Here is a 72,089-nt window from a genome sequence, read left to right on the forward strand (position 1 = left end):
AGTTGCCAGAGCAGTAAGAGCGCACCCCTCTCTTGTATGTGGCAGGGGAGATTGAGTTTATATGTTCAGAAAAAATTTCTATGCATAGTTAAGCTCTGGAGTAGACTTCCAAGGGAGGTTGGGGAATCCCCATCGCTGGAGGTTTCTAAGGACAGGTTAGACTACCACCCAGCAGGGATGGCCTAAGATTACTTGGTCCTGCCTCAGCACAATCTTCTCAAAGTCCCTTCCAGACCTAGGTTGTGATGATCAGGCAATCCACACAGCTCTGATTTTTTTCCAAATAATCTCGAGGCGTTCTTGCCAGATACTCTGTGGTACAAAGTTCTGGCTCTAGACTTTGTGCTATCTAGAATTTCTCCTGAACCTTTCAGCATGTCAGAGAGGACAGGAAAGGAAGGTTCTCAGAAGATAATTAAATGGCCAGCTCATCAGCTGGGGAAAGTCAGTTAGCTCAGAGGAGCTACGCTGATTAGAAGAACCAGTCCAGTAAGTCAGTGCTGAACTGAAAAACCTCCTGGTATTCCAGGCTTAAGTGCAAATCCCTCTTGTTACTGCAGCTTGATGGGTTACTTAGGGAAGTAGTGGAGTCTCCATCCCTAGAGGTATTTAAGTCTCGGTTTGACAAAGCCCTGTCTGGGATGATTGAGTTGGGATTGGTCCTGCCTAGAGCAGGGGGCTGGACTTGATGACCTTCTGAGGTCTCTTCCAGCTCTATGATTTTATGATTGATCATGATCTGTGGTAACCCAAAAATTCCAGTATCAGACCATCCCACTCTTAAGCATTTCTGCCACAGTGTGCACTTCAACCCTGATTTACGACCTTTCTTGCTGCTGAGTAGCTGGGGCTTTTTCTGAACAGAGCAAGCCAACGGTGCCAGACTTCATAGTGGCTTTGTAACTTGTATATATGTCTCCTCATCTTGGTCTGAGACCCCCAAACTCAAGGCTGACTCCTCTTCTTCATCCTACTGTAAATGTTTACATTAAACCTAAGGATTCCACTGAATTCTGAGCCCAGCACAATGAAAGTATTAATCAGGCTGCAGAAACCGGGTCAGGTGACAGCACTAACCAAAATGCCAAATAAGGAATTAATTCCAGAGACAAACCCCACATTTAACTTTTCATTGTAACGGCTGTTGAAGCTAATCTCGCCGCAACTGAAGAGTGTTTATATCTTGGCATTATGGAAATGTTTGTGCTGGAAATGGGGCCAAAGCGTATTCAAAAGAGAAATGAACAAAAAGAAAAAAGAGGTCACTCAGTAATACGGAGAGAAGGGAGTTAGGGAAAGGCAGGGGAATTCAAAGGTTGTGAGAGACCTGCTTTTGCCCTAGGAACAAAGATACGGAGTCACTGATGAGTATCGGAGGCGTAGCTATATTAGGTCTGCATCCACAATAACAAATAGGAGTCCTGTGACATCTTAAAAACGAACAGATTTATTTGGGCATAAATTTTCATGGACAAAAACACACTTTGTCAGATATATGGAGTGTAAATTTCCACTCCATGCATCTGATTAGCTGATGATTATTTGTATTACATTAGAGTTCCGGGATCTCACATAAGACCAGCTGGTTTGCACTGTATAGTGAGAGACACTCCTTGCATCATAGATTTTGTAAGATAAGCAGAGTGGCAGAAAGGTTTCTTTTCCTTACTTGACAGAAAGAGCTCTGAGGCCCTGGGAGATGTAGAGCTTGCAGTGAGTGAGAGCATTGCTCCGAACTGAAGCCCTGTTTAAGTACAAACCCTTAGCATGACCGGGGTGGTACTTTTAGCTCATGGCAGTTGGCCTAAGATGGGGCAATAGGCTGAGTCTGGAGTTAGCACCGCTCATCAGTTGCTCACACAACCAGCTACATCTAGACTACATTCCTCTTTCGAAAGAGGAGTGCAAATGAGGGAAATTGAAAATGCAAATGAAGCGCAGATTTACAAATCTCATGCTTCATTTGCATAATTGCGTCTGATCGCTTTTTCGGGGAAAAAAACAGTCTAGATGCATTTTTTCGGGGGGGAGCCTTTTTCAAAAGAACCCTGTAACCCTCATTTTTTTAGGAATAAGGGTGCTTGTGAAAAGGGGGTGTTTTTTTTAAAGAACTGCGTTTAGTTTCCTTTCTTTTCGAAAAACCTTTTTCGAAAAAGCGATCGGACGCGATTATGCAAATGAAGCATGAGATTTGTAAATCTGCGCTTCATTTGCATTTTCAATTTTCCTCATTTGCATTCCTCTTTCGAAAGAGGAATGTAGTCTAGATATTCCCCAGGCTTTGCTGTGCTAATGCCACTGTTGCTAATCCTCCAGTGCCTCCCCGCAGTTCTCTCCAGGTGGGAAAGGACAGACAAGACAAGTTCGTTCCCACAATCCATTGGGAAAGAATCCATGGAGCAGCTCAGCTCACTGCCATCCCAGAGAAGAGCAATGTCTAGAAAACATGACCCATAAGGGAGGTCTAAAATAATTGGGGGGGGCTTAGTCTGGAAAAGAGAAAACTAAAAGAGGGGACATGATAGCAGCTTTCAGGTGCCTAAAAGGGTGTTCCAAGGAGAAAGCTTAGTCCCCTTAATATCTGAGGATAGAACAAGAAGCAATGGGCTTAAATTGCAGCAAGGGAGGTTTAGGTTAGGCATTAGGAAAATTGTCTCAGGGTGGTTAAGCACGGGAATAAATTGCCTAGGGAGGTTGTGGAATCTCCAGCATTGGAGATTTTTAAGAGCAGGTTAAACAAACACCTGTCAGGGACAGTGCTTGGTCCTGCTGTGATGGCAGGGGACTGGACTTGATGACCTCTCAAGGTTCCTTCCAGGCCTATGGTTCTCTATGGAGAAGTCCTAGAGCCACACACAAGAAACGGCAGCGCCAGTGTAAGCACAGCAGCCCTGAGTGTTGTTTCGTGGTTCAGCTGCGTTCACTCAGGCTGGGCTAGCTGGAGCAAACTCTGCCGTGAGGAGAGAGCCTTGATACATTTCCGAGTCACTCAGGGAGTCTCTAGCAGATTTGGAAACTGATTCCAATCCAGCATCTTAACCACATGACCCTCATTCCTCTTCATCACACACCCATTCGGTTTGTAAATCCTGGGGCTGCCAATGGAAACACTCCTGAGCAGCATGGGAATGGGGTGGGGCAAAGATTATTTTCACTTCCATACACTTGGTTTAATGACTCAGCAGTAGTGGGAGACTCTTGTTGTCAGATGTGGGCTGCCTTTCCCATCCACTTATGGTTGGTTGAATGTTGCCAGTTAGGTCCTGGTCTACGCTAGGGAGTTATTTTGAAATAACAAGTGGAGCATCCACACTACGAAGCCTGTTATTATTTTGAAATAACCAGCCTGTTATTTCAAAATAACGCCTTTCCCGGAGGAATAACGCTAATTTTGAAATCGTTATTTCGAAATAGCGGTAGAGTGGACGCTCCGGTGCTGCTATTTCGAAATAACTCCTCCTCAGAGTCATTCAAACTAATTACTCCCCAGTGGGGCTCTAAGTTGAGGTAGCCCATCCACAATACCAGAGCCTACCTCGGACTAATTTCGAGGCTTCCCCGTAGTGTGGACACGCTATTTCAAAATTATTATTTTGGGAGTTATTATTTTGAAATAAATAATTTCCTCATGTGGACATGCATTAGGGGATCAAGAGGTCTTCATAATCTGCCCTACCAGGAACTGAAAAATTGCCCCTGCAGAGGGGATAGATACCCAAGCATGTGTAAGATACCCCTGCCTCCTGTGCATGGCATCCATGGTATGAACCTTTCAGACTCCTAGGAAAGGAGAGGGGAGCTTAGGAAGGATTATAAACTAATTTCCAAATTCCTGATTAAATCCAGGACCATCGCTGGTTCTTATCCCTGGAAAATTGAGCACTGACAGATATCACCCAGACTGCCCAGCTGTGGCCAGTGGGGATGCATTGGTGCAGTTGCGTATGGCAGCTGTGATTGCTACATACTGATTGGATGGGACATTTTCAAGTTACTCTTTTAAATGACAGAAGCTTCCACGGTCAGGAGGAGCCAGAATCCCTACCAACTAAAGTAGGCGATGGATAAGAATTGTAGCCAAACAGAGAGGGCCAGGTTGTAGCCCATCCTTACGCTTGCTGCCTGCATCAGAGTGCGGATAGCAGCCACCGCAGAATCTCCACGTCCCTGCCCATGCACGTGAGTGTGGAGATGGCAGACAGGTCTAAGAGTAGGTTACGCCTTGGCTCCTTTCTCCTAACATGCCAAGGGGAAGCCATCTGCCACTGGCCTCATGCTGGTCTAGTGCTCTGGCCTCCTAAGCAATGGGGATGCAAGGAACCCGATAGCAGCTCTGAATCACAGCTTGGTTCTTAGCCTGCTCCAAGGGCAGCCCATCAGTAGGCTTCGTTTATGGCAGAGGTGGGGCCCTCCAGGACTTAGGGGTTAAGGACTTATCGGTCAAGGGCCACATCCATGAGATTTTTTTTTTTTGGCTTCTCACTTGTGTGCAGTCCCCAACTGATTTTTCTGTGGGTCAGCGGGCCCTGACCAAAAAAATGTTCCCCACCTTTGGTTTATGGCATCACCGCTATTTAGCCCATAATATGGTGCATGTACATATCTGGCCTTGTCAGGACAGATGTCATTTAACCCCCATCAACCTCTGCAAGATTTTAAAGAAGCATAAAAGTGCAATAGGCAATTCATAATTGCCAATAACATTCATGTCTTCCTGATGCTCCAGCTCTATTACCCTAATTGCTTCCCTCTCCACACTTTATTTTAAGGTGAGCATTAATTGATTTCTAACTGTAATCACAATTATGGTGTGTTATCCTGATTAATGTAAGGCTTGATTAATAGATAAGGTGCCACTGTTTTCCCTTTTTTGAGGAAGAGATGAAATATGTTTTTACTCTGTGGCTGAAGTGCTAATTTCACTGGAGAATGCGGAGCTAATGCAAGGCAATTAATCATCTATTTTCGTAATTCGCAGTAGTAAATCATCAGTCATGATGACACAAAAGCAGTGCTCTTGTAGATTAAACCAGTGTCCCACAATCTTAGTATTTGGCTCAGCTGTGATGTACTCTAGCTCTTTTCATCCCAAGTTCTCAAAGCACTGTGCAAAAGAACCAATGCATAGTTATCTCCCAGGAAAGTGAGTTGACATGACCAGCAGGTCAAGAACTGGTAGGTAACAGTAGGTAACGTCCGATGAAGACCTGAAACCCATGGATACCTTGAGGGGCTCTCAGAAATTTAGTCCAGTGGGTGAGATAGGACCTGCCTTTCAAAACCTATCCTCCTCATCCACATATGCGCTTGTCAAGAACCATATGACTTGCCGGTTATGATATTGTTTATTTGTAGTGCAGTAATAGTTAAAGGCCTCAACTGAAATCAGAACCCCAATGTGCTTGGGGCTGTACAAACACAATTAGGGGCAGTGCCTGCCCTGAAGTTGTTGATAAATTGCAGAGGGTTCAAAGAAGATCCATGAGAAAATTAGAAGACATGCCTTTATAGTGATAGAAATGTAGCCGTGTTAGTCTGGGGTAGTTGAAGCAAAATGCAGGACAATATAGCACTTTAAAGACTAACAAGATGGTTTATTAGATGATGAGCTTTCGTGGGCCAGACCCACTTCCTCAGATCAAGTGCCTTTATAATGATTGCCTCAGCGAGCTCAATCCAGTTGGTCTACCAAACTTGGTTACAATGTATAAATATCTCCATGGGGAACAGATATTTAATAATCAGACCCATATGTAGGGAGGTCCTAAGGGGGGTGCACCCTCCTGTGGTCCTCTAAGTAAATGTGAGCCTGGGGCAGCACGTTGCCCCAACCTCCCTCCGCCATGCTGCAGCCGAGTGAAGTTGGAGGTGGGGCTGGGCTGTGGGGGCAGGGCAGCTACCAGCCCCTCCCATGGCTCGCACCACCCCTCAGAAATTCCTGCATACAGGCCTAATAATGGGCTTTTCAGTCTCACAGAGACCCATAGAACACAACCCAATGGCTGGAAGCTGAAGCTAGCCAAATTCAGACAGGAACTAAGGTGCACATTTGTAATGGTCAGCGTCATTAACCCTTGGACCAATTTACCAAGGGTTATGGCAGATTTGCCCTCACTGGCCATTTTTAAATGAAAGGTTGATGTTGCTCTAAAAGATCTGCTTTAGGAATTATTGTGGGGTAATTTTCTGACCGGTGCTATACAAGGGAAGGCTCCCTTCTGACGTTGGAATTGCTGAAGATCTTTCAACCTAATTAAGGAAGACAGAAGGAGGATGAGAGAGAAAGGAAGGATGATTATCCCACGTTTTATCAGTGGGGAAACTGAGGTGCAGAAAGATTTGCCCAAGGTCACACGAGAAGACAGGAATTGAGCCCAAATATCCTGGGTTCTACTGACATCCCAATTTCCTCCTTGTCAAGAACTTGCCCCGCGGCTACACAATGACAAGTGCCAGAGGCTGGAAGGGGTTCAGAGGCTGAAAAAAGTTTAATACCTACATCTGTATCCGTTTAGAATATAAGAACGTCCATACTAAGTCAGACTAATGGTCCAGCTAGCCCAGGATCCTGTCTCTTGACAGTGGCCAATACCAGATGCCCCAGAGGGAGGGAACACAACAGGGAATCCTCACGTGATCCTTCCCCTGTCACACACCTCTAGAGAAACAGAGGCTAGGGACACCATTCCTACCCATCCTGGCTAATAGCCATTGATGGACCTAACCTCCATGAATCTATCTAGCTCTTTTTTAACCCGGTTAAAGTCTTAGCCTTCACCACACCCTCTGGCAAGGAGTTCCACAGGTTGACTGTGTGCTGAGTGAAGAAAAATTTCCTTTTGTTTGTTTTAAACCTGCTGCCTATTAATTTCATTGGGTGGCCCCTCGTTCTTATATTGTGGGAATAAGTAAATAACTATTCCTTATTCACCTTTTCCACACCAGTCATGATTTTATAGACCTCTATCCTATCCCCCCTTAGTCTCTCTTTTCTAAGCTGAAAAGTCCAAGTCTTTTTAATCTCTCTTCACATGGGACCCGTTCCAAACCCCTAATAATTTTTGTTGCCCTTTTCTGAATCTTTTCCAATGCCAATATAACTTTTTGAGATGAGGCGACCACATCTGTATGCAGTATTCAAGATATGGGCGTACCATGGCTTTATATAGAGACAATAGGATATTCTCTGTCTTATTCTCTACCCCTTTTTAAATTACTCCTAACATTCTATTTGGTTTTTTGACTGCCACTGCACACTGAGTGGACGTTTTCAGAGAACTATCTGCAATAACTCCAAGATCTGTCTCTTGAGTAGTTGTAGCTAAATTAGTCCCCATCATATTGTAGGTATAGTTGGGATTATTTTTTCCCATGTGCATTACTTTACATTTATCAACATTAAGATTCATTTGCCATTTTGTTGCCCAATCACTTAGTTTGGTGAGATCTTTTTGAAGATCTTCACAGTCTGCTTTGGTCTTAACTACCTTGAGCAGTTTAGTATCATCTGCACATTTTGTCACCTGACTGTTTACCCCTTTCTTCAGATCATTTATAAATAAGTTGAATAGGATTTGTCCCAGGACAGACCCTTGGGGGACCCCATTAGTTACCTCTCTCCATTCTGAAAACTTACCATTTATTCCTACACTTTGTTTCCTGTGTTTTAACTAGTTATCAATCCATGAAAGAACCTTCCCTCTTATCCCATGACAACTTGCTTTACTCAAGAGCCTTTGGTGAAGGGCCTTGCCAAAGGCTTTCTGGAAATCTAAGTACAATATATCCACTGGATCTCCCTTGTCCACATGTTTGTTGACCCTCTCAAAGAACTCTTCCCTGCCCAGCAAACACCAAATTGCAGCAAAAACAAGCAAAAAAAGAGCAAGTAGGAGCCTTAACTACAGGGCAGCAGACTTTCAAAGGGATAAAATGAGAATGGCTACCCCAATTAAAGCAAAGCAGCAGCTTTTCCACCAGCTGGGCTATTCTCCACATCTTGGGTGAGTGAGGAAATAGCACACAACATGCTGCTTAAACCTTCCAGACACCCAGATCTGCAGCTAGCCTTCACCCAGCCCCACGTTAACCAGCTCTGACTGCCATAAGGGAGAGGGGAAACAGAAGATTAACCTCTGTCTTTTGAGACACTGCGTTGTATTAAACCATTGCTCCCTGTGAACAACCATCAAGACAATCAGCCATCAGCTTTCATGTCTAGAGAGGCAGGACGCAAAAACCTATTCTAGTGACTGTCTGTATCCCTAGACAAACATGGGAAAGGCCTTTTGCCTGCCCCACTGCAGCAACCATAGCACTCTGCTCCCTGCTGTTAACATTTCACAGACACTTTCGTTAGCCCTGCTCACCAGGGTGGTTTTGCCAAGGTGCCTTTGTGTCACTCCATTGTTCATTATTTGTTGTGTGGTAGTGGCTAGGGGCCTCAGTCCTAGAGCAGGGCTCCAGTGTGTCAGGCACTGCACAACGGCAGAGCACCGAAAGGAGCTGTGCCCCCAAACAGTTTATAATCCTAGTACAAAATGAGAAACATCATGGGGACAGACGGGAGCACAAAATGGCAGATCTAGTGCTCCTTTCCTGTGAAGGCTTGCTGAAAGGACTGTCACAGCAGCAGGCAAAGATTCCTGTCATTGGCCTGGCTATCAAAATGATATTTTCCCCATAAAAGGGTCAAATATTTATTGCATTAGCTCTGAATTTCCCAGGGGTGTTCGGCTGGGGAGTCAGCCCCCATAGCTGGTGTAACGTAACATATCTCCCTTGAAGTAAGTAGCATTACCCTGACTTACACCGGCTGCAGATTTTTCCTTGTTCATTGTACCACACCCGTCTAGTCCTATGAGTGACAGGGAGACAGCCAAGGAAGAGGAGTTCCATGCAGGATTTTCTTGACTACAAAGCCATGACATCTAGAGCTAGGAGAATAATCACTGCAAAGAGGCTGATAACAGTCTCGCGCAATTGCTGTGTAGAATCAGAGCCCTTTGTTATTCAGAGGCCTTTGTTATTAGTGCTCGCATCGGAGCTATCACATTTATTTGGGAAAGAATGGCAGCCCGTCAAAACACCAGGCAACCACGAGATACCCCCAGAAGAGATAGAATTGTTCCAGCTCTTTTCTTTCCCTCTACAAAAGGCCAATAAATTTCTCACAGGTGTCCAGAGTGTGTGTCGGGTGTGTGTGTGTGCGTATTCTTGTGATGTCAGGCAATGGCTCTGTTTGAAGGGAAACAATGGGCAGCAACTAAACACAAAGATCCATTTTTACAGCAGACAGAGCTGCTGAATAGGTGTGCAGAAGCTGAGAGCCTCAACTGCACTTCTATAGATTGCTGTTATCACAAAGTAAACACCCTGTCTTGTTGCAGTACAGTAACCCTGTGAGGCCTGAAGGGACCTGCTTTCTCCTATCATGATAATTTGAGGGGCTGATGGAAAATGACTCCATTGAAAATTTTTCAATCAGAAAATTCTGATTGCTGGAATCAAAATGTTTTGTGGAAACATATTGATTTTGTCAATTCCAACAGAAAACACGTGGAATGTTTTGAAACAAAAAAGAGTGTGTCATTGTGATCTCGTTTTGTCCTGACTTGTTTCACTTTTAAAATTGTATTATCGGTTCTATTTAATATTTCAGGTGTGTATATATGTATAATGTTTAATATATTTTATGTTAACAACCTGCTCAGAGCATTTCGTTTAGATTAGATCTTTCTGGAATGAACGATTTTGGAATTTTTGTTTGTGAAAAAATTTCATAATTCTGACCCTAGCATCCCAAAGGAGGATGGTGGGAAGTTTTAACATGTCAGACTTTCCCATGGAATGGAAATTCCATTTTCCAACCAGCTCTAATTGTTTGTGTTAGTCATATCTAAAAGCCTCAGCTGAAATTGTTCTGTTAGGTGCTATAGAAAGACAGCTCTAGAGACAGTCTTGGCTAGATACGTATAAGTACATCTTGTTAATGTGGTTGACAAGTTCTCCGAACTGAGCTACTATTTTGATTCTAGACATGTCTTAGCAAAAGCTCCTGCAAAGGTGCGAGAAAACAAGTCTGTCATTTCCCATATTCAAGCCAGCCTGAGATTCATTCAGGCAAACCTCACACAATTCAATATGAATATAACCGAGTGCAGTGAGACAAATACAAAGCACATTTATTTTAAAGTGTGGTCTTTGAGCAGTATGTGGGGTCCATGTATTAGCCATAATTTAGCCACAGAGAGAAGGAAGCATTTTCCATAAAGCTAAAAGGGGGGAAGGGAAGAGTGATTTGACGGCTTAGGAAAGACACAAGGACAGTAGAGGAGGAATGTGAGAGGATAAGTCTACACTGCAGCGCTATTTTGGGATACTTCCGGTATCCTGAAATAGCGTTTTCTGCGTCTTGACAGCCTGCCCGTTATTTTGAAATGTAATTGAAATAACGGGTGTGCTATTCCAACGTCCTGATAAGCCTCGTTCCACGAGGATTAAGGGACTTGTCAGCAAATTTTGAAATAGACTGTCTTGAAATAAGCTCAAAATAAGATACGCAATTTGCGCAGCTCAGTGTAGACATACCCAGAGAAAGGGGACCAACAGCAGAAACAAAAGCTGGTGAATGTCAAAAGATACGAATAGGAAGTCAGAGAGAGGGGACAGAGAGGGTCCACTGAGATTTGTTTTTCAAGAAGGAAGACATTTTTGAATTGCATTTTAATTGGGCAAAAAGTCAGTGAAAATGGCAGATGGTGCATGTGGGGTTATAGGGATCCATTTCGGAAGGGAAAATTTGTGCCACATTATGAATTCCTGGCTGGAGTTAGATGCAGCTCCGCTGATGGGTTGGTTTTCCTGTGAAATTTTTCAAATGAAAAATATATGGTCTTTTTTTGTGGAAAATTTTGAAATGGAGGAAAAATGACTTTTTTTTAATTGAATCTCAACAAACATTTCCTATTCAAATGTAAACAAAATTAGTTTCTCCAAAGCTGAGAAGTTATGGTTTTCAAAAATTAAACCAAATTCCATTTGAAACACAAGAAAACAAAAAATGTTAATTTAATCTGGAAATGTGTCTATTTCAGTATGTGACAAGGGAGAAGAAAATCCACTTTGTCTTGCCTCTTGATACCTCTTTGTTTTCTTCCCCCAGTGGAAAAAAGTAAAAAAGTCAGAGGGAGAGCGGGGTTTTGCTCGGGGGAAAAAAATGAAATGTTGCCCTAAAAAACAAAAAGATGCAAAGTCAAAAACAGAATAGGGAAAAGAGGTTAATTTCTTTGTGGGTTTTAATTGAAATATTGTTTAACATTCATATCCCAACCAATCTACTGGATGCAGCGAAGAACACAACTACAATAATTTTGAATTTACATCCTCTTTAAATGCTTACTCCCTACCATGCTACTTGCATTGAGTTGACTTGTATACAGCCTGCCTATTGTTCTCCTTCCCCATAAATCTGCCAACTTCTCTCCCTGTCCTTAGATTATGATTCAGATTTTGGGTCTGCTCATGTGATTAAAGTTAGGCACATACTTGAGTACCATGCTGAATCAGGGCATTCGATGACAGAGATGGAGAACCTACAGTCCGCAGACCGGATCTGACCCCCAGCTTACTGTGTTCTGTCCTGCAGAGAAGCTCATGGCTTCTCCCCACAGAGCAGCAAGCTGGTGCTCACACTCCAGCTGCATAGCAAGTGTCCCAGCCTTGCCCTTCACCTGCCAGGACTGGCACATCAGAGCTGGTTACCAGGACAGCTCCAAGCTTGTAGGGAGACAGGCCAGTGGGTTATTTTGTTTTCTGCATGTTGAGAGGAATGTTAGTGAGTTTGGGGGGGAGGGGCGGTTCCCCTAGTTCTCACGTGTGTGGCCCCCAACCAAAAAAAGGTTCCCCACCCATGGATTATAAGCATGGATCATCCTTGAGTGCTAGGAAAGGATCCGTGACATAGCAGATGCTGACATAAACATTATTGAAAAATCTTACAACCAAGGGAAGGAACCAGAATGTGTGATCCAGCAAATATTATAGACTCAATCAGAACACTTCCCAATGGAAGATTAAAGCTACAGCTTTGAGTTTTGCACCCCAACAGGATGATAGATATGACCCTGAACCATAACCTTTCAGCCCTGCCTGCAGTTTTAAGTGAAAATACATGCTCTGAGGTTGTAAAAACACAAAGTAGGACTAAGAGAGCTAGATAAATGCATATGCTCTCCAGACAAAATCGTTTGCCGTCAGGGTAATAAAATGGCACTTGCCTTGATTTATCTGGCTATCTATAGGGGCTGAGAAGTGATAGACAGTTCTTAGGTCCCCAGTTTCTATGCTTTCTTGGTTTGGTTGCTTGGTTGTGTTTTTATCTCTATATATTTTACCACTGCTGTGAGTGATTTCCTACAGCCTTTTATGATGGCTGGAAGAAGGGGCGCAGTTATAGTGAAAGCTATTTATACTCATCTTTTCCAGCTATGTCATTTTTCTCATGGAAGAGTGAATCGGTGAGTTATAGATCTCTCTGGTAGTGAAAGACACACCTCCTTGAATCACAGAAATGCTGCATTGTGACTGACCCAGAAACAAACAGCGGGAGAGTCCCTTTTACTTGCCCTGGGACAGGACCTGTGTGTAGACTCTGATTCTGCTCCTGGTTACAGGTGTGCAAGTTCAGCATAATTCCATTCAAATAATAAAGTCACACAGTCGAAACGGGGAGCAGAATTTGGTCCTCTGTGTAGTAAGCAGTGGCAAATCTTACTCTCCACCCTCAACTGTTTTCCTGTGTGTGGCTGCTGCTACCTGGATTTTATGTTCATAATTCAGAAATTGTAAGATCAGAGGGGACAATGAGCTCCATCTAGTCTGACCTCTTGTACAACACAGACCTGAAACTTCCATCCAATTACTCCTGTACAAAGTTCAACCACTGGTCTTTGGCTAAAGTATATCTTGTAGAAGGGCGTTCGGGCATGATACAAAAGCTTCAGGAGATGGCAAATCCACCACTACCGTCAGTAGTTTGTTTCATTGGTAAATCACCCTCAGTGATGAAAAATAATGCTTTGTGTTGCTATAGTTCCTTCCATTTAAGGAGCTCAGTGCACATAGCAGAGGTGAATGTATAAAACCTCACCCTTCCCTCCTTCCCAGGCTTTAAGTGGGTGTTAGCTCCCCCAGTGCAAAAAGACAGCACCCCTTTATAGCAGAGGGTTACATTGGGGCAGCTACCACAATTGCTGGCTAATGGTGACTAGAATCCATGGAGTAGACAAGGCTTACGTATCATTCATTGTTCATTAGTCTCATATATTCCACGGCGGAATACATGGCATTGTCAGTGTGGTTACACTGTTATAGCACGAGTCAGCTGACCTCGGTTAGTTCCAGCTGTTGGGGTGGAAAGAAAGAACAGGTTTGTTTAAAAGATAAAGGCCGTACCCAGAGTTTTGCATGTGCGCACACACATTTATTCCCTTCTCCTTTAATATATTGGTTTCTTCCCCTCTTAAAGGAAGCTGGGATGCTTGGCGAACCTTTTAAAAATGCTAAGCAGCTTTTATCCTGATTGCACTGCTCTTAGGGAAATGTCACAGACTAGGCGCCGGCCCTTTCATTCCCAATCCTGCTGATGCTTCCGGGCTTGTTTTTTAATACTAAAGCAAGCTAGGCAAAGGCTTTCTGTTGGGGTAGGAAGCAGGAGTCCAGTATGTACCCACACGCTCTGCTCATATCATTTTCATTATCATGATGCCCTAGTGCACTATGCAGCTGTGACACCAGAAAGCTCCATCGTGCGGGGGTATCCCATCAAGCTGATGCCTCCCTGCTCTGCAGGATGTCGGGACCCACCAATCCTCTTGGGCTTTGCAAGATCTGGGGGGAAGGCGCTTAGCCTTCCTAGTGCATATGATTTGGCTTCTACCTCCTAGTCTGCATCGGTAGCTGTAGCGCATGTGGTTCATATGAAGGAGTTGGTCCGGTTGAACCAGGGTGGAGCTGTGATCTGCCACCCAGAGAATCCTAGGCTAGCGACAGAGAGGTCCCTCTTCTTGCATCTGGGAACACAGTGGCACAAGCAGTGCTCAGCTCCTTGGGGGAAAGAGTGTGTCAGTGATGGGCAACCTAATGACGGGCTGCAGGAGTGACCCTCCTTCATCTCAGGGGGCCGCAAAGTTGTCATAACCAAGACAGTCTCCCGGAGTAGGGTAGTTTTGCTCACTGTGCTTGCACACCTAGAACGTATAGGGTGTGCCGATTGAACTGCGGAAGAGGGAGCACCCGCCTCTCCTCGTCCATGTTGTGTGCACACAACGTGCATCTCCCGTCACCTGCCCCTGCTTTATGTGTATGTCACTTTGGTAATATTGGCAGGAGAAAAACACACATGGATGGAAACCAGCGGAAACTGGCAACCCTACACATGACCAACAGTAAACAAAATATTTTGTGGGCCACACATAGAACCCCAACAGGCCACATGCAGTCCCCGGGCCACAGGCTGCCCACCGCTGGAGTGTATGGACTCTCTCTCTGCTGCCACCTCTGGCCAGTCAGAGAACACATTTCATTGGCAGGCTGTGGGGAGCCCTGGCCAGCTCTCTTAATTCAAGGTGAAATGGGACTCTTCCGATGGGGAGATCCCAGAGGAATAACCCAAGGCAGTGAGATGGTCAACTCCACATCTCCCCCTTCATGGCATTTCTGAGCCGTTGAGCCTACCGCCCTTCTCTGTAGATTCATGCCATCACGCGTGTCTCCACTGGGCTGTGACCTGCCTTGGTTCTGTCCTTTATCTCTGGAGTCCTTCAGCTGGAATGCAAAACAGAGCGGATTTAAAATTAAAAAAAAAAAAAGCTGCCACAAGGAGGAGGAAGGCTCCTGCCGTGTCGTCATATTAAATGTCAATTTGACTGGTGGACCAGAATTTGTAGCTTTTGGTCCTGCTTGTCACCAAGGCACTGGAAGGCACAATTATGAAAATATCAATAGGGAAGGCAAGTCCCTTGATCGATTTGTCTCTTGTCATCCTGCTCGGCAGCAGGACTCTAGAGGGCAGATCCCAAATGGATAGTCTTTGTTACAAACAAAGGCTGGCGGTCCCAGCGGTTCTTGCTTTCATTCTCTCGTGTCTGCCAAAATTTGCACCAGATGTGGCTGCAGAATCTGTAGCCTTGGGAATCCCCTTCCTGTTGCAGATCCTGCGTGTTTCAGAGAGGAGGCACAATTTGGTCTGGAAGGAGCTATTTCCTTCTCATTAAAGCAGCAAGCTTTCATTGCTCAGCCCCCTTTTGCCTGCCCCTCACTAAGGGAGGAAATATATTGATGAAGACAGATTGAAACTGTGCTGACAGTTACACCAGGATTAGTTATTCTGTTATTCTGAATTTGCACTGTTATAACTAGAGCAGAGACTGGCTCCCTGGAATCTGCTTGATGGGAGAACAAGTTCTAATTTGTTTGCCAGATCCCACCTGGGCCCCCATCAATGGAGCACAGCTCTCATGCCTTTCTTAGTTTGTCCCTTTGAAGGACAGTTTTGAGGTTAAGATGTTGGGCTGGCAGGATCTAGGCTTCATTCCTGACTTTGCCACAGACTTCCTGCATAACCTTGGCTGAGTCATTTAATCTCCCATGGCCTCAGTTCCTGCATCCATGAAATAGGGAGAATAATCATCCCTGTCTTGTCGATTGTTAGTTAACACTTTGAAACACTGACTGTCTTTTATTATGTGTACAACACCTAGAACAATAAGATGCTAATCTCAGTTGAGGCCCTCACTGGTAATAAATAATTATAATAACTGTCAATTGTTAATTGCTGATTGATAATTCCTTATCTCTTTCTTTAAGTGCCAGAGGCAACATGTGAGGTGGACAAATGGAGCCTTTTCTCTCAGCTTGGCTGACACTGGGTTCAAAAGGAGAAAGAGCCATTTTAATCTCTGGGTCACATTGAAAAATCTTTTGCCTGTGGGAAATAGATTCTAAATTAGATTAATCCTTAAAAGCTTCTTCCAGCTTCGTACTGAGTACAAGTCCAAGAGAAAGGGTGAGCACAAGAGAACTCAGCAGGTCACCTCTCAGCAACCCCTCTGTCATTTGTAACAAGAGGTGCATCTTAATGGCATGTACTAGCATCACAACAAGCCTCCCATGTCCCAAGATAATCATCAGCTCTTCCAAAGTTAATGGCCATGTAGTGCCCTGGTTTTGATTTAGCTCATTCTCTGAATTTATGGGAACAGAAATAGATCCAGTGATAGACCAGGCAGCACAAAAAATTATTGGCCATGTGAGTTGATTAGGTCAATCTAGTTGGGTCCCTGCCAGCTGTGTAGCCTAGTGTCTAGGTTGCCGAGTAAGCAGGTGCAGGTGCAGGTGGGGGTGGGGGTGGGGGTGGGGAGGGGGGCTGGCCCAGGAAATCTGAACCACTCCCTCTCCAAGTCCTTAAGTTTGGGGTTTAGCCCCAAGAGTCCAGATTCCCCTTAGTTAGGGGCTTCTCAATTGGTTCTCCCCTTTTCCTAGAGAGGTGAGGTTGGGGTAGGGCTTACTTGCTCCCCTGGCTGCTGGGGGGATATGGTCCAGTTTGTGTCCTGAGACCACTGAACTCGACTCCTGCCTCCTCACTCGTCAGCCATAGACTAAGCCAGGCTTCTTCCTTTTCTCTCCTGTCCAGGCCTGGCTTTGGTTGCAGGGAAAGTGGGGAGGGGCTAGCTGGGCCCAGAGGCTTTCTTTAACCTCTGGGATGCTGGACCCTTCTTTCTCTGCTCCCTCACAATCAAATATTGATTGACTGATTGATTGAGTTGAACTAGTATCTAAAAACCGCAACTGGGATTGAGCTAGGTGCTCTGAAAATCATGGGTTAAGTGACATTCCTGAGGGGGAACAGTCTGTGGCAGAGCAGGAATCAAATCCAGGTCTCCTGAGTCCCAGTTCAGTGTCTTAATGACTAGCCCCTGCCCTAACCTTCCTCTCAAATGAGAGCTCTCGTCTTCAGGTTTTCCTGCCATGTGCAACTCCCTCTGATGCCCATCCTAGCCCAGCCAAAATGTTACTCACTAATATGCCACAGCATTGATCCCATAATTACCTCTCTCCTGGTAAGTTGTTTTAAAAACTATCACCTCCCGCTATTTGGCTGTAAATGCTTTATTAATTTACCTTCTGATACAGTTGTGATACTTGCATGCCATTAATTTCTAACCATGTATTTTTGAGCCACCCATCCGTTCTGACAGGCTGGGCTCTTAAACAATTTGCCTTCATTTTATTATAGTGTATTATTGCATTTCAGTCAGTGTGTACAGTGCAAATTAGGAAACTTGCACAGCTTTCTCATCACAGGAATAATTACTGCCTGGTTGCCTAGAAAGAGGGACTGTGGGGGAGGTAATCTGCGCTAATTGAAACAGTAAAGTATGTGCAGTTGGAATCAGCCCGTTCAATACCTCAGGAGGCCTCCAGAATTCTACTCTGATTCCCTGGATTATAAATTCTCTCCCTTTCTATCTTCCACAGAACGTTTTTTTTTTTTTTTTTAAAAAAACACCCTCAAAGTACTGGTATTAATTATTTTAAGATTTTTCTGGCTGTTGTTTTCTATAATTAAATTCTGTTCCCTGAGGAAACTTCGTCACTTGGTTTCCCTTTTCTTGTTTCTTTCATGAGATGCGACACAAAAGTGAGGTTTGATTGCTGCCTGTTCTCAAGCATTCACTTTACTCCCTCTTCCTTTTGAAGGTCACATCCAAGGCAGCAATCCCTCTCAACCCAAGAATTTCATTCGTCGGCGATTCAGCGCAGGAGAGAAGAAGGCTGCAGCTTTGTTTCCAAGCATGGGCTGTAGAAATGGACTAGTCCTGCTCCGTGGAATCATAAAAATCGGAAACGGAGAAGGCCTGACTTTGGTGCAGCTCTGTGAGGTTACAAGGATCCGCACTCATTGATCCATTTGCCACACTGCTGCCCAAAAGATGCAAGCTGTTTGGAACGTGTACAACTCGGAATCCATACCACATGTAGCACCATGGGGAGCTAATTTAATTGTGGCCACTAAGCACAACCGTAATCGTAAATGATGAATAATGTACATTCTTTTCTACCAAGCCGTCCAACAGGGGGCGCCTGGAGCCACTGCTCACAGAGCTGGGTGATTCAAAAGGGCCTGGGGCTCCCAGCTATTACCATGGCAGCAGCGGCAAGTGGAGCACTGGGCCCTTCAAATTACCGCTGGAGCCCCAGGCAGTGCTGAAAGGCTGGTGGGGAGAGGCAAAGCACGACCCAGGCAGCACTGAGTGCTGCCTCAGGGAGGCTCGTTCTAGCCCCAACCCTTTTGCCCGAGGTCCCACCCCTTCTGGGACCACAGAGCTGGGGGCCCCCACATTACCCAGGGTCCCAGCAATTCTGTCAGCCCCCCTTGCTCTCTACAATCTGCTACATTACAGGAGCATTGTTTCGGCTGACTCCATGTACACCTAGCAATGAGCTTCTCATCTCTTCCCTTAGGAGACTATTCTGCTCTCTAAGGCTACGTCTACACTGGCCCCTTCTCCGGAATAGGCATGCTAATTTCGAACTTTGGAATAGGGAAATCCGCGGGGGATTTAAATATCCCCCGCGGGATTTAAATAAACATGGCCGCCGCTTTTTTTCCGGCTTGGGGAAAAGCCGGAAAAGAGCGTCCAGACTGGCGCGATCCTCCGGAATAAAGCCCTTTTCCGGAGGATCTCTTATTCCTACTTGCAAGGAATAAGAGATCTCTTATTCCTACTTGTAGGATAAGAGATCCTCCGGAAAAGGGCTTTATTCCGGAGGATCGCGCCAGTCTGGACGCTCTTTTCCGGCTTTTCCCCAAGCCGGAAAAAAAGCGGCGGCCATGTTTATTTAAATCCCACGGGGGATATTTAAATCCCCCGCGGATTTCCCTATTCCAAAGTTCGAAATTAGCATGCCTATTCCGGAGAAGGGGCCAGTGTAGACATAACCTTTGTGTATGTCTACACAGCAGTGTTATTTCGGAATCACACAGTGCACATCTACACAGCAAGCCGTTATTTTGAAATAATGTCGAGCTGGAGGACTTCTTACTCTGACTCCTGTAACCCTCATTTCACAAGAAGAAAGGGAAGTCGAAGGAAGAGGGTTCTTCCTTCGACTTCCTGCTGTGTACACAGCGCCAAAAGCCAAATTAAGCTATTTCGACTTCAGCTACGCAACTGACGTAACTGAAGTTACACATCTTAATTCGACTTTTGCCTTGTAGTGTAGACGTGCCCTAATGGTCCTGACTTTGTTCCTGCTGTATATTCCTATGCTCAGTTTTAACCCACAGTCCTTCAGACCACTGGACATAGTTCTCCCTCCTTAATGCTGACCCCCTTTGGAGCTTTGCCGAGGGTCATCCTGTCCTGTCATCTTTGTTCTGCCAAGTGTTGCCTATTGGCTGGGATTGTCAGCCATACTGTGGCTGCTTTACCTCAACCTCACCAGTGGTAAAGTAATCAGATATGATCACTGAAGGATTCTCCCTGAATAAGAAAATATTCTAGTTGCATAAAGCCCCTTCAATTACTCCTACCCCACCTCTTTCCTGCCTCCAGCATTAGAAGGGTAGCTAAAGGTGAGAGGTTATGGCTGGCAGCAGCCCCCATCTTTGCACCACCCCACAATGCTGTGCCAAGCCTGGGACTGAACCTAGAATCCAGGCTGCTTAATTCCGTTAATCTCTCCCTGCAAATCAATCCCTCCAGTCCCTTAATCATTCTCCAAGCCCCCTCCTGCTTGGCAGCCCTCTGGACAGAGCTGTGCTCTGCTTGCAGAGCACGGGATTATTTATTGGCCCATGAAAATGTTTTATTAACTGAGTATTCAAATTAAGACATTCATGTCTATTTCCATGGATCTTCTCCAGCTATAATTGAATTCTCCTGGCCCTGGATAAAAAAGCCCATAAAGTCAGTAACTGACACTGTGATGCTGCCTGATGTTGACTTTGAAAACATCCTGCTAACTCCTCTGGAGGGAAGCCCTACATGGTTTTACCCTATTGAGCAGTAGGAGTTATATGAAAAGGTGACAGAATTGTAGAGCCGGCTGCTTTTCCCTGGATGTGTTAGCTCTGCTGCAGCTGGCCTCCATCTAGAGCTTCCATCCCGGTCCTGGAGCTTCCCACACAACTCCTGAGGCTCCCGTTCTTGTCCTGTCTCTTCCTCGTGGAAGTTGATGGAGTTACATAGTTGCAACAGGCAGACGCGAAGGAACAATTTTGGGAGTGGGTGGACTGAGCTGCGCCCCTCTGACCTCTGTCTGCTCCCCTCGCGGCCGCGTGGAACTGGAGCCAGTCGGCAGCCGGGACTCTGCATGTGGGACCAGTGGTCAGGTCCCCAGGCCTGGCAGCTGAGTGGGTCCGTGCATGGTGGGGCTCAGTGGCAGGGCGCAGCTGAGTGAGACCCAGAGCCGGCAGCTAAGACCCCTCATGTGAGGATGGCAGCCGAGTGGGACCCAGGGCTGGAAGTGGAGACAACAGATGGGCAACAGAAGGGTCAGCAGCTGGGACCAGGGTGGCAGGAGCATGTGGCCGGGATGCCCCAAATCCTCACACCTGCACCTATGGTGACAGGCTTGTCAGGGCGAGGGGAATTGGGTCCCCCCCATTGGAGCATTGCACCTGGGTCACACTGTGTAATATTTGGTTCCATTTCAAACCCGGCACAAGCTGAGATAGCAGGGCCAGTGTGCTGCCATGAGACTGCCTGGGTGCAGCGCTCAACTTTGAGCTGTGAGTTCCCCGGGTCAGGACCAGTGGGGAAACTTGCCACAGGCAGGAGCAGCCTGGCACAACTACCCGGCAGCTGGATGGATTCCCAACATGGTAGTGACACTGAGCTGACCGGAGGGGCTGTTTTCATGAGGAGCCGGGATACCTGCATGGGGGGGTACACCTGCTTAGACCGCTGTTGTACATTGGCTGAACTCGGGGGGGGGGGGGCGGGGGAGGAATGATCTCAGGTGACTCATCAGCTTCAGAACATCTGGCTACTTCCCTGCCTCTCTACAGTCACCCAAAGATGCCCTGATTGCATATCCAAGAGAAAAGGGAACCGTGCCTGCTGTGAGAACCACTGGGGCATCTCCCTGGTGTCTATACCTGCTAAGATCCTGGCCTGCATCCTCTACAACCGTCTGTCATTACACGTGTTCACAAATGGTGTCATTCCTGAAAGTCAGGGTGGATTTTGTGCCAGTCGAGGTACTGCCAACATGATATTCACAGCCAGGCAGACCCCCCAAAAATACAGAGAACAACATCAGGATCTCTACATGATTTCCACCGACCTGATCAAAGTGGTTGACACAGTCTACAGAAACAGGCTTTGGAAGGTACTTGGGTGAATCAGCTGTCCTGAAACATTTATCAGTATAGTTCAGTCCTTTAATGATGATATACTGGGTCACGTCCTTAACCAAGGAGAGACATCAGCACCTTTTGAAGGACCAAATGGTACAAAGCAACGATGTGTCTTTGCTCCTCTGCTGTTCAGCATCTACTTTTTGATGATACTGTTAGTTCCTTTTGAAGACTGTGCATTGGGCGCATCTAGGCTACGTCTACACTGCACGTCAATATCAAAAAGAGGGTACGTCTACACTAGCTCATTAGTTTGAGCTAGGTAGGGTAATGAGGGCAAGCAGAGTTGCAAATGAAGCCCGGGTGGAGTAGGTAGTTTGAATTAAAGATCCTAATTTGAACTATCGTTAATCCTCATTCCACGAGGAGTGACGGTAGTTCGAACTAGTATCTTTAATTCGAACTACCTACTCCATGCCACGTGTAGCCATGGGCACGGAGTTAAAACTATGGGGAATTTAAAAATGGTGACGCCCAGGAACATGCAAATGAAGTCCGGGATATTTAAATCCCGGGCTTCATTTGCAACTCCGCTTGCCCTCATTACCCTACCTAGCTCGAACTAATAAGCTAATGTAGACGTACCCTAAGCTATTCCAGAATAGTTATTCCAAAATAGCTTATTTCAAAATAGCACGTCTGTACTGCAGGGAAGCCTCAAAATTAGTCCAAGACAGGCTTCCCTAATTTAGACATGCTATCTCGATTTAGAGCCCCAGGAGGCACTGAGGAGGAATAACTTAGAATAACCCTGGTGAAGGTCTATTTCGAAATAGCAGCAGAGGAGCATCTACACACGCCTTATTGCGAAATAGCTTTTTTGGAATAGGAGTTATTCTTCATAGAATGAGGTTTACAGATTTCGGAATAAGCCACCTGTTATTCTGAAATTATTTCAAAATAACGGAATAGCTGTGAATGCTTAGATAGTTATTTCGGAATAACAGACATTATTCTGAAATAAGTTTACTGTGTAGACAAACCCCTATTTGCTTCCAAATGGATGGTAGTATTTTCAACCTCCAGAGACTCCAGGCTTGCATCAAAGTGTTCACTACAACTATCTGTGACCTCCTGTTTGCTGTGCTTTTGTTTATTATCGAGCCCAGTTACTGGGGAAGGGAGTGGGGGGAGTGGAAGCAACCACTGTGCATATCTCTCTTTCATTGATAAAGGGAGCTGACCTTATGAGCTTTCTGTATGTAAAACTGCTACACAGGGTAAGATGGATTTATTTGAGGTTTTGGTCCCTTAGGGGATTTGGTATCCTGAATGCTAAGTCCTTACAGCTGAGACCTCCCAGAGCTGAACTGGTTCAGCATCTGTGTTGCTTTGCAGGGGGCAGTAATCCCAACTCTGTGTCCTGTCTGGGGAAGACAGGGTGGTGGGGAACAGTACAGGGTTTTGGGGAGCCCCAGAGAGCAGGAAGGTGGGTGTCAGCGCTTTGATTAGCACACCGGGGGACAACTCCAAGGGGATTTCTGTGATATAATCTGTCTCATGTCGGGGAGAATGGGCAATGGAAAGGGGGGGAACAGAGTGAGCAGAGCGAGGTTTTGGAGAAAGGGCAGGATAGATTTTGGATTACCCTTAAATTCTGATAACAATCTTGGGCATAAAAAGATTGGGGACAACTGTTCTAGTGCCACTTACATGTAAATTGTCTATTCTCCCACCTCCCACTAAGTAAAATCAAACCACTTCTTTAGATGCTTCTCTCTCACTTCCCAACATGACAGATAAAGCTGCTCTGTGACCTGGAAAATACATAACCACTTAAAACAGAAGGCAAACAACTGGTGCTTGCAGAATGCATTTATTAGCATGGTGCATCACTTTGATTGGAGCAAAAGGCAATACATTTCAAGTGTGCTATCAGGAGCAGAACACTGGTGCTATGATGAGTTGAGTCAGGACTGCTAATCAGATAATAGGAATTCGTAGGACTCCTGGGCAGGGGGAGACTTTGTCTAGTTTAAGACGTGTGGGCCAGCTCACCTTTCCCCAGGAGACCAGAGGGGCAATGTCATTGAGTAGCTAGAACATTGGTCTGAGATTCATGAAAGCTGAGTTCTGCTCCCCACTCTCTGCCCCGACCTCTTGTGTGACCTTGGTCACTTCACCTCTTTATGCTTCTGTTTCAAGTCTTCCTCCATTGCTTGTCTGGAGCAGGGGCTTTCTCGAACTCTGCGTCTTGATGAGGCTTTGCATAATGGAGCCCCTAAGGTCAACTGCAGTACAGTTCATAAATAATGATAAAGGAAAACTCTGAGAGGTTGAACTATAAAAAGTGTCCTCCAAAGAGGGACATGGAGTTTGGTAGGGGTGATGGCTACAGTCACATAAACAACCATGTTTGCAGCTGTTTCTTGAAAACCATAGTGACTTACATTAACCACAGGAGTTTGTTATTAACAACAAGCCTTTTGATCAATGAATTTTGGACTGGAAAGCAAAATTCGTATTGCGCCATAGCAGACAGACATACAAAGTGCAGATAGAGGAGCCCTCTGAGTTTTCATCCAGAATGTTTACTTTCCTAGAAATATGGGCCTCGTTGTAATATCAGCTTCAAAGGCCACAAGCCTCTATCTCCCAAGAATGCTTTGAAACCATCTTGCTCGGAAAACAGATGCATTCCATCTAAAAAGCCTAAAGCCACAAAAGATTGTTCATGTCTCTGGGTAAATGCACAAACTGTTTAGAGACACTGGTCTGCATTGTTCTTCTGTTTGATTTTGGAGATGGCAGGGTACACACAGCCTCGTTCTGTTTGTAAATTGTCTGATGTTCCCCCAAATATTGTTCTTTTCATGGGTTTGAACATGTTCCCAACTTCCCAAAGCGACTTATGTTTAGTTTCGTATTCTCCAGGGAACACTGCAGTGAGGGAAGAGAAAGAGAGATCCCGTGTTTCTTTTCATTCTTGAGCACAGGACCTGTCTTTCCACAGCTTTTCTCAACTCCATATCATATGTAAAGATCAGCCAGTCCAAAACCCAATGAAATCACTGGAATTCTTTCCCACTGGTCAGGCCCTAAGGAATTATCAAGAGTGCAGAAGTCTAGATAGCGCCCTGCAAGCAAAGCTGGGGGCTGATTTTCAGAGGTTCTGACCATTCAAAACTCCAGGTGAAATTGGTGAGTTCTCAGCACTGATGAGATTTTTTCATTGGGGTTTGGATGCTGCCTTCCCATTAAAACTAATGGGAACTGAGTATTGAAAACTTGGAGGTGGCTTTGGAAATCTCTACTATAAAACTCCATGAAGTCAACTTTGCAGAGGAGACCTTCGTAAACCTCTCCATTAAAACAAGAGAGCAGAAGAGTATTATTCCAGATAAGGTTTGATAGCTCTGGAATGTCTCCATTGTCTGTTGTTGGCGAGCCTGTCCCCCAGAACCCATGTAAGTAGACATCTTAGCACCTGCCTCTTCCTTAGACTGTGCCAAGGTCTTGCTCCCTCAGGCAGCCCCCTGAGATGCCCAGCACTCTAGCAGTGATTTAAAAGGCCTGGGTCTCCAGCTGCTGCTGCTGCACTAGGGAGCTCCAGGCCATTTTGAATCTCCAGGTCCTAGGGCAATCTCCTGGACATTTCCACAGCTGCCTTGGTGAGCAGAGCAACGGTGTTTCAAACACACCAATTACCTTTTCCTGTAACTGCACCTTTTCCTGGAAGAGAGGGGGGCAGAGCATTTCTTCTTCGGTTACATTTGCATCTTGTTTATAATTTGCCATTAGGCTGTCTGCAAAGTCATTATAACCTGTAATATTCATATGGAATTCTTTGACTTTAAGCCACTGTGATGTGATCCCCAATTAAAGCACATTTGAATACATTAGCAATGACTCCTCCCTGCATTAATAACAGCATTAGCATGCCAAACATGGCATTTTAAGTAAGATCAGTGACTGTCAACACAAGGCCCCTCATTTACATCCTAATTATCTAATGCTGCTTATTAAGACATAAGGGGATCACTTCTCTTAATGGGGTATCTGAATTATGTCACTTCCAAAGTTTAAATAAGAATGTGACAAATGTGTTAAAGGTATTGAATCTTCTTTGCGTCCCAATGCTGCAGCTCCGGCAGGAAGCCAGGATGCTCTGAACCTCTGAAAATCAGACCTAAAGACTTGTCCACATGGGGCACTTGATTGGAATAGCTGTCCCAGAATATTCAGGGGGTGGCCGAGTTAGTCTGTACAGGATAAACTTAAAAAACAAAAACTGGTCTGGTAGCACTTTATAGACTAACAAAACATATCAATGGTATCATGAGCTTTCGTGGGCACAGACATCTGAGGAAGCGGGCAGTGCCCACAAAAGCTCATGATACCATCTGTATGTTTTGTTAGTCTATAAAGTGCTACCAGACCAGTTTTTGTTTTTTAAGTTTGTCCCAGAATAGCATTCCATGTGGAGACAGTATTCTGGAATAAACGTGTGTTTTATTCTAGAATATATACTCTGCTTTGGAAGTGCTTGCATTATTCCAGGATAAAGTGACTTTCACTCTGGAATAGCTATTTCAGTCAATTTCCTCAGCCAGTTAGCTAAGAATCTCCTTGTTGCTCAGGGCATTATCCAAGTCACACACTGCCCTTTCAGTTCCATGTGTCATGTGGGGGAAGAGAATAGTGGACTGCTCCAGCTAGCCTCAGCTGGTGAATGCCTCCACAGTCAGAGTTACTAGCTGTTATGGATTTGAGCGGAGAATCCAGGGCTGAAGTGGGTTCCAGATGAAACAGCAGGCTTGGCTAGAAGCTATCCCTCTCCTTCACCTTAGCAATCTTTTTATTCGGCAGCCATTAGACCAGGGGTGAGCAAACCTTTTGGCCTGAGGGACACAGCTGAGTAGGCAAATTTGCTATAAATGCTCACAGGCCCGACCTCCTCCTAGTGGCCGATTAGCTACTGGGCAAAAGGGGCATGCTTGATGGCCCCAGCTAATTGGGGACCCCAGAAAAATGCCTTCACTAGCACTGACCCTTCAGGGTGTGGCAGGTAGTGCAGACGAGGCCCCTAATCGTTCTACCTAGCTGGAGCTCAGTAATCAGATGTCCAACAAGCCGGATGCATTAGACTCTGAGGAGCGCATTGTGCTGATTGCTTTGTAAAGGACAAAATGTTTTAATCCAGGAGAGCAAATGCACGTTGGTCAAAGAGATGTCTAATGCCTGCAGAGAGCTCCCTAATGCATCCTATGGAGAGATGGATCCAACCGTGGCAGCTGGCCAATCGGATATAGAAGTGTCCTAATCACATTTATCAGAGGGATAGCTGTGTTAGTCTGAATCTGCAAAAGCGGCGAGGAGTCCTGTGGCACCTTATAGACTAACTGAAGTGTTGGAGCATAAGCTTTCGTGGGCAAAGACATGCATCTGACGAAGTGGGTCTTTGCCCACGAAAGCTTATGCTCCAACACTTCAGTTAGTCTATAAGGTGCCACAGGACTCCTCGCCGCTAATCACATTTGACACTTCCAAACACAATGGCTGGGGCAGCAATTACTTTGTTGGGGGTGTAGCCTCTGTCTGGTATCTCATCTGTTTAACTGCATAAGTAATCCTGTTGAAAAGTTACACTTTATGGTAAACAGAGCAGCTTGTGGTCCCATCAATATGGTAGGCATCATACATAGCCCATACTAACTGTCAGATATTTCAGAGTACATTCATGGACTACAGCTGGCTTAACTAATACACTTTGAAGTCCATGCTGACCACCCTTCTCACTCTCAGCCAAAGACAGCCAGCAACTCTCACTACTCTCTCTCTGCATATATAAAACCCCCTCCATAGATGTAACAAAATACTAGAGTTGCAAAGCAGAAGTAATTTTTGTAGTGCAGAATCTCATTTGTCTTTGCTCTGAGTGCTGTCGTTTGTAAATTGCATGGTTTTATTTTTTTCCACCTTCACATTTAGTGCTTATAAAATATTGATCAAAGCTGTCTCTCTGCAGTTCACAGGGATGGGGTGCAGCACAGGGAGGAGAGAGTGGAGCAAAGCAGATGGTAATCAGACCGAAAAGAACCTCATCTACTTTCAAGTTGGTATCTGTTTACTTCCAAAGTGGCACTTTCACTGTTGTGGAATACAGATAACAGAGAAGTTGTGGGTAGGAAGGAATTCCAGATTTTTGGTTCATTGAAGTGGCTGGCAGCAAGGGACAGTGAGACAGCAACATGAACAAAATATCCCCATGCATGATAAATCTCCATGGCCTGAAATAGCTTTGACCTCATTCTAAAAGGGGTTTGAAGTCTCTTAATGCAAGTGTCATTTATTTGAATGGGAGGCACCGTGTCCTAGAGCATAGAGCACTGGACTGGCAGTCCTGGCTCCCAAAAGAGGCTGTGATCTAGTGGTAAAAGAATGGGAAGGACAGCAGACAGAACTTTTTTGCTTAGCTCCTGGCTCTGCTGCTATCATTTTGTGGCCTGGGGAAAAATTCCACTGCTCTGTGCCTCATTTTGCCCACCTGGAATGCTGCCTCTGTCCTTACCTACCATGCAGAGCTGGCATGAGGCAAAAGGAGCTGCTACCTTCGAGGAAAGACAAAGTATCACAGTCAGGTCACCTGTTTATTACTCCTATACGTGATGATGATTTTACCCCACCTGGCTCCCATGATGTGAGTCTCTCAAGCTTTGTCTAAAGGAGGGAACAGGTCAGGGTTAGGCGGGGTTAGCCAACATGACCTAGCTTCAGCCATGTTTCTAATCTAGATAAGGCCAGTACCATCTCCACCTCTGTCTTGGGCTACATACTCAGTGATTCCTCTGCTCCCTTACACAGGCTTGTGCTCATCAAGCTCGTGCCTGCATAAATAGCACGGGTACTGCAGTAGCACGTAGTATCATGAGCAGAGATGCAGGTCAGTGGTGCTGAATATGAGCCCGCCTGAAATGGGTGGGTAGCGCTCAGCACGGCTAGGCCGTGTCTCTGTCTCCTGCTACCTGTGTTTCCATGGCAACACTGCTATTTATACTCCCGCTGGCTTGAGAGCTGGCACGGGTGTGTGGACGTGAGCAGGGGAAATGTAAGCCGTAGTGTAGCCGTCGCCATAGGGTAGATGAAATCAGCAGTGATGCTGCCTCCGAGCCCGGGCAGGGAGCGGGGTGATGGAGATATATGGGTGCGCATCAAAGGCCTCCCCCGGATTCATCAGGCCACAGTGACGGAGATCTGTGGTGTTAAAGCCAAGAGGTAAAAGCTTCCTGTTCATTATTATTCTATTTCGGGCTGAGTCATTTCCATTAGTGCTGGAAAAAGATCTGGTTCTATGTCATTAAATACAGGGAGACATACCAGCCCAAGAGAAATAAATGGGACTCAGCCTTAGATCCAGGCTATGCTGGAAAAGTTACAGCAGCCTAACTACACCTTTTAAACAGAGGAGGTTGGAACAGTTTGTATAGTGGGGGGCCTGAGAGACATTGAGCCAAACCACAAACCCTGTGTATAATGGAAACCATGTTAAGCCAGGGGGTATGGCAGCACCTCCCACACCCCTGGTTCCAACAACTGAGCTCTCAGGGACATGATAAATTCTCCTTCCCATGAGATCGAGTTAAGCTGAGCTAGCCCACGATGTAGAGAGTGCCTGGTCAACGGAAGAATTCATCCATCAAGCTAGCTACTGCATCTCAGGGAAGCGGAGAACCCTTCCTGTCACGGCAGTGTCTTCCCTGGGGCACTTCTCTCCCCCACCCCCTTTCCACCAGTGGCTTTTGCACAGTTTTAAAAAGGAGAATGGGGCGTGTTTTCTTCAGGACTTGGCACCCAGAAGCCCCTCTCGGGACACTTACAGCCAGGCTTTCCTAAACAACGAGCCCAACGCAATGAGTCCTTTCAAAAATCTGAGCCTAGCAATGGAAGGACCGAAGAGCTTTCCCATTCTGAAAAGGGCACCTCTCGGCGCAAGCCAAATGGCCAATGGGCAGGGTTGCCCAGCCGGGACCATGCAAAACATTGTAGACCTTGGTGGCTGTGGGCGGGCTCGCCAGCCCCACCCTCTTCTCCCCAAGGTCAAAGCAGGCCCTCAGGCCTAGTCCACGCTCTGAGTGGATGGGGTAGAGGGGTCCAGGCCTCCCTCTCCACCGGACCCCAACCCAGGGCCCTATTAGTGGTGGGTGGTTCCCACCACCGGCTCAGTGGGGAGTTCTCCCCGAAACACACCGAGCCCACTGGGGAGTTCCCTGCCCCTTGCCCTGGGTTGCTTCCTACCCCAGCCCTGTGGCCGATGGAGACCCCACCTGCAGAAGCTGGGCTGGCAGCAGCCGCGATGTTGGCAGGTCCAGTGTCTGGGGCAGCAGCGAAGGGGTTATCCACCGCGGCAGGGCGGGCAGCCCCCCGGAGTAGGCATTGCGGGCGCACTCGACCCAGGGATGATAGCAGCAACGGCGGCGGCGGCAGTCCCGGCAGCTCTCGCTCCGGCGGCAGGTCCGTCTGTGGCTCTGGAGGTTGGGCAGGAGCTCCTTCCTCCCCGGAGGCCAGCCCCAACTGAGCAGCCCGGCAGCCTTTTATACTGGGGCTGCACTGCGAGCATGCCCAGCAAGGTTGCGGGGGAGGGGCATACTCCACCCAATAGGCGGGCTCTCCGCCCTCCTGTTCAGTGTGGGGCAGGCCAGCCCCACCACAGTGGCATTTATCCTAAGCTGGGAGGTCTCTGCCAAACTGTCAACATAGCAAGACCTGAAACCACTAAATGAGGTGGAATCCTTGGGAAATGCTACTGCATCCCAAAGAAGAGGTGCCAGTCATCAGCTTTTCATAGCACATCTTATGAGGGAGGTTGACTGGTTCCTCACATTGCATGTACCAGGAGGATGCCTGTCTCCCACACACTTGGATGGAATAATGCTCTGACTCAAGACAGTGGCCTTCACACTCAGAGCCATTGTGATTGAAAGAAGTTGAGCACACAGAGGACCTCACTGAAGTCACCTGGCAGGACTGGGCCCTACATGGAGTAATTTTAGGATGTGTGCACAACCCATGCGAGAAGCAGATGGGTCTTTGTCCTGTCATCTAGTGGATGGTTGACATAAGAGGATAAGAACCTACTGTAGCTACCAACTAATGGCGCAGAGTGGTAGAAACTCATGCTTGGATAGCTGGAGCATGCAGACTTTTTGGACAACCCTGTGTGTGTGTGTGTGTGTGTGTGTGTGTGTGTACAGCAACACACACACAGTTGGGACTGCTAGCTCATGGGATAGTGTGACAGCACTGGTGTGCAGTGCATACACAACTCTGATAGAAGCACAGCATTGTGAAGGAGGAAGTGAGGGCAAAAAGATATTCACAAGATACGAACATGGGAGGATAATTCTATAAAGAGCTCCCTTGATGAGCAGCGCTTTCTCTTCCTAGCATATTTATTGAACTCCTGGAGAAGGGGTTATTTCCCCAGTTGTCATTTCACTCCCAGCACCTGCTCTGCAACCAGATGAAGAAATTGCTAGTTTTTAGCAATTTCCCACCCAATAATAGTCACTGTACGACATTTAGCTCTGAAGATTATCTTGATGGGCAACTCATTCCAAAGGCAGAAGTAATGGCAAGTGGCTAAAACCAAGCCTGGATGGAACTAAATCATGCTGGAAAGTGTGGAGCTCAGAGGCGCACAGCCCGCATTTTGATGTCTGAAGTGCGAGGCTGATTTTCAGATAACAGGCCTTTTGTGAGAATCAATTTGTGTCTGAGAAAGGTCACGTCAACTCTGCTTCCAGGAGGCAGCGACTTCTGAAGAGAACTGTACAAAAGCCATGGGCATGGAGTTGCTAGCATGGATGCACTCCAGGCATTCTGCCCCATGCAGGGGAAGGTTGGTTCATTTTTGGAAGGTGGGATGGAGAGGCCAGCAGGCCTGTTCAAACAACCAGCCACTAGTGTTCCCTCTAAGGTGAGGCTTGGGCAGCCACCCAGGAGAGATTCATATGCCACCCAGCTGATTAGCAGGGTGCCCACAGCTGGCAGCATGTGTTTCTATTGATGGTGCACATCCACACATGCCTTGGTGCACAGAACAAAATTTATTCTGCACATGGATGGAAAAAATTAGAGGGAACATCAGTAGCCACCCTTCAGGTCCCTGAGAGATGCAGGCTTCTGAGAGAGCTGCCTGCTGCTATGTGTGTCAGGTGCTCTATTTAGATCAGAGGTGTCTTCAGCTTCCTGCTCATTTGATTCAAAGTAGATTCCAGCTCTTATTGCAGACTTTGCTGATAAGACAGACCCATGGGAGTGGGAGGGGTTAACTAATCAGCAGAGCCTGCCCTTCCAGGAACCAGACCTCACAGTGTGGTGTGTACCTTGCACAGATCCCCCACCGAGGTTTGTTCTGATAGCAGCATGTCTGCTTCAGCCCCGTCTGTCACAGAACTCTGGCAAGAGCTGGCTTTAGCTGGTCTCGTGTGGGAGAAGCTCTTTTCGGTACAAACGCCTATAGCTAATTTTCCCTTTGCTTTCTCCCATGAAAGGGAGACCACAGGGAGATTTGTTGATGTCAAGGTCACAGCAGAAGATGATCGACTTTGTCCGTGAGCGCCCGACATTGGTGGTGAATTTCCATTATGCCTCCGCAGCAGCGGAAGCAACAGAATCATCATGACGGAGTTAAACATTAATTATAGTCTTAAGTATAATTAAGGCTTAAGGGGATTAGAGGAGGCACACATAACAAGATCTGCACATCGTGATAAAATGGCCTCCAGCTTTTTGCCTCGATGCAGGAAAATTAAATACAAAAACCTATTTAAAAGATAAATACCGTTAAAGGGGGCCCAATTCAACAATCCCAAATCTGCTGTGTCAGCTCTTCATCTCACCCTGAGGGAAGAGTCTTAGCAGAAAGAAGAGGGAGGAAGGGAAGAGGAGCATGGTGTCATGAGTAGGCCCTTGGACTGTGACTTCAGAGAACTGGATTCTGTTTCTGTCTTTTCCAGCTATTTCCTGAGGGACCTTCGTCAAGCTACTTAATCTGTCTGTGCCCCATTTGTAAAATGAGGGCAATAATACTGCCTCTACTTATTTAGGGTATGTCTATACTATAGAGTTTTGTCGGAAAAATGGCCGTTTTTCCGACAACTTGAGGAACGTCCCACTGCAATTGCGTTCTTCCACAAGAAAATTGAAAGAACAGAGGGGCTGTGTCTACATTGGCACCCCTTTCCAGAAAAGGGATGCTAATGAGACCAGTCGGAATTGCAAATGCCGCGGGGGATTTAAATATCCCCCACGGCATTTTCATTAACATGGCTGCCGCTTTTTTCCGGCTCGGGGTTTTGCCTGAGAAAAGCGCCAGTCTAGACGGGATCTTGCGGAAAATAAGCCCTTTTCCGCAAGATCCCTTATTCCTACTTGAAAGGAGCCGGAAAAAAGCGGCAGCCATGTTCATGCAAATGCCGCAGGGGATATTTAAATCCCCCGCGGCATTTGCAATTCCGACTGGTCTCATTAGCATCCCTTTTCCGGAAAGGGGTGCCAATGTAGACACAGCCAGGGGTTTTCTAGCATTGGTAATCTTCATTTTATGAGGAAGAAGCCTTTTTCCAAAAGAGCTCTTTCACAAAAAGGCGTGTGTGGACGGGAAAGAGAGAGTTCTTTTGGAAGAAGAGGAAAGAGGAAGCCCTATCCCCTAGGCCACTCTGGAACCCACCCTACCTACCTACCTTCTGGGCATCCCTTATCCTGCCTTCCGAATGCTAGGGCTAGCTCCTGCTCATTCTGTTCATAATAATCACAGCTTACATGTGGGAGAGTCCTTTTAGCGGGAGGCAACTTCTCAGTGACCTGGTAGAAATTGTCCTGGACCAGGGAACATCTGGGAGGAGTGAGGCTTTGGGGCTGTGCCTGTAGGTCTGCTAAAAGGAGGAGGATCTAGTGATAGCTCTTGGCAGGGCTTCTTGATCCAAGGACTCCCTGCCTCCCGCTAAAGGGACTCTCACACCAGCCTGTCACTGAAGGTTCATCTCCAAAGGGACAGGAGCAGGGGCGGATGAGAGTTTTGCAGGGCCCAGGGCAGCACAATATCGCGGGGCCCCCCCTTTGGACAAAAAACAGAAAAAAGGGGTCCCCCCCATGCCCACTCCTCCAGTAACCCCACACTGATCATGTAAGCTACCCCCTCCTTATCCCCTCTCCTAACACCTCCCTCTACACACTTGCCCTGCCTCTCTCCTCCTGGTGCTGGTCCCTCCCCTGCAGGTGTCTGCCCTTCTGCTTCACCCCCAGAATCCCCTGGCACCTGCACCTTCCCTTACCCCTGCACCCTCCTGGTGCCTCCCCCTTCTCTCACTGCCCCTGCACCCTTTGTCCTCTTTTTCCCTGATGCCCACCCCCTCACCACCCTCTGCCCCCATTTCCCTCATGCCCCTGTGCCCTCACACATGCCTTGCTCCATCCCCGCCTTCCTCACCCCTCCTTTCAAGCCTTTACCCTCTCCTCTCCCAGCATCACCCTGTCCCCCTCCCACTAACACCTCCCCTCCTGCCCTTTTCCTCATTGTCTCCACTTGGCTCCCTGGCATTTGTCTCACCTCCTCTTTCTTCTCCTGACCTGCCCCCCTCCCCTCAGCACAAGCCCCTTCCTCTGCCATCCACCTTCTGCCTTCCAGTGTGGGTAGCCCTGGCCCCGGCCCAGGCTCCAGGCCACGTGCTGAACCGTGCAGTGCGTCACGCCACGCCACACCATGCCCTGGCGTCTCCCCTCTCAGCTGTTGCACGGCGTTTCAGCACACCACGCATGTGCTCCCTCAGCCTCATGTGGCCCGTGCTGGCTGGCGCCGGGGAATTTCAAAAGTGCGGGGCTGTGGCACCCTGCCACAATCCCCCCTTATTCCTCCTGCAGCCGCCAGTCGGCCCTTTGGCCCATGGCCCACCGGGAAATTCCCAGTATCCCGTCAGGCCAGTCCACCCCTGGTGCTGGCGCGGGGCCTATTGAAGTGCGGGGCCCGGGGCAGCCGCCCCGCTCGCCCTGCCCTATATCCGCCGCTGGCAGGAGGTTTAATTTTCAGCCGAGGTAGACATACCCATGCTAGCTCTCTGCTCAAGCCAGCTCTGCTCAGCTCTCTGCTCAAGCAGCGTCACCAGGGCAACACGGATGCTGGGATGGGCTTGGCCCCGGATATCTGAAAGAAGCCTGCAGTCTAGACGTAGCCTTAAAGTGTAACCTTGCAGGCCAGGGATAGTCTCTCACTGGGTATGTCTAGACTACATCCCTCTGTCGACAGAGAGATGTAAATTAGACATACCGAAATTGCTATTGAAGCAGGGATTTAAATCTCCCGTGCTTCATTAGCATAAAAATGGCCGCCTCTTTTTGTCGCCACGGAGCTTTGGCGCCAAAAAGCGGCAGTCTAGCCACGGTTCTATCGCTCGCTAAATCCTTTGGCGACAGATCCGATATACCTCATTTCACAAGGCATAAGGGATCTGTCGCCAAAGGCTTTTGTGAGCGATAGAACCACGGCTAGACTGCCGCTTTTCGTCGCCAAAGCTCCGTGGCGAAAAAAGCGGTGGCCATTTTTATGCTAATGAAGCACGGGAGATTTAAATCCCCGCTTCATTAGCAATTTCGGTATGTCTAATTTGCATCCCTCTGGCGCCAGAGGGATGTAGTCTAGACATACCCACTGTGTTTGTACAGTTCTGGAATAACAGGGCCTTGACCTAAGTGTGCTACCACAACACAAACAAGAAGAAATATAGCATGCTGGAAGATTGACCTGGCATTGCTCAGGTCCGTAACTCGATTTTTGTTTTTCTTTATTTAAATCATTGCTCTGGGGTGGGGCTGGGGATGAGGGGTTCAGTATGCAGCTGTCCCGGGGAGAGAAGACAGTCCCAGACCCCTCTCACCGCAGCAGCGTGGGGCCAGGTGAGAAACACCTCACCATGGCTGCTGCAGCTCCAGCGGGCACAGTTGCGGGAGGGACGATCCAAATTCATTTCTCCACTGTGCTCCCCAGCCAGATTAGGAGGAGGTTTTGAACAAACAGGACCGCAGCAGGACAGACACACAGACAGATACACAAACCCTCTCAAATATGTAGTAGATGGCAGTTCCCATCTGTTCTCCCTCAGAGTCATTCCCAAACAGACTGGGTCACACAAATAGTAAAATTCTGCTGCGTGGCAATAGAGTGGCGACCTCAGTCATGCGGGGGATGCTTTAACCACAGAGCTATAGCACGAGAAGCCCTTTCCTTGTGGGATCCAGAGGCTGCCCTGACTGTCTGCTTTCTGGAGGCTTTGCCCTCAGCAGCCATTTACAGAGCAGTCGCATATGGGGAGAAACTACCAACTGCATATCACAACACGGAACAGCACGGAAGGAAGGGGAAGCTTGGAATTATCAGGAAGGGTTAGCATCCATAGTCAGGGTGAGTTTTTCAAAAGATCTCACATGTTGTGTGCCAAGCCATTGGAAATCTGCTCCCTTGGCCACGTGAGACAGGAACTTTCCACTGTCTCTTTTATTACATACACTCAGGGCTCCTAAGACAACAGGCCCTTAATCCTGGTGGGACCACAACACACACAAACAATAATATTACCAAGGCTGCTGAGAGCAACAGGAATCTGTGTATTATGTAGCTCTGTCTATTTCAAGAATCTACAAATTGGCCAGGGGTGGGAAATTTTTTCTCTTTTTTTCATCCTTTTAAGGGACAATTAATTAAAACTCAGTGACCTGGTTTATTCAAACATCTCTTTTCCAGCTGCATGAATTGTGTGCAGTGGGGTGACCTTGACAAGAAACTGATTTTTTTGTGTAGAGGGACAAAAATTGGCCCTTTCATCCAGCAATGAGCTTGTGTGGATGAATCCTTGTGGCTTTGTTAGGGCTGCGGGCAAGTACCAGACTCCTGTTTGGGAGTGGTCATTGCAGGATTGGGACCTTACTGGAAAATGTTCAAAAGGACAAAAAACCTCTAATGGAACTCCCTTAGAATACATCTACACAGCAAAATAACTAGCACTATTTCGAAATAACTTAGTCTGCATCTATCCAGCAGGCAGTTATTTTGAAATAATGTCGAAATACTGTGAAGCTGGAGGACTTCTTACTCCGACTCCTGTAACCCTCATTGTACGAGGAGTAAGGAAAGTTGGAGGAAAAGTGCTCTGTTTTGATATAAGTGCTGTGTAGACACTACCAATTTCAAAATAAGCTATTTCAAAATAAGCTATGTAATTGATGTAGCTCAATTTGCGTTGCTTATTTCGAGTTAAGCCCTGCTGTGGAGATGCACCCTTCGTTAAGATACGTGCTTTGTTAGTTACTCTCTATAGAACTTTATAATTTTATCTAACTGCATTTAGCAACAAAAACTACCCACAAAACAAAGAAAAAAAATCTTTCCACTCTGTCCAGACACTGGGAAAACTAACCAGAGCTGCTGGAGATTTGGATTTGAAATTACCAGGATTCCATGAACTGTGGTTATTTTCTGGGGATAGAGAGATGGTTTGCTTTGGTAAGTTTGTTTTTTCTTTAAAAAAAAATTCATTCTGTGAGAGTCATGAGTTAATTGCAGATAAATTGATACAGTCTGCACAGTAACGAGTTCAACATTTAATTAAATTTGAGTCATCTTGCTGAATAAATGAAAGTCGCTGCTGCTTCAGCTCTGTGTAGGTGAAGTACGTTGTAGCGAACATTCTTGCTCTACAGGAAAATCTTATGTCGCTGTCCCCCTTGTTCATTAATCAAAGCTATTTTCCCCCACCTCCCTTCCTAAAAGTAAAGGGAAGGCGATGAAATATTTTGGCTCTTATTGTGTTCAAAACAGAAAGTAACTTCAGATAGGAAAGTTATCTGCAGGCACAGATCTAGCAGGATGATAGAAATGAGAATTTTGCCGCTGTCTGGTGGGTGATAGATGTGCCAATTTGCTTCATTATCCTTGAAAAACTTTATCAAATTAAGTTTCAGTATCTTTGGACTCCACTGTCCTAAACGCAAATGGTCTGTATTGTGGGCTGGGATTGCGTGAATCTAGGTGGGAAATGGAATGTAAGACTCAGACAAACAAAGGACGATACTGAACAATGTGCTAGTCAGGAATGGATTTTGGGGTCCATATATCTGAAGGAGATTTCCTGGGAAATACCTATGGGAAGTTAAATGCACGTTCCCCACTTCTGGCCATGTACCAACCCAGACATCTGAAGCTATGTCCTGAGGAAAGAGTCTTTGTCTCCTGATGACCTGTTACCCGAGGCTGGACATCAAAGGCCACAACTGTGTAGAGCAGGGGTCTCCTATCTTTTTAAACACAAGATCTCTTTTTGAATTTAAGTGCAATCCAGGATGTGCCTCAAACCCAAATATCCTTGCCCGGCTTCCTTCTCTGTCCCTCCTCTGAGGCCCCGTCCTTGTCCCGAGGCCCTGCCCTTCTTACTCCATCTCCCCCACCCTGCACAGCAAGCAGGAGGCTCCCATGGGGCAGCTCCATGACAGAGGGTGGGAGAAGTATAGCCATGGGAAGAAGGGCAGCTGATGTGCTGACACTTGATAGCCTCCCAGTCAAATCAGTTAGGATCACCTGTCAGAGGCTCCAGGATCTACCAGTCTACTTGTTGGTGACCACTGGTGTAATGCAATGGATGTACTGCCTTGGTGGTTATTCTGGTTCTGGAACTGAGCTAGTTATAGGCTATTTGTGGGGTTTGGAAGACTGACACCTACCAGAGCCCAAGAATGGAGTTGGAGTGACCTCTTGTGAACTGTTTAGTGTGCATGAGGGTTCTTTCATGGTTTATAATGTGTTTTCTCTCTCCTGCTTTCACCTTAAAAATAAATGTGGCTGCTTAGAAAGAGTTGGGTGGGGACTTGCAACTGAGGGTAATCACAGCCGTTTATAAGCTCTGTAGACACTTGCCTGCTTAGGCAGCCTGGCTTGCTGGGGCTATCACTGTACAGGCCTGGAAAAACCCCAGTCAGGAAGGAGAAAGATGTGGGTCTCTAGCCAAGAGAGGTGATGGCAGAAGAGCTAGAAGCCTAGCGTGGAGTGCCTTTGTTGGGCCATATCGAGGTGCCCTGGACTGTGCCACTCAATAACCGTGGCAGTGTCCTTCTTGATGCTTGAGAAAGATGAGGTGGAAGGAAGGATGGAGACCTGTGCTGAATGGCCTGCCCAGAGCCGGCCTACAACATTTTGGCACCTGAGGAGGGGAGCTCAAATGATGCTCCCTTACCCCCTTGCTTGGGCCAAAACTTTGAAAGGTCTCAATTCTGCCTTCTTCCTGTTCTACTCCTCTCATAGGACTGCTCTGCTACCTACATATGCACCAGCAACAGACACAATTTTCTACACTCTGGGTCCTAGTGGTGCTCCCCCTCCCACAGACATACACAGTCTGACACCTGAGGCTGCCACCTCAGTTCGCCTCATGGTAGGGCCAGCCCTGGGCCTGCCCTGCCACAGACTCCTTCTAAGACCCTGGGCAAGTCACATGGCCATGTTTGCTAGAATCAACATCTCTTGAGAGAGCCTCACACAAGCGAGAGTGATCATGCTGCAAAACAACACTCCAGCGGCACAGACTCGCCACCCAGAGTAGCTGAGTCCCTGCTGCGTGAGTAGCGGAAGCAGCGCTACTCAAACTTCAACCCCCTCCCCTACAGGGCCAGCTCATGCTGGGTTTAAAACTGAAGTAAGGGACTGTTGTGCGTGGACAAGGGTCAGGTGGGGGTAAATTATACCTCAAGCAACACTGCAGTGAAGATAACCCCTAAATCTATCACTGCCTCAGTTCCTCATCTGCAACATGAGGAAGGGAGCCCTTGGCTGTCTTAGAGGGTGTTAAAGGGACATTAAAAATTGTAAAGTGCTCAGGAATGTGAGCATGAGGCAGGGCAGGGGCAGACAAGAAGCAGTGAAAAATAGCGAAGGGACTGACTGGCCTGAGAGCTGGGCAGGCCAGATTCAAATCCAAACTTGGCGACAGATTCCCTGTGTGACAGTGAGCCGGTCATTCAGTGTCTTTGTGATTTGTTGCTTTTTAAAATGGGGCTAAAAATCCCTTCTCTGTCTCATCTATTAGGATTGTGAGATCCCATAATATGTGCCTAGCACAGTGGGCCTCTAGATGTTGCTAAGAAAGAAAGAAAGAAAGAAAGAAAGAAAGAAAGAAAGAAAGAAAGAAAGAAAGAAAGAAAGAAAGAAAGAAAGAAAGAAAGAAAGAAAGAAAGAAAGAGACTAGCTCTATGCTGAGGATGATGTGTACACTGGGCACTGATGCCATGTGTGTAGATCCCCAGGCATAAAAAGTGGTGCAAAATTAAACCTTTTGCCTCTGAGATTTTCTGCGTCAGGGGCTGGGCGCGGGGCTTATCAAATCAGAAATTAAACCTCTCAGGTAGTCAGAAGCCTCCAAGCAATAGGTCATTAGGCCTATCTGCTTTCTCAGAAATTCCTGCCGCTTTATCAGTTTTAAATTCAAGCAGGCAACCTAGTCCCCAGGAGGTCAAGGACTATTAGCAGAGAAGGAAAGTGCTTTCGTGGTGTTGTGTGTGGGATCATGGGATATGTACTCCTTAATGGCTACCCAGAACTGATGTTGAGTTGCTAGAATTCAGCGCAAGGACTCTGAGCTATGGACACTTGTATTTATACTGATTTTGGTGGAGGGAAGCCATTTAATCAACACAAGTTGTGTGAATTCAGTCTCTTCCTTCTCTCCTTCTTAATGTTGGCAGCCAATGCATCAGTTGGAGAACGAGTATGTTAAAAGCAATATTTTAAATCCAGTCAGCATAGTTTGCATCTAAACTGGATGTTCCAGGCTGCAAGTGCTAATGAGTCACAGAGGTGATTAGGGAAGTTCCTATTCAGTGGATCTAATGTAAAAGATGCTAAAAGGACACAGTCATGGTGAAAGGATATCAGTTTACAGCTGGAACGATTCAAAATCTGAGTTATGATGAGAGAATGGTAGCACAGCACTGGGGAAGACTGAAATCTTGGACGTTGTTCAGCATTCGGAACTTCTGGCCTGAAAAAGTAACTCTGCAAAAGAAAGAGAATTGAAGAGTTTCCCCTTATCGGTGGCAGAATTTTAGGAGCTATGCTGTTAAACTTGGATAAGCTTGACCTGATAACAGAAGACTTGAGGCCTCCAAAGGATAAGCATGTGGTTAATGCACTGGGTTGGAACTCAGGAGATGTGGGGGTCAATATCTAATTCTATCACCAAACCCCTCAACAAATTAATCTCTCTACACCTTAGTTCCCTTTCCGTACAATGGAGATAAGACTTCCTTTCCCCACCACTTGTCTCTATTTCCTTTGTAAGCTCTTCAGAGCAGGGACGTTTTCTTCCTACAAGTGCAGGATGAGCATAAAGGGCACCCAATCTTAGATAGGGATTGTAAGTGTTAGGTTTCTCAGCTTCCTTCACTTATATTCTTGCAGAGAAGGTCATGTTGATTTACAAACTCCTGCCCAACACAAAATAGGAAGTGGCCTTATTCTGTGCCATTTCTTTTATTTATTTAAATGTAGAAATATCAGAGAGAACAACATTGTATTATAACTTTGGGTTTATTAGCTTTTAATTTAAAAAAAACATTTTTTAAAAGAGCAACCCCCCTTCTCTGGGGATAATGTAAAACCCTGGCTTGAAGGAAGCGAGTTATCGACACACGTTTGAGCCTGTGATCTCACTCTTGTGTGTAGTTAGCATATCTCTCCTGAACATGCACACAAACAGGGCAGACAAACATAGCCCTGTCAAGTTCATTCAACAGCTTCCCTCTTTGATTCCTTCTTTCTTACTTCCACCCACCACCCAAATGACAAGCGCCAAAAAGAAAAAAAAAGATGATGGGATTTCAATATTGAGCAACGGTTTGTAAAATTCAATAATGGAGCTGTCAAAACTGCTTTGTAAATCCAAATAATGTGCTGAACAAATGTTTTTAATCTTTAAAGGTCATGTTGAAAGTAATGTTTTCTCCCTTTAAAACAATGTTTGCTGTGGCACACTTAGGGCTGGGAGCTCTGAATTGCGAGGGAAGAAAGGCTCAGTTTTGTTTTATTTTAAATACTTAGACATCGTTTGCATCTGATTAATGTGCCAGTCACCCGTTTATTACAAGCCCGCGCGCACACGGTCTTTGTTGGCATTGCTAAAATGTCACACTAGAACTTTTGGTACAATGCAGCAGCTTATCTGCTGTTAGCTTATAGTTCTTGTTCTCTCTGTGCCACTGGGAGCAAAAAGTCTTAGATCAACGCCATCTAGCTGCCCATGTTTTTGAGAAAATGAGGGTCTTGTGGTTAAGGCACTTCAGAGAGCTGAATTCAAGTCCCAGCTTTGTCAAAGGGGACCTTAACCAAGTCATTTCAGCCCTGTGCCTCAGTTTCCCATCTGTAAAAATGGGAGTAATATCGCCTCCTTTGTCTGGTCAGTCCTGGGAGAAACGAAAGTCCTATGGGAAAGCCATTGGAAAGATCTAAATTTGATTCCTGCCTTTGCATAAATTTCCTTGAAAAATACTCCCCTATTTCACTGGGATTGTGAGGTGCTTATGCCGAGATCCTAAAAACCATTGAAGATCTAAGCTGCTGCTACTACAGTGGTGGGGAGCTAGATCACATAATTATCCACAGAAGTAAATAGAACTATTCAGTCTTGGGAGAGCGATTGTCTCCATATTTGTAAGGTACCTATCACAGTAGAACCCCAACCTGACTGAGAACTCTGGGTGCAAACACAATAGTAATAAGAATGTTTCTCATGACAAAATCTGATTATCAGTCGTCCTCCACTTTAACTTTAGATGGATTAAACTGGTAGGTTTCTGTCAAAATTAAATAGGTGTCTATAGAAATTACTCTTAACCTGCTCCAAAAAAAATGTAAATGGAGAATGTGGTTCTGACCATAAAGTTCTAGGGATTGGTTCCCAAATTCTGTACATAGATAAATTGCTGGCTAGTTCTATTGGTCTAGTCCATAAGGAGAAAAGGCCCCCTGGGCTAAATTTTCAAAAAAGTGCGTAAATGACTGAGGCGCCTAAGTCCTGTTTTCAAACGTGCAAGTCAATGGGATTTAGGCTTCTAAGTCAAGTTCTAAAAAAGTACTAGACAAGTGTTTATTGATATGGCTCCTAATGTAGACACAGCTTATAACCAGCAAAAAATTGCTTTTGCTTGTATCAGTTCCTGAGTGAAATAAGCTATATCGGCAAAAGCATTTTTTTAATGCCAATATAACGGGGCTTTTGCTAGGGTTAGAAATATCACAAAATAGAAATACTCCTATCTATCTGACATAATTATCATGGCAAGAGTTTGTAGGATGGAGCTGTCTGTAACCACTTATGTGCGCTTGAAAATGTTACTCCCCGCCTTCGATACTTCTGGGAGGAGGTACATCAGCTTATTAGATATTTGCCTGTTTTTACAACAGGCTACAAAAAAAGCACGGGCACAGTCAGTACAACCTAAAATGTCATTCAGGTAATGACTTGTTTATACAGTTCTACATACTGAAATGTAAGTACAATATTTATAATCCAATGGATTTATAATTATATAAAATGAAAATAAAATACATACAAAATATAAAAATGAGAAAGTCAGCCATTTTTCATCAATAGTGTGCTGTGACAATTGTATGTTTATGTCTGATTTTGTAAGCAAGTTGTTTTAAAGAGAGGTGAAACTAAGTCTGGAAAGTTTGAGAGCCTCTGGTAAAGGGCATATTAACCAAATGAAAGCTAATTACCCAGGAAAGTGAACTAAAAATGCTTCAGATGTCATTCAACACTACATAGAAACAAGGAAAAGTCAGGGTATGTCTACACTACCACCCTAGTTCGAACTAGGGTGGTAATGTAGGCAACCGGAGTTGCAAATGAAGCCCGGGATTTGAATTTCCCGGGCTTCATTTGCATAAAGCCGGGCGCCGCCATTTTTAAATGTCCGCTAGTGCGGACTCCGTGCCGCGCGGCTACACGCAGCACGGACTAGGTAGTTCGGACTAGGCTTCCTAGTCCGAACTACCATTACTCCTCGTGAAATGAGGAGTAATGGTAGTAGTCCGTGCTGCGTGTAGCTGCGCAGCACGGAGTCCGCACTAGCGGACATTTAAAAATGGCGGCACCCGGCTTTATGCAAATGAAGCCCGGGAAATTCAAATCCCGGGCTTCATTTGCAACTCCGGTTGCCTACATTACCACCCTAGTTCGAACTAGGGTGGTAGTGTAGACATACCCTGAAAGAAGTGGTGGAATAGACTGGAAAAAAACATCTGCACAAGCATCTGCCTAAACTGATAATACATTCTCTGTCCCTGTCTTACTGCAGTGCTCCAAATCAACTGCAGCATAGTCTTTTGCACCTACTCAAAATGACTTGCTCGTACTACCCACAAAGGAATAGATTACCTGAAACTTTAAGTCCTCTGGAGATCTGATCTGCTTTCCAACTCATCTTTCTGCTCAGTGATTCTTCAGTCTGCCTCCCTGACTCTATTCATGTGTCCAGTTGAGTTCAGGTGCAAGCTATACTGGCTAAGAAAATTGACCAAGAATTCATATATACATTTCAAAAGGAAGATGACAAATGAGCATGTTATCTTCAGAGCTATCGTTAAGGCTAGAAAAGGACAAGGAAAGAATAGGTACAAAGGACCCCTTGGACAGGAAGAAAAATGGATTGTTAAAAAAAGAAGAAGTCAGTTGAGAAGTGTGTCCAGATCAGGGAACAATCTCTTTTGGGCAAAAGGAACAGAATAGGCATCTGATTCATCCCTCACACAATGCATTCCCACTCCCTTGCTCTTACAAAGGGCCTGCGAATTAATAAGGAGTTTTCTCAGCATGGAGAATGGTTTCCAACACAATACACCGCTGTAATAGATGGGCAATGTAAGGCTAATCGGACAAGACATATTCATAGAAATCAAATCTAAGGAAGCCACCACCTTGCCGCTTTTCTATTGATAATTTCTTGACCTTTTCTTTGAGAGATTTTGTTTACTTCTATCTCTACTCGACAATGTTCATTTCCTTTGAAACATCGGGCATGGACCTCTGTCAAGAGAGAGGATACTGATCTGGTATAGTCATTTTTATGTTCATACAAAGTGCTTGTTACTAAGCATTTCATTTATTTCCTGGATGGAAAAAACACAGAGGTTTTGGAGTGAGCGTGAGAAGGCTTGTGCTGTCTTTTTAGGAGGCTTGTGCAGTCTTTTTATTTAAGGCCTGCCTCCCTTCAGTAGCACTCTGGAGACTGTTACTAGTCTTCAAGCCTTACTGTTAGACAAATACTAATAAGGAGGTGGAGCAAGACCTGGCAATCTCGTGAGCTGTGATCAGCGGTGGATATAGGGCAGGGCGAGTGGGGTGGCTGCCCCGGATGCCGTGTTTCAATAGGCCCCGCACACGCGCTACTACCTGTCGGCTGTGGCCGTGGCGCATGCATGAAATTGTGCTGCTCCGGGCCCCGCGCTTCAACAGGCCCCGTGCAACTCTCATCCACCCCTGGCTGTGATGATGACGACTGACACTCTCCGTTCATACAAGCGACCAGTTCCTCAGCCGGTGTTAACCTGCAGAGCTGTACTGCTGTAGCTCATCACACGCGTAGCTGTATCCTGCTCATGATCCGGGCCACTCTAGGCTGATCTGTGTGCTCTCAACGAGGCGGGGGGCGGGGAGGGTCCTTCCTCTGGATCCAATTCCCCAGAGTCTCTGCTGTTCAGGGGAAGTAGGTCTAATGGAGAAGCAGCTAGAAAACAATAAGGAAGTAGTCCTGCCAGGTAGGGATGGCGCCACATTCCAGAGCACAAGGAGCCGCTAGCAAGACGGACGACTCATCAGTGGGAGACAGAATGGGCAAAGGAATGTTTCTTTCTGCCTTGTCCCATCAATCCTCAAGGCGGAGGCTGATACTAACATTGACACCTCCCAAATGCATCCCGTTTCTCCTGCACCCCGCGTGGCCAGGCTGTGAGCAAGTTTGTTCCGAAGAGAAGGGAGCAATGAGAGACAGGGAGAAAATGGAGGCAAACCACTCAGTGCTTCTTTTGCTCGGTGCAGTATCTTGATAGCAAGTGAAAATCCCTTTCTGGACGTCCTTTTCCACCTAATGGAGAGGGAGTGGGGGTGCTATCATAGAAGATCCTTTGGGATTATTCCTCAATGTGCTGATCATGCCACTGATGGGTTTTCTTTTTCTCTGGGTTCCCTGCCACTATGTCCTGCTGGGCTAGATCCTCTGCTCTCTTTCAGACATGGCACAGAGCTGGGGTTACCAGCCTTCTGCAGAGCAGTACAAACACTGAACCACATGAGCTCTGGGAGGACACAATTCTAGGGCACAGCACCCAGGAAACCCACTCCAAAAGGAGATCAAAACCCCCAGAAAAATCCCTCTTACTTTCTGAGTAAAAATTTTACACGGGGAAAGCTCAGGAGGATGTTCGCCTTCTTTTTCAATGACAGGGATGCACACTGGTCAATCTGTCCTAGGTAACAGTTATTTACACTGGGCCTGATAGTAAACAAAAGTATGTTTTATTTCATACAAAACGTAGGGGTAAGTGATTGCACATGCAGTCAGTTCAAAGTACGTTACTAAATTAAAACTAAAAGAAAACGCATCGCTAGTTCTAATTCATTAAGAAATGTATTGCATGAAAATTCTTAATCTAAGCAGCTGGTAAAACCTATAAAAGCTTCACATCTGAGTTGGTTTTCTACTCTGACTTGGGTCTCCAGCCCTTCAGGGTTCAAATATCCTCTTAGGGTAAATAGGCAGTTTCAAAAGCCAGCTGAAGACAAAGGGCTGATAGCTTCTCATTGCTTAAATAAACTTTTCACCAGGGCAGGAATCTTTTGGGTGGCATCCCCCCTTCCCATGAAAAAGCACCAGGTTCAAAATGGATTCCAGTACCAGCTGATATGGTCACATGACTTTCTAGGACCAACCATCTTTCAGACGCACAGGACAAACAAGGCTGTTTACAAGTCGTTGAGTTGATCGCCAAGCCATTAGGCTCCCAGGGCACCAGTAATGTTTCTCTGTAGCACATTTTGAACTAGCAAGAGAGTCACCCTTTAGATTTCCAACTTACATACAACAATGATACATGCACAAAAACAGAATACACCGATCACCCCGGCACCTGCCTGCTCATCATTCACCATTCCAACACGATGCATCACCCTGCATTTGGTGGATAATGGATGCACAAATAAAATCCATGGAGTACTAAAAGCTTTCCTGGAGTTCAAAGGTCATGCCGGCCCCACAAAATGAAAGAAAGCAAAGGGCCAGGTGGGAGTGGAGGATAGAAGGGGGGTCGTTTAAAGGAAAGCAAAGAAGAAACTACTAACCCCCTCCCTTCTCTTCTAGACTCTTCTCTGGAACAACCGAACTGCAGAAAAGCAAAGGTGCATGTTGTGCATTACATGCTAGCTTCTCAAACTAGTATTATCCGTCCAGTGCCTTTTATCTTCTCCTTGGAATTCATAACTCTTGTGCTGAGCATTAGCCACTGAAGGAGAGAGAGGCAACGCAGCAGTAGGTGCCTGGGACGCTGAAGCTACAGTTGTGTCACCGTTAATTTATTTACTGTTCCAAGAACTTCAGAGGGAGTCCGGAGCCTTTTTGTTGCAACAGCCTGGAAATGATTGAAATTAAAAATATAAAGCCCATACCTTGCCTGAGGCTGGCTGTGTGCTATTGCTAATTTCAATTTGTTGTTGCTGTTAATTTTGGTTCAGTGCGCTTAACTCACGTTTAATGGTAGAGTTAATTGCTTAATGGGGAAAGTGACTGTATCTATCTATCAGCGATGCCCCATATGAAGAAGATTTGTTTGTAAGAATGGTTGTCCTGACACTTCCCACAGCAGGCGTGAATTTGTTTGCTGTGGATCGATAGATAACATCAGTGTCTGGATAGGCATTCGTGTCTCATTTTCATGCCACTGTTACCTTTCTAGCAATGGAGATGGCAGATGTTCTATTAGCATCCGTACACACATGGGCCCCCACCATTACAGCACTGAAGCAGCTTGTCTGTATTAGTGAGTTTATACAGGTACCACCCTACTTCACAGGGGTATTGCAAGGACAGAGGTAGTGCTGCCTACTGGATAGAGCACCACACTGAAACTCAGGTTCTATTCCTGGCTCTTCCACTGGGTGACCTTGGGTCAGTCATCACCATGCTCCATGCCTCAGTTTCCCCCACCTGTGACGTGGTGTAATGATGCTCACCTCTCTCTGCAAAGCACCTGTACTCTACAGCTGATCTGCAGAGCCAGGTATCATCATCACCCTAATTTTGCAGATTGGAAACTGGGTCATGGACAGAAATTGAAATTGAACACACATCTCCTGACTCCCAGGCCAGTGCCTTGACCACAGGAGCATCCTCCTGATGGTATGGATTAGACGTTGGCCGGGGCTGGCAGATATATTTGTATATGGGGTTATCTTGGCAGGACGGCCACATTTGTAGCTGCCATCTCCTCTGCAGCACTGCTTTCCCCATCACTGGCTAATCTCCCCCTGGTGCCTCATTTGTCATGTTGTGCTGTAATTGGATTACAACTGGCTGGCTCCCCATCAGGAGCGGACTGGCAATCAAAATAGGCCTGGGAAATGGGTTGAGAATGGCCCTCCCATTGACGTCACCCCTGCGTGCCCCTCAACCCCTGCCCCCTGAGTCATGTCCAGCACGCGGCACAGGCGGTGGGTCGGACTCTGCGTGCCGCATACAGCGCAGACGCGGAGCCACTCGGTGTGAGGGGCAACGGTGTGCGGACACGACTGCCCACCAGACAATGGCCCACCGGGAAATTCCTGGTATCCCGCTGGACCAGTCCACTCCTGCTCCCCATGTCTTATCCGGGTGGGCGCCTTGAGGAAGCCAGGAGCAATCAGCAGCAACACATCACTGCACACTGGTTCTTTTGCGATTGCCTGTGCCTCAGGGTATGTCTACACTACCCCGCTAGTTCGAACTAGCGGGGTAATGTATGCATACCGCACTTGCTAATGAAGCCCGGGATTTGAATTTCCCGGGCTTCATTAGCATAAAGCTGGCGCAGCCATTTTTAAAAGCCGGCTAGTGCGAACCCCATGCCGCGCGGCTACACGCGGCACGGGCTAGATAGTTCGGACTAGCTAGCTATTCCGAACTATCTGTACGCCTCGTGGAATGAGGTGTACAGATAGTTCGGAATGGCTAGCTAGTTCGAACTATCTAGCCCGTGCCGCGTGTAGCCGCGCGGCACGGGGTTCACACTAGCCGGCTTTTAAAAATGGCGGCGCCGGCTTTATGCTAATGAAGCCCGGGAAATTCAAATCCCGGGCTTCATTAGCAAGTTTGGTATGCATACATTACCCCGCTAGTTCGAACTAGCGGGGTAGTGTAGACATACCCTCAGTCCTTTCACATCTGCTCACCTCCCCTTAAATCCAAAGGGGTGAAATCCTGCTGCTACTGAAGTCAAAGGGAGCTTTTGCCTTTGACTCTGGCTACATCTAGAATACAAGCCTCTTTTGAAAGAGAGTGTCTAGACTACAAGCAGATTTTTTGAAAAAGCAAGCTGCTTTTTCGAAAGAGAGTCTAGACGCTCTCTTTCGGAAAAGCACAGTTTGCATTCAAGAGTGCCTTTTTCCAAAAGAGTACTTTTGAAAAAAGGCGTTATTCCTCGTAAAATGAGGTTTACCGCTATCAAAAAAAACTGCCGCGTTCTTTCAATTTACTTTCAAAAGAACGTGGCTGCAGTCTAGACACAGGTGAAGTTTTTTTGAAAAATCACTACTTTTTTGGGAAAAACCCTGTAGTCTAGACACAACCTCTAGGTGGCCGGGGCACTGAGATATCCCCAGACCAAACTATGTCAGCTCAGCTTTGGAACCCCAACTCCAATTCTGCCTCCTTACACTTGATTACAAGAACACAAGATTGCACTGAGCCACCAGCCTCTGTTGCCCTTAGGGCTAGACATTGGAGTCTGAACTCATCTGCTGGTGGCAATAAAGCCTTGGTAATGGCCTATCTGATTTCTTCAGCCCATGTAGCACAAGGGTGTTTCTGGCCCTGTTTACCAGACCCATTCTGTCACCTCGGCATGCGTCCACCCCAAGTGCTTTAATGCCTTCCTCGATCGAAGGCACTCGAAAAGGGTTATGCAGTCCCTGTACCCCAGCCAGCCGAGTTACAGGGGTCTGGATCCTGGCCCAGCAACCGCAGCTAATGCAAAGTAAATGCCCTATAAATAATCAAAGGGGAAGAAAGACTCATTAGCCCGACATCTTGTAATAATAATGTTAAATGAACCCATAATTTATAGAGAGCCTTCTTCTGAGACAGTGCCCTTAACAAGAATGAATATGTCCAGATAATGAGAGCTGCTGCAGGTGTGTCTCAGGAGGCTGCGGTTTTCTCCCAACATTAGACTTTCCAGTGAGCTAAAATAAATATGATGGGACCGGCTGCAAGGCTGGGAAGGATGCAAAGTTAGAAGATCGCTCCCTGCCCAGCCACATCTTCTACTGTCCCCAGGCATATGCATGTGCACACAAATACTCTCTGATCCATGAAAATGTTACAGCCAAGTGCCAGGCAAATGACAGTAACCAGTAGAATGTACAAGGAGCTGCACAGGTCTCTAACAGACAGGAGCTTTCCGCTCTGAATTCAGATACCTGGTTTGGGTGAGAGAGTCCAGTCCAGCCTTGCCAAGTCTCAGGATTTTGCTATGAGGCTCACAGCATGTGGTGTGTTGTCTGAGATCCCCAGATGCTGGATTCTAGATATTAAGACTCGCTGCTTTCATTTAAAGTGGGGAAAAAAGAGAGTTTCTAACCCTGGTGTTGGGAGAGAAAAGTTTGGAAATGGGAAAGGAGTGCACCCTTCAGGCTCAGCATGCCAAAGGCTAAAAGAAAAATGTTTTCTTTGGCCTAAAAATCATGTGTAATCTCACAAGGGTGGGGTACCTGACTTGTGATTTTTGAAAACTTAAGTCGTGTGCTTTAATTAGTCCCCACATGGGCAGTGTATGCAGGGCAGCCTAGTGCAGGGTAGATTCATACCCAAGCTTGCCAGGATCTAAAAATTTAGATGGGTGCGTTGGCGTAGACAAGCCCCCAGACAGGTTCTTTGATGTGCAGCAATGAAAAATTCACCAGCCAATCAAAGGCGATTTCCTTATTTTTAAGGGATGGAAGAACAGCTGAACAGTCCAGGGAGACCAGGATGCAATTCCCTGCTCCCGGAATTGTGCAAATCTCATAGACCTAGGTCCTCAAAGGTGTATAGCTGCCATTGAAATCAACAAGAGTTAGGTGCTTGCATACCTTTGAAAATCTGGCCCTGTGTGCCTCAATTCTCCTTTGTAAAATGGGGATAAGATAACATCTCAGGGTATGTCTACGCTACCGGGTATTTTCAGAAAAACTGCCTTTTTTCCGAAAAAAACTCACTTAGGTCTACACTGCAATCGCATTCTTTCAAAAAAAATTGGAAGAACATGGGGGGTTTCTGACATTGGTAAACCTCTTTCTACGAGGAAGAACACCTTTTCCTAAAGAGTTCTTTGGGGGAAAAGTGTGTGTGGATGGGGGAGAGGTAGTTCTTTCGAAAGAAGAGGAAAAAGGAAAAAGCACAGGTGCCCAGGTAGCCATTCTGCCCATAGTAATCACAGCTTAAATGCGAGAAAGCTTTGGCAGTGTGGATATGCTCTTTCGGAAGAAGTTTTTTTGGGAGATCTCTTCTGGAAAAGCTTCTTCCGAAAGAACCCTGCAGTCTAGACGTAGTCTCAAAATTCAATAATAACTCAGGTGGCTGTTAGGAGGGAACGTACCCTGAAGATTTTGAGGTGCTTAGATACGGAGGTGATGGGGCCAGATACACAAGATGGAAGGGGAGATCCTGGACATATGAAAACAGTGATGTTTGGAGGAGAGAAGGAAGAGGGGGCACAAGCAGCTACTCCCTGTTTGTAGCAGCCTTTAAAAAACTACCCAAAAAAAACCCCCTTCCTTGCACTGCATCCTAGCAAGCCATTTTCTGCCCATCTGCAATCTCAATAGCTTGTAATTACAGTCAGGGCAATTTATCCAGGTGCAGCAAAAGCTTTTACTTCAAACCACATCCCCGGGGGAGAATGCCTAATGAAACCTAATGGAGCAGGTAGCTTTAGCAGTTAGGTTTCTCTTTGCAGCAGCCGCATGTTAGCCAGGATGCAAGGGTGTTTGTAACATATTGCAGAAGTTCTACCCCTGCATGGCATCTCCCTGGGCCTCAGCAAGAGAGAACCTCCAGTGTCAGCTTTTAGGGTTGCCAAGTGTCTGATTTTGAATGGGATAGTCCAATATTTGAGTTTTCTGTACGGGAAACAAATTGAGAAAATATAAATGAGAAAATAGAAATGTCCGGTATTTTCTAACTAAGATGGAATGTAGATTGTGATGTCATGTCAAGTGTGTCCGGTATTTCTGTTGAAACCATCTGGCACCCCTATCAGCTTCCTGTTCCCAATTTCTCATTCACAGCAGATTCAAGGCTTTGAGAGGCTTGAGAATAAAGTGGCTGCTGCAGTTCATAGTGCAGGAATGCCCAGGAGCAAACATGGGCTGGAATTGGAAAGTGGAGTTGGAGCCACTGCAAATAATCTGCCAAGCTTCTTTATTTCCTTAGTTGCACATTTTCTTTCTTTAGTTTAGTCTGTTCTCCAGTGATGGAGGGAGGGTGACAGGACTGAGACCAAACCCAGTAATAGGCTCCTAAGATAAGCAAAGGACCTGCTAAGTCTCAGAACAGCTTAACAAAAAGACCTCAGGTAAAACACTTAGCTGAGTTGCAATAACTCTGCAAACTCTCTTGAACAAAGACATTCACTGGATGTCGCATTATAAAGCCAGCCTTCCCTGCATTTCACTCCTCATTTACATCAAAAGCTAAGGATGGGACACTTCCAGCCCACTTGGAGAGCATCTTTAGCACCAGGACTACAACTGACAGGTACCATTTTCCCCTCCTTTTTCTGCTTTACATTCTGGTTTCCTATTATTTCCACTCCAGCTTCCAGCTCATCAGAGGAAGTGGGTTTTGCCCATGAAAGCTCATGATGCTATTTATATATTTTTGTTTGTCTCTAACGTGCCACAGGACTGCCCATTGTTCTGCAAACTATTGTCTCCAGCTCCTGCATAATGAGCACTCATAGGTCCCAGAACTGCTTCCTGCTGTGTCTTCACAAACAGCCAACATGGAGCATGGACTAGTCCCCCCAGGTCAGTGCTAAGGCATGGCAGGGTGGGTGAGTGTTTGCATTGCCACGGCCCGTGTTGTACCACCTGCTAGAAGCCAGAAATGCCCTTCATAGTCCAACCTCTGAAGAACAGTTGACAGCTATTACAGTCGGGTCAGATTTCCCCTCCGTGTATTGTGCACAAAACTCCTACACTGAGTGGAATAGCTCTCCTCCAAAGTCCTGGAGTTGTTTGTTCCAAGACTCTTGAAAGCCCCCTAAGCTCTCAAAGGCATTGAGCGATGGTGCTAGCTTAGCTTTCATCATGCTAATAAGTGCCGATCTTGATGCATCAGGCTAAACACATCTAGCCACTTATCAGGGTGCTGTTAATGTTCTGAGGCGCAGCATGAGGGATATTATTAGCGGAGAGAGCGCCATCCTATTCATTTCCTCATCCAGCTCCAGCCCCAGATCTGACAGTCTCGTTTGTTCACGTAAATGCCAGAGCCTGAAGTTCACCAGCGAGATCTCCATCAAAGCTGAAGGCAATGCTTTCACTCAGAGGTCTGCATGTCTCCTGTGCTGTGTTTGCCAAGCTGGCTGGCACCTGGCTGTGAAGCTGGCAGCGGATAATGAAAGTCACAGAGGAAGAGTGAGAACTGTACAGATGTTGGGACCCCGGTTGGGACCTGCCGCAATCTGTACTGGAGTCACACTGAAGGGTAAGGTAAGATCAGAGTCGGAGTTGATGAGCCATGCCCTGTGAGGAGGCAAGTGAGTCAGCTGAGGTTGGGATAGTGGAGCAACATGGAGATATGGAACCTGGGGCTAAGCCAGGAGTGAGGTGAGGTACCAGTAACGCAGCTGGCTCTGTTTGGCTCTGTTTGTCGCAGTGAGCCCCGAATGCTTCCATTTATACAGATGACGTCCAGGCCTGTGACGTAGCGAGGGGCGGGAGAGGAGTTGCCCCTGAGCACCACTCTAGGGGGACACCAATTTAGTCCCTCTCCCCTCCCCCTGTCATCCCTCAGCTCGCCTGCTGCTCCTCTGCCCGCTGCCGGCGGCTGGAGCCTCTTCCCTGCCTTTCCGACCCCAGCCCAGCCCTCCTCCATCTCTGCCGGTGGGTTAGTCCAAGCAGGGGCACAGCCCCAAACTGGAGAGGACGGAGGAAGATGCGGTACAAGCTCCTCCCTGTCTCCTCCCAAGGTCGGGCTCAGCTGTGTGTCAGGTTTGGGGGCCTGCAGCGCGGCAATGGCGGGGGGAGGCTCGTATTTTGCCTTTGCCCCCTGGCGCATAACACCCTCGCTACACCTCTGGTCCAGGCCTTAATTAGTGTGCACCTGAGCCAATCAGCAGCCTCTGCCAATGAGTCCCAGGGCACCTGAGGCTGCAGGTCCCTGCTTCCCCAGATTCCTCAAATGCCCATGTAGACCCAGCTCTTGTCACAGGCTATATTCCAGATCTGCAGAAACTCCGAACAGGTACAATGACTCAGTGAGTTTGCTCCCTGACATGGCTGTAATTGCTCGTGCAAGTTAGACACTTGGGTGGAAAATAGCTGGCTCTGCATTTAACTTCCCATTTGCATACCCAGGTTCCTGATTAATTCTGATCTGTTCAGGTTCTTACGCTCCACACCAAGGTCTCTAAGCACCTAATCCATGCACCAGACGCTTCATTGCTCCATTGGCTTCGATTCCATGGAATATCATGGCTTCAGTGGAGCAATGCTTATTTACACCTGCTGCCATCTGACCTGGCATACACAGGCGATTTAATCAGTGTAGATTTCAATGATTGAATTTTTGAAATTTGGGCCCTAAACCACTTAGATGCTTTTGAAAATTGTGTCCTTTAAACACCAAGAGGGACCTCTTAGTGTCAAGGACAGCTTGTCACTGTTCAGTGTGGTCCTGCATAGGAGGATGCCACGGGGCAATCGAATGAGCTCAGTTTAGGTTCTTTGGAGTGGCAGCTAGCAATCAGGGAAGTCTTTGCAGCAGTGTTTGTACTGACCTGGTTCCTAAAGCTTGACCGGCAAGATGTGGATGTTAGCGCCACTCTACTGCCTGTTTTAAGGCCGATTCTGATCATGTCAGATCTGCTGAACTCCTGCCGGGGTGAGGGAAATGCTTTTCAGACTAACTCATCAAGGTACAGTGGATGGTATCACACCCGGGAAATGAATGAGCTGGACCAGACTCCCAGCTGTGCACTGCACACTCTCCGGCCAAGGCCCTTCCGTAGGGGAGAGTCCTTCCCCCAGGGATGTGTCTAGACTACGGGGAGGAGGGTAGTCCCAACTAAATCAATCCCAACTAAATCAACCCAGTCAGGGCTTTGTCAAGCCAAAGCTTAAACACCTTTAGGGCTGAAGATTCCACCTCCTCCCTAGGGAACCCATTCCAGTGCTTTGCCACCCTCCTAGTGAAATAGTTTTTTCTAATATCCAACCTAGACCTCTCCCACTGTAACTTGAGACCATTGCTCCTTGTTCTACCATCCGTCACTACTGTGAACAGCCTTTCTTCAGCCTCTTTGGAACCCCCCTTCAGGAAGCTGAAGGCTGCTGTCAAATCCCCCCTCACTCTTCTCTTCTGCAAACTAAACAAAACCAAATCCCTCAGTACCCTGTGCTTTACTTAGGACTAAATCAAGAATAGCCTCTCCCCTTGTGGGTTCCAGAGCCAGCTGCTCCAAGAAGCAGTCTTTTAAGGTATCAAGAAATTTTATCTCTGCATCCCATCCTGAGGTGACGTGTGCCCGGTCAATATGGGGATGGTTGAAATCCCCCATTATTCTTGAGTTTTTATTTTCATAGCCTCTCTAATCTATCTTAGCATTTCATAGTCACGATCACTATCCTGATCAGGTGGTCGATAATATATCCCTACTGCTATATTCTTATTATTAGAGCATGGAATTGCTATCCACAGAGGTTCTATGGAACATTTTAGCTCATTTAAGATTTTTACTTCATTTGAGTCTACATTTTCTTTCACGTATAGTACCACTCCCCTACCAGCACAACCTGTTCTGTCCTTCCAATATATTTTGCCCCCTGGGGGAGAAGCATCATTACCCAGGAATCTCTGAATGTGCTGTAAGGAAGGGCTAATTAATAATTGCAGGCCCCTTTGGTTGCTACAGTATTGCTTTATTTACCCATCCAAAAGCACCTGCCCGTAAAAGAAAATAAAGTCTGAAGGAAGTGATTGTCATTTTCCCCAGACACTTTGGCCCGTGCTGGATGCCTATTTCTAACTGCGGTCAGCGTTTTCTCATGGGTGACCCAGTGACTGTGTCATGAAAACTCTGACCACTGGGAACAGGCAGCTACCACTGAGAGAACTGAGCAACCCTTATGTTTGTTTATTGGACCGTGTAATCTGTGCCACTTGGCTTGCAAGGTCCTTTTCCATTTTCAACCGGCTTCTCCTCTCTGCCCCAATGGGACTTTCTCATTTCCCCCATGTGCTATGTTTAAATGGCAAAGCAGGTATTTAGTTCACTTATGAGGCTGCAAGCCATGTGCTTGTTTGCTTTCCCTTTAAAAGCTGCTTAGTATGAGAGTCCACGCAACAAATTTACAGGAACACTTCATGTTGCTGGGAGTTTTGCTAGTTCTTCCCCCTTGCTTTCCTGGCTGCCTCTTATTCCACCACTATGGGATTCCTGAATTCTACAGATGCCTTTCTCACCTGATGAAATGGTCTCCAGCCCTCTTGAGATCTAAAGATGTTAGTGGTCTGTGGTACACTGGATGTAATTATTCCTTCCTACATCCACGAAGGAGGTAAGGAGAGAGATGTACTTTATGAGGAAATCAGATAGAAATGCAGACCTCAGAGAAATTCAGTTTCCTTGTGATTGAAAAGGCTGTTCAAGCAGAGGTGGCAGAAGGGCCTGGCAGGAGATTGCCATACGAATTTCTGTAATGCTATTCCCTTGAGGCCCAGCTGCAGCTCCAAAATAAACCCTTTCACACACAGGTTTGGGGAAGGTTCTAAACAGCAATGTTCTGTCTTCGCTAGGGTTCATGCCCATGCAGGTTTGAGTGCATAAAAAAATGAACTGGAGCCACAAGAAAAGCAGGAGGGAAACTGTGAAGATGCCTTGTCCATTGTATTATCTACTTTAATATGCCTCCTGAGTATTTATACAGCATTCCTGAGTATTTATACAGCCATTACTGTGTTGAGAGCAGTATGCAAATGCTAACAAAGTAAACCTTACCCATTAGGGGGTGTGATCAAACATTTTTTACTCCCCTTTGCAGATGAGAAAGCTAAGAAAGGCAAAAAGTCTCAGAGGGGAGGCCATGTTATCTGTAACTTTAAAAATGAGTAATCCTGTGGCATCTTAGGCTGTGTCCAGACTCCATGCCTCCGTCGACGGAGGCATGTAGATTAGCCAGATCGGAAGAGGGAAATGAAGCCGCGATTAAAATAATCGCGGCTTCATTTAAATTTAAATGGCTGCCCCGATCTGCCGATCAGCTGTTTGTCGGCAGATCGGGAGAGTCTGGACGCGATGCCCCGACAAAGAAGCCTTTCTTCATCGACACAGGTAAGCCTCGTGAAACCAGGCTTACCTGTGTCGATGAAGAAAGGCTTCTTTGTCGGGGCATCGCGTCCAGACTCCCCCGATCTGCCGACAAACAGCTGATCGGCAGATCGGGGCAGCCATTTAAATTTAAATGAAGCCGCGATTATTTTAATCGCGGCTTCATTTCCCTCTTCCGATCTGGCTAATCTACATGCCTCCGTCGAAGGAGGCATGTAGTCTAGACACACCCTTAGGGTACGTCTACACTACAGCGCTAGTTCGAACTAACTTAGTTCGAATTAGTTAATTCGAACTAAGCTAGTTCGAACTAACGCATCTAGAACTAAAAACTAGTTCGAACTAGCGTTTTGCTAGTTCGAACTAGCAAGTCCACATTGAGTGGACTCTGAACAGGGCTTAAGGATGGCCGGAAGCAGTGCCGGCAGGGCATAAAAGGAGGACTTAGAGCATGGAGATGCTGTCTCAGGCTAGCCGAGGGCTGCGCTTAAAGGGTCCCGACCCCCACCCCGGACAGACAGTTCTAAGGGGTGCCCCGCTTGCAAAGAAGTTCTGGCTTGGATTGCCCGGAGTGCCCACACTCAGCACATCACAGCACTCGGCCATCAGCCCGGCTGCACTTGCCGCAGGCTGCCATCTGGGGAGAGGGGGCAATCGGGGGGCTGCAGGAGAGCTTCCACCCCCAGAAGCCCGCAGAGACAGCCCAGTCCTCCCCATCGGGGGCTCGTACCCCATTCCTCCCTCACCTCCTTCCACTTACCCTTCCCTAGCCCCCCTTCTTATTGATGTACAAAATAAAGATAACGTTTCTTCCAACATTGACTCTGTCTTTATTGAACAAAACTGGGGGAGACTGGGAAAAGGAGGTGGGAGAGGGGAAGAGAAAGACTGGGAGAGGGGAGGGCAACTAACATGATCAGGGGTTGGGAACAGGTCCCAGATGAAGAGAGGTTACAGAGACTGGGACTGTCCAGCTTAGAAAAGAGGAGACGGAGCGGGGACAGGATAGAGGTCTCTAAAAGCAGGGGTTGGGTGGAGAGGGTGCATTCAGAAAAGTTCTTCCTGAGTTCCCATAAAGAAGGACTAGAGGACACCAAAGGAAAGGAATGGGTAGCAGGCTTGAAACTAGTAAGAGAAAGTTGTTGTTGTTGTTGTTGACAAAGCAAATAGTTAACCTGCGGAACTCCTTGCTGCAGGAGGCTGTGAAGGCTACAACTAGAACAGAGTTGAAAGGGAAGTGAGATCAAGTCATGGAGGTTGGGTCCATGGAGTGGTATTAGCCAGGGGGTAGGAGTGGTGTCCCTGCCCAAAGTTTGTGGAAGGCTGGAGAGGGATGGCACGAGACAAATGGCTTGGTCACTGTCTTCGGTCCATCCCCTCCAGGGTCCCTAGGGTTGGCCGCTGTCGGCAGACAGGCTACTGGGCTAGATGGACCTTTGGTCTGACCCAGGACGGCCATTGTAAGCTCAGGGCTCAGGGTCGGGGGTCTCAGTGGACCCCCTTGATTTTCATGCACACCTGGTCCTGGGTGGCCAGGCTGGCAGCTCTCCTGCCCTAGACGGTCACTTTCCTGTGCCTAGTGCGGAGATCGTGGACGAGGTCCACGATGTCCGCACTAGCCCAGGAAGGTGCCCGCCTCTTGCGGTCCAGGGCAAGCTCCCGGGAGCCGCCAGCCTGGTCCCGGCAAGAGGGGGTGGGCTGGGGGGCATCGGGTGGGTGGCTCTGTGCCGTGCCAGGTGCAGGGTCTGCTGGCTGGGTGCTGGCAGGCTTGCACCTGGCACGGGCACCGTAGCCAGCCCGTGCCCCTTTAAGGGGTCCGGGGCCGGGAGGGGGGCATAGAGTTTCCCTGGTGTTGGCCAGAGTGGCCACCAGGGAAACCTGGGGAGGGCTAGCCTCCCACTAGTTCGAACTAAAGGGCTACACAGCCCTTAGTTCGAACTAGCTAGTTCGAACTAGGCGTTAGTCCTCGTAAAATGAGGTTTACCTAGTTCGAACTAAGCGCTCCGCTAGTTCGATTCAAATTCGAACTAGCGGAGCGCTAGTGTAGCACCTATTAAAGTTAGTTCGAACTAACGTCCGTTAGTTCGAACTAACTTTGTAGTGTAGACATACCCTTAGAGACTAACAAAATATATAAGATGAGCTTTCCTAGGTAAAACCCACTTCATCGGATGAGTTGGAGTGAAAATAACTGAATCCAAGATATATATATAACAGCAAAAGCAGTTACCTGTCAAATGTTAATGAAGCTAATTAAATAAGCTGGATATGTCCCATTCATAGCTTTTGATGTGAAAATGTGAATGTCAAGGGCAGGAGAAGTTGGCTTTGTAGTGTGTTATCCAGCTAATATCTTTGGGCACATCTAGATTTGCTTTCACTTTCAAAAGGAGATATGTAAATTCGGTACAAATTTGCATATCTTCTTCTGATTACTTTTTTGAAAGCGGTTCTTTCAAAAAAGTAGTCTAGACGCAGTTCTTTCAAGAAAAAAAACTTTTTTGAAAGAACCATTCTTCCTAAAAAAATGAGGTTTACACGGTTCTTTTTGTTTGGCGGCAGTTCTCTGGCCTGTGAGATACAGGATTAAATGATCACAGTGGTCTATTTTGGCCATGGAATGGATGAATCTCTGGGAAAAAAAACCCTTAAGACTCCAAGCAGGGCTGTTGTGGTCCACGGGCAGCAGCTGTTACAAAGGAAGCCTTTCCAGACTGAGCTGGCTCTGACAGGAAGTGCCCTTCACCAGGGCTGGCGTGAGGTGTGTGCTGTCGGTTCCCCCTCACATGGCTCTGTGCTTTATTATTGGCCCTGCTCCCGGCTCTATTCTCACGTACAGGAGAGTTGGAGAATTGATTTCGTTACATATTAAAACAATAATGATTAAAAGTTCAATATCTACCGACATGTTTGTTCTGTAGAATTAAAATGTTCCTTACAACATATACAAATATGGTCAAAATACATTTAAACCAAGCGACATAATGAAGTCCTTAATGCGTGTGCTGCAGTGTAAAATACAGAGATATGCTTTGTAGTTTCTCATTCATTATATATACCTATATCAACCATTCCTATTGAAATTAAATAATATTTTATTAAAAATGTACCATTTTAAAGTCAGGTGTAAGGATGGTGAACATAACGGGAGATTTTTTTTCTCAGCAGATTTAAATGGAGCCACTCCAGAGCATGGGGCCCGATGAGCGTGCCGTTAGCCGGCTCAGACTCGATACTGAAAGCCCTGGGAGGGGTGGATCCCCCTCTAGCTAGTTCTGCTTGGATGAGTGTAGCTGCTGTTAACCATTGAGCCATTTCTGTATTCTACACACACGTGGTCCTAGTGCCTCCTGATTGGTAGGGAGGGAGAGAGGCAGAGAGGTGTATCTGATGAATCTCCCTACAAGGGTAACGAGAGAAAATATTCCAGTCTGGACACGTGCAGATGAAACCCGCTGATAGGAAACTCTATTAGCTCTGAGTGGGGCACTATCTGATGGAGAAAGATGCCTCTCGGGACTGGATCGGCATGTGATCTCCGCCCAAGAACCTTGTCCTGGCCAGGTGTCTGACTGCTGGGAGAACAGGACTTCCCATCGGCAGCAGGATGCTTGCAGTTGCTAACTGCATTGCTCTTGTTGGCTTGTTTACGTACCTTTTCCCTCCCTGGGGACCTCTTACTACCCAGGGTTCTATGGGTGTGAACCAGACGGGTGGTTGGGCACTTAGCCTAGAGCAGCTGGCTCAGTGAGCAGAATGGTTTTTTATTAGGTGTCTAGACGTGACACAAGTCATTACAGCATCCAGCATGGGGCGGCGGCCTGACAGGCCCCGCTGATGTTCTGAGACTGAGAGGAGGCACTTGATTAATGAGATGAGCTATAAATTGTGTGGAAGTGACTCTGTTCATCTCAGGCAGGGCTTAGGCATTGGAGTTCATGTAATATCCAGGCTACCTGAGTCTAGAGGCTTGTCTACAAGAGCTGTCTAAATCGGTTAAACTATAGTAAATCCCTGCATGGACCCTCTCATTCAGAATTAAAGAGGCCTTAATTCACTTTAGTTTCCAGTGGATTAAGCTAATTCAGAGTAAGGCACCCTTGTTCTGGAATAAGAGAGACCACACGTGGAGTTAATCTGCTTTAAATTCACAACTGTACCCTAGTCTAGACAGGAGCAGCCCGAGGCAGGCTGCGAGAGCTGGCGCCCCAGGCGGAACGCGCGATCGGCGCCCCCGCCTGCAGGGCCATCAATGACTGACATCATCATCGGGCACCCCTGGCGCCCAGTGACATCATCATTGGGCGCCCTGGGCGCCCCATTGAAGGCGGCACTCTAGGCAGCGGCCGAGTCCGCCTATAGTCACAGGCCACCCCTGAGTCTAGATTAATTTTTGTGTGTAGACTAATCCTATCCTAATGCTGCAAGCGTGCGTGGCCAAGAATAAAAATTTGGGGAGTGTCCAGATGAACTGTTACAAGGGTGCTAATTGTCTGACATTAAGGCTTTGTCTACACTGCAGGGTTTTTGAGCAAGAAGCTTTTTGCGGAAGAGATCTTCTGCAAAGCCTTCTTGTGCAAAAGCGTATTCACACCTCAAAAGTACATTGCAAAAGCCATGTGCTTTTGCACAAAAGAACGTCCACACTGCATGGACACTCTTGCGCAAGAAAGTTCTGATTGCCATGCACAGAATGACCATCAGAGCACCTGTGCTTTTTCTGATAGGCTCTTTTTGCTCAAGAAACCCCTGTTGAGTGTGCACACGCACCTTTTTACGCAAGAACTCTACGAGTTATGCCTCGTAGAAGGAGGTATACCTACACCGCAAAACCCTCTCTGTTCTGTCGATTGACTGTAGATTTTCTTGCGCAAATACACGCTTGAGGTGTGGATGCTCCTCAGGTTTTTGCGCAAAAGCCCTATAGTGTAGACATAGCCTAACTGCAATAAATTAATTCCTGGTAAAAAATCCTCTGTGTAGCTGTCCCCTTTGGTAGGTCAGAATTCCCCCTCTTCCTGCACTTTGTTTCATTCTGCAGGATTCTGAAGTGTAGTGCAAACAAGACAGACACCGCACAATTTAGCACAGATGCAGAAACATGCAAACAAACAAATGGGGCCATGCCTATTTTTATTGTTTAGCAACATGAATAAAACCCACTGGGCCGGCCACAAATTCCATTGTGGGCTCCAGAGTTCTCTTTATCTTGCCAGCGTCCATGGCATGGCACATCAGGCAGCGAGGGCTCTTCTGTCTTTGGATACCGCCTCTCCCACCTGCAGCATTTGGATTTCAGCTAGTAAATATCACCTGTATTAAACTGCCAGGCTGACTGTTCAGTTAATAGCTATCTATCTGAAAAGCCTCACAGAATCCTCTGGCACAAGGCACTGGAGGAAGAAATGTAGGTTCACAAAAAAATGCCAGGAACGAAAGCTTTGCAGGATGTGGGTTGGGAACCAAGGATGGGGAGGGATCCCTGTGGGTAGCAGGAGTGGGACCAAGTCCCATATTCCACACTGTCCTGGCTTATCCTTGGGTCGCATCCTCCCTTAGGAACAAACACTGCAGTAGCCTCAAAAGTTGAGTCTCTGTCTAGCATCAGTTTTTGACATTGTATCTAGGACCTGTATGAGCCCACTGAGCTTACAGGAAGAAAATATATTAGCAGGCAGATCTAGAGGGCTGTTTGCATTGAGTGGAGCAGCCCCGAGGGGGATGCAGCAGACACTTTACCAGCCAGCCATGCCTGCTGTTGTGTCTTCTGCAGTGGAGAAAGGCATTGTAAGTCCGAGCCGAGAAATACCTTTGTTCTGCTGAGGTGCAGTTGTGCCTAGCCACGGTTTTTCTTGCACTGTTACTTCTGACTAGATCCACTGAATGGAGCCACTGAAGAGGCTGGTGAGTGTACAGAGGGGTGGGGAACCTCAGGCCTGGATCCAGCTCCCCAACTCGCCCCCCGCTGCCCCACCACAGGGCTGGAGCACACAAAGTCTACTAGCCCAGGCCTCCCAGGTTCTGGTGTGCAAGGGGAATGTGGGGAGTGTCTTTGTGCTTCTCACTTGCATGCAGCCCCAACTGATTTTTCTGTGAGTCAGCAGCCCCCGACCCACAACAGGTCCCCCCCCACACACACACACCTGGTGTACAGCAAACATGCAGTGCCGTTTGTCGCTTTAACCACAGCATGGAGTCCAATGAGCTGCCTCAAACTCAATCCCGAACGCTCTGGGAGGGCTGGCCCCCCTCTAGCTAGTTCTGCTTGCAGCAGTCTAGCTGCTGTTAACAACGGAGCCGTTTCTGACCCTTCGATGCTGCTCTGCTCTGTATACGTGTAGTCCGAGTGCCTCCTGATTGGGCAAAGAGAAGCAGAGGGAGGGAGGGAGGAGTGTGGTGAATCCCCCCCACAAGCAAGGAGAGAAAATTCTCCAGTCTGACTTGAGTAAAAGCCCAGTCAAAGAGAGACCCCCTATTAGCCCTTTCTTCCCCAAACCACTCCCCTTGCCTGCAAATCCCTCTTGCCAACCCGCCTTTTTCTGTCTCCTCTACAAGGTGGAGGCTAATATTAAAAAATACATACATGAATATGGAATGTGATGTGGCACATCAGCAGAGTACTTCCCTAAACTATTTAGGCTTTTTGGAAAATTTTACCCTTTGTCATTAGGCAGGATGATGGAGACACTGGATTGGGTTTAGGGCCTGGCTCTGCTACCTTCTCCTATGATACCCAGGGTGAGACATTGAATCCCTCAGTGCAGTGAAGTAGGATAAAAACCTTTCTTTTGTCTTTGTAGAGTAGGAGCTCCTCTGGGTGGAGCCCGTGGGTTGCCCAGCATCTGGCATCATGGAGCCTGCAGATAATTCTGTAATACACAGTCATAGCTAACAACAAGCCAGGATGTGGGCATGGCATTTGATACCTATCCTGCCTTGGAGGATAGGCAGCAGGTAAGAGGATAGCAGCCCTTAGAGAAACATGGTCTTGAGTGAGAATTTCTAGTGGTTGAAAAGTCAATAAAAAAATTCTGGTTCCTTTATTTAGAGTCAGCATGACCTGGCAATTAGTCCCAGGACAGGCTGAAGCCCAATTAAGATAAACAGCCCAGTGTAATGGAAATGGTAATTCGACCAATAGAAGCCGTCTGAGTTATGCTCTCAATTTTCTCCATGCCTGATGGATGTGAAATAAGTTCAGAGTGGGTCAAGTGGTTTGACTTTTCCTCTGCTGATCTCTCCCAAAGTCTTTCCATCCATCTCTCCCGCCCGCTTTCTGTTCCAGGGAGCCATCTCTTGCTCGGACTGTCAGTTGGGTCCCAGGCAAAATTCCCCCGCCTTCCATCTACCTTGCAAAGATTGCATCTAAGGGAGAGCAGCCAGCAAGCCTACAGAGCACAATTCAAGGAGATGTCATTTCCCATTCTCCTTGCAGTTCATCTTCGGCTTGGTGTTTCTCAGGCGTTTCCCTTCTGCATTAATCCGCTCAGCCCCGAAAGAGGAGTGAAAAGCAAAGCCCAGCCCTTGTTCTCCCAGCTGCACTCCACTCCTGAACAGCACGGCCATGGAATGAGTTGGAGAGGGGGCTTGGAGCCTAGAGATCCCCCTGCAATGCCCCAGAGAATTTGAGGGCTGGCCGTGCAGTGTTGGCAGCCAGAGGTAATTGCTGTGCTCATTGTTTGGGAGGATGCAGATGGTTGTAACCCAGCATGTTGCGCTCATTGTAGCAGTGAATAATGAGAACTTGCGTATGGCGTTTCCGCACCTGAAGTGCTGGGAAATGCATAGCCTTGATCCAGCAGTTCCAAGGGCCAATGGGGAGGAGGAAGAGAAACAGAATGATGAATACAAACCCAAAGCGGCCAGATTTAAAGGGAATCATGACAGTGTGACCCCAGGGGATAACACAGCCCCTAAAGGGCCCCGATTTGATCATCCAGGGAGTCAAAAATCCTTGCTGCACCCATGGGATCCAAAATACTCCCATTTCCCTCTGCAGTGAATCATCTTGCAATGGGATTTGCCTTGCCTGATAAGTGTGCCAGATGCTGGAAAGGGGCCCTTGTGACAGGCAGCTGTTAGCCATCTGAATTCCATCCCTTCTCCACCACCGCTTCCACCTCCCTGGGCTCCATGAAAATATCACCCCTGACTACTTCTCCCTTGGGGTCCTTCGCCCATGGCCAGATGCACTGCCCAGTCCATCTGTGTATGCCAGGCTAACTTTGTACCCTCTCAGCTTCTTCACTGAAAGTCACAGGAGAGCAAGTCAAATGCCCGATAGAAGTGACACCATTGACACTGCTACCTTCAGCAAACACTCAACCCAGCAAGATCAGCACCCTGAGATACGCTGGCTGACGAGAGCCAGAAGACAGAATGGACTTTGCCCTCCTGTAAATTCAGGGATTGTTTTCACGGCTGCTGCTTACACATTTGGATGTACAGGATATTTGGACAGGGCTCAGGAAAGACGTAACCGAGAAAAAAATCGATCCCCCATGATCCACGGACTGGGAACTGGAGCCATAAAAGTTCAACTGAAAAGAAGGTGCCAGTTGTTAAGTGAGGGTGATTATCCCCTGGCCCAGCTTTTCAAGGGATATGCTGTATCCACCGTCCACTGGAGGCTTGAAATCAGGCAGAAGGTATGGGACGAGATCCCACAATCACTGTCCAGAGAGCAGACTACATAATCAGGATGATCCCTCCTTGTCTTAAACTCTATGGCTGCATCTAGACTGGCATGATTTTCTGCAAAAGCGGCCACTTTTGCGCAAAATCTTGCCGCCTGTCTACACTGGCTGCAAGTATTTGCGCAAGAACACTGACTTTGTAATGTACAAAATCAGTGGTTCTTGCGCAAATACTCTGATGCTCCCACTCAGGGATAAGCCCTCTTGTGCAAGTGTTCTTGCGCAAGAGGGCCAGTGTAGACAGCCACGTTAATTTCTTGTGCAAGAAAGCCCAATGGCTAAAATGGCCATTGGAGCTTTCTTGCGCAAGAGAGATTCTACACTGGAACGGATGCTTTTGTGCAAAAGCTCTAGGACCCTACGCACATGCTCTGGCAGTTCTTTTGCAAGCATCCTCTGCTGGCTTCACTAGGTGCTCAACGTGCTTTGCAAACACCAGTGAATGGAACCTTCTGTGTCCCCCTCACACTTCCACACCGGGGGGCTCTTTCACAGGCACTATACTTTAGTCTAAGGACTTGAGCGTATTCTTGCTCACCAGGGCTGCCAGCTAAATGGCCGGGGGACTCCATAGGGCAGGGGTGGCCAACCCGTTCCAGATAAAGAGCCAAAATAGCAATGGATACAGTGCGAAGAGCTGGGGCAAAGTTGTTGAGAAAAAAAAAGGACTGCCCCTTTAAGAAATGCTTCTGCTTGCCACTGCCATCTTGAAGATGCCATTTTGAATGGCCGTGCCAGATGGCTCCCCTGCCCCGGTGAGCACAAGGAGCTGGGAGGTGGGGCTGTTTTCACGGGTGCAGGGGCAGCTTTGTGAGCCATACTTTTGGGGGGAAGAGCCGCATGCAGCTCATGAACCGTGGGTTGGCCACCCCTGCCACAGGGCAAAGCGTGCTGCCTGCTCAGCACTGCATGGAGGAGCAGGGCTTTCATAGAGCAGGTGACAGTCCCTGGACTTGTTCTCGTTCCCACTGGAGTCAATAGATTTTTTTTTTTATTAGCTACCATGGGAGCAAGATTGAGCCCACCAAGAAGATAATTTTCAGTGTCAGTTATCACCATGATCTCAATGAAAGCGCCTTGTTCATAGTTTTCTTTTTGAGTCCAATCCTTGCTGGACTCCAAACCCTGGAGGCCATCTCAAGGGCAGGCGCAGGAAAGGTAGCAAGAAAACAAGCCTCCTTCAGGCTTTCCCCACAATGCACCGCATCCCCGGCCGACAGAGACCTTCTTCTCAAGGTGAGGGGGGAGTTCTGTCCTCATCGGCCTACTCACGACATCCTTGGCTTCTCTGTTGAGACAGCCAACAAGCGGGGCCCAGTCAGTGGATCTGGGCATCCATTCCAGGAGGAAATTGATGGAGTCCCCAGATGATTTTGTATGTCCTACAGAAAAGAGTGAACTTTTTTGGACAAGCTCCCAGTGTGTACCCCAGAAGCGGTCAAGGAAGCCTCACCTTTAATGCTGGCAATGTCAGGGCATAATGCATTCAGCAGGAGGATTTATAAAAGGGGGAGGGAGTATAAGGCCTACATGAAGTGCTCGGGATTGAACCTTTTGGTCAACCCACCAGTGTATTCCCCAGAAAGAGCCATTTGAAAGACTTTCCACTGGCTGGAATTGCCGTGGTTTGTGAGGGGCATTTTGTTTCGAGGTCAGTTTTCACCCCGGTCCCCAAATCTCTGCTCCTTGTCCTGTTGACAGTGCCTGAGATAATAAAGGCTTCTACATTGTCAAAGGACAAAATCTGTGTTTTGAAGCATGTTACCATTTCACGCAGACCGCTGAATCGCCGTCAGATGCGTAGCAACTTTCAAATCCGACTGACCTAGCTCAGACTCACACTGGTGACCCTGCTGGGCTATAAAGACTCGTGCTCCAGCAAGCCAAAGCCGCTCCACATCCCAAAGGGCACGGTGTCAAGCCACAGGTCTTGCCGACTGCCAGACAGAGACAGGGACCAGCTCTTGTGTCTGAGACAGAGACAGCTGCTGGGCTCGGCTCCTGCAGCCTTTGGCCAGTGCTTACATCATACAATATTCCTTGTTGTTAAATAAGTATGTTATCTGGAAACCCGCCTCAGTCATCACTGGAATGCTAAATTGGGGGAAGCAGGCTCCCCATTTCAGGCCTCTCTGCTACCCGGACCTCTCATACTCCCCGGCTCTGCCACAGAGCTTAACACATTTGAGAATGGGTACGTTTACTCTGCAATCAGTTGCTCCCAGCTGGCTCTCACCCACTGACTCAGGCTAAGGGGGCTCAGGCAAAAGAAAATCCATATTTGACCCCAGACTTACCACCTGGCAAGATCCTTGTGCCAGGTGAAATTAAACAGCCCCCCTGAAGGGGTGATGCTTGACCTGGTCCCTAACGTGATCTGCTTTTCTCCTGCCGGTAACCTACCAGTACCCGAGATGGTCCCTCTCACGGGCTGCAGAAGGACCCCTTTGTATGACAGAGGTGGACTGCCTAGTGATTGTCACTCGAGTAATTGACACTCAGGAAAGTCAAGGCGGTTGTGGAGAAGCTAAATGGATTCTTTGCATCAGTCTTCACTGCAGAGGATGTGGGGGAAATTCTCACATTGGAGTCGGGGGCTTTTTTTAGTTGACAAATCCAAGGTGCTGCCCCAGACCTAGGTGCCAGTAGAGGAGGTTCTGGAGTAAACAGATACATAGTAATAGGTCTCCTAGACCAGACGGAATTCAGCAGTGTTCCCCAGGGATAGCGGGTAAAATAGGCGGGGGAAGAATTTTACTTCCCAGACCGTCAGCCTGGCCCCACACAGACTCCGCCCCCAAAATGCCTACAGTAGGCATAGTAGGGGCAGAGTGTTGCTGCCCCCAGCACCCACCCTCCCACTGCTCCAGGGCAGTGGAGGCTTGGCCATACGCTGCCCGCCCTCCCCGTGCTCTGGGGCTGGAGAGGCAGGGCTGCATGCCATGCAGTCTCCCCACGCTCCAGGGCAGGGGAGGCTTGGGCCATGCACTGGGCGGGAAAGGGGGGGCTTGGATCCCATGGTGGCAGAGCTGAATAGAAGGGGTGGGGTTGGGGGCAGGGCTGGGGGTTTGCCCTCCCCCAGCCCTTCCTTCACCCACCACCCATAGTGTTCTCTGCAAGCTGGGAGCTCATGTAGCCACTCAGAAGAGATTCAGATCCTGCCCAGCAGAGGAGCAGATTTCCCACAGCTAGGTTTTTTGTTTCTGTGGGTGGTGCACATCCACATGTGCCTTGGTGCACATAAAATTATTCCACACATGGATGGAAAAAGTCCCATATGGATGGAAAAGATGAGAGGAAACATTGGTATTCACCCAAGAGTTCTTAAGGAACTCAGATTAAAAATATGCATAACTATGAAGTACGGGATATATCCTATCGCTTAAATCAGTCTCTGTACCACATGCCTGGCAGATAGCTAATGGGATGCTGATTATTTTTAAAAAGGTCCCAGAGGTAAAGCTGGCAAACACAGCCTGAATTCAGTACTGAGCAAACTGACTGAAACAATAATAAAGAACAGAATGATCAGATACAAAGGGGAACATGATATAATGGAGAAGAATCAACATGGCTTTTGCACAGGAGAATCATGCCTCACTAATCTATTACAATTCTCTGAGCAAGCCAACAAATATTTGGACAAGGGCGATCCACTCAATATAGTGTACTTGAACGTTCAAAAAGTCTTTGCCTACTTTTCTTAAGAGCCTTGGGAGAGGTGTCTTGTCAGTCATGTAATAAGGAACGTCGCCTCATGGATCAACAGCTGGTTAAAAGAAGGGAAACAAAGGATAGGAATAACTGGTCAGTATTCATAGTTGAGAGAGGTAAATCGCAGCATCCCCAAGGATTTGTGTTGGATTCAGTGCTGCTCAACATATTCCTAAATTCAGTGCTTTTTTTGTTTAAAAAAAAAAGTGCCGGTACTCCAGGGGAAAAGTTGTTGATCAAAAAAAAAAAAAGAGTGGTGGGGCCGGCATAGCCCTTTTAAGAGACATGGCCCCTTTAAGACACAAGGCCCAGCCAGCTGTCATCCATTGCCATTTTCATTACAGAGGTGCCAGTACGCTCCATTCTTTCCAGATAAACTTGGAGGTGCCGGGCAATACCATCACTAAAAAAGAACTACATAAATTATCTTTAAAAGGATAGTATTCAAAATTACTTCAGGATAGATAAGTCCAAAGCTGACTGCAAAACGCCACAGAGGAATCTCATAAACATGAGTGACTAGGCAACAAAACAGCAGATGAAATTCAATATTGATCAGTGCAAAATAATGCATATTGGAAAACATCATCCCAACTATGCATATAAAGTGATGGGGCCTAAGTTAACTATTGTCCCTCGAGAAAGATGTCTTGGAATCATTGTGGTTATCTGATGACATCTGCTCATTGTGCAACATCAGGTTTTAAAAAAACCCTAACATTATCTATTCCTTTCCAAATGGTTCCTAATATTCTAAGACATAATGCCACTGTATAAATTCATGGTATGCCCCTGCTTTGAATACTGTTGGCAGTTCAAGTCACTCCCATCTCACAAAAGATATTCTAGAATTGTAAAAGGTTCAGACTGCAAAACTAAGGGTGACAGCTTCCCTAAGAGAAAAGATTAAAATGACTTGGAATGATCGACTTGGAAAAGAGGCAAGTAAGGGAGGAGATGATATCTATAGAATCATGATCAGTGCGGGGGTGAATAAGGAAATATCATTTTCCTTTTTGCTTAACACAAGAACCAGGGGTTAAGGATGAACTTAATAGTCAGCAAGTTTAACATAAATAAACAGAAGTACTTCTTCACACAACACAACTTGTGGAACTCCTTGCCAGGGGATTTTGTGAACTCCAAAACTGTAATTGGGTTCTAAAAAGGGTTAGATAGTCATAGAAGTATCTATACTTCATGAGCTTATTAACCAAGGTGGTCATGGATGTAATCCCATGTTCTATGTGTCCCTGAACCTCTTACTGCCAGAAACGAGGACTGGAGGTCAGAGGACAGATCACTCAGTAACCGCCCTGTTCTGTTCATTTCCCCTGAAGCATTTGGCACTGGGCACTGTCACTAGACAGACTACTGGATTAGATGGTGCATTGGTCTGACGCAGCCTGGCCATTCTTATGTTCTTATCTTGTCCAAGCCATGAGACATGTTCCCTGACACACATCTTTACCTGGAGAGCATCTCAGAAGGACTGAAGAAAAAGTCCTGATGTGATATGATATACATGAAAAAGGAAGTAAATCCAGATTCAGCACTAATTCTCTGCTCATAGACTGGAGTAAGGAACATAATCCCTTCCAAATTATTTTGGCTTGGGCAGAGGGGAATAATTTCTAAATTAGAATCATAGAATCATAGAACCATAGAGCTGGAAGAGACCTCAGAAGGTCATCAAGTCCAGCCCCCTGCTCTAGGCAGGACCAATTCCAACTAAATCAATCCAGCCAGGGCTTTGTCAAGCCAAGACTTAAACACCTCTAGGGATGGAGACTCCACTACTTCCCTAGATAACCCATTCCAGTGCTTCACCACCCTCCTAGTGAAATAGTTTTTCATAATATCCAACCTGGACCTCTCCCACCACAACTTGAAACCATTGCTCCTTGTTCTGCCATCTGTCACTACTGTGAACAGCCTCTCTCCATCCTCTTTGGAACCTCCCTTCAGGAAGTTGAAGGCTGCTATCAAATCCCCCCTCACTCTTCGCTTCTGCAGACTAAACAGACCCAAGTCCCTCAGCCTCTCCTCATGTGTCATATGCTCCAGCCCCCTAATCATTTTGGTTGTCCTCCACTGGACCCTCTCCAATGCGTCCACATCCTTTTTGTAGTGGGGGGCCCAGAATTGGACACAATACTCCAGATGTGGCCTCATCAAAGCCAAATAAAGGGGAATAATGACTTCTCTGGATCTGCTGTCAATGCTCTTCTTAATGCACCTAATAAGCCATTAACCTTCTTGGCTACAAGGGCACACTGTTAACTCATATCCAGCTTCTCATCCACTGTAACCCCCAGGTCCTTTTCTGCAGAACTACTACTTAACTAGTTGGTCCCCAGCTTGTAATAGTGCCCCTCTGGGGCATCTAATATTGGCCACTGTCAGCAGACAGGATATGAGGCTAGATGGACCT

Source organism: Pelodiscus sinensis, chromosome 25 (assembly GCF_052426305.1).
Source record: "Pelodiscus sinensis isolate ZL-2025 chromosome 25, ASM5242630v1, whole genome shotgun sequence".
Classification (NCBI taxonomy): domain Eukaryota; kingdom Metazoa; phylum Chordata; order Testudines; family Trionychidae; genus Pelodiscus; species Pelodiscus sinensis.